Source organism: Prosopis cineraria, unplaced genomic scaffold (assembly GCF_029017545.1).
Source record: "Prosopis cineraria cultivar Desert tree isolate PC_DT_omini unplaced genomic scaffold, ASM2901754v1 PC9, whole genome shotgun sequence".
Classification (NCBI taxonomy): Eukaryota; Viridiplantae; Streptophyta; class Magnoliopsida; order Fabales; family Fabaceae; genus Prosopis; species Prosopis cineraria.
The window spans coordinates 15,086,380-15,158,468 of NW_026555340.1; the positions used below are offsets into that span (position 1 = coordinate 15,086,380).

General features: G+C 33.3%; 4 protein-coding genes across 8 annotated transcripts; 2 read left to right on the plus strand and 2 right to left on the minus strand.

The window, feature by feature from the left end:
- The first annotated feature begins 1,893 nt into the window (after positions 1-1,893).
- Positions 1,894-2,617, plus strand: LOC129319320 (cysteine proteinase inhibitor B-like). The gene has a single exon (XM_054964345.1). It carries the CDS (start codon positions 1,919-1,921, stop codon positions 2,456-2,458), a length of 540 nt encoding a protein of 179 aa, XP_054820320.1. The 5' UTR covers positions 1,894-1,918; the 3' UTR covers positions 2,459-2,617.
- A 10,762-nt stretch (positions 2,618-13,379) lies between these two features.
- On the plus strand, positions 13,380-19,212 carry LOC129320827 (disease resistance protein RUN1-like). The gene is made up of 8 exons (XM_054966467.1): positions 13,380-13,568; positions 13,667-14,220; positions 14,868-15,963; positions 16,764-17,048; positions 17,159-17,908; positions 18,005-18,091; positions 18,188-18,754; positions 19,023-19,212. The coding sequence occupies exons 2-8, from the start codon at positions 13,709-13,711 to the stop codon at positions 19,044-19,046; spliced, it is 3,321 nt and encodes a 1,106-aa protein (XP_054822442.1). The 5' UTR covers positions 13,380-13,568; positions 13,667-13,708; the 3' UTR covers positions 19,047-19,212.
- Positions 19,213-23,040: 3,828 nt separating this feature from the next.
- Positions 23,041-34,022, minus strand: LOC129320483 (fanconi-associated nuclease 1 homolog). 4 transcript variants are annotated; one of them, XM_054965964.1, is made up of 15 exons: positions 33,781-34,022; positions 32,518-32,716; positions 31,679-32,136; positions 31,491-31,595; positions 30,452-30,707; positions 30,303-30,365; positions 28,708-28,782; positions 28,469-28,587; positions 26,943-27,013; positions 26,504-26,591; positions 26,268-26,408; positions 25,967-26,187; positions 25,327-25,600; positions 24,962-25,195; positions 23,041-23,887 (listed from the first exon to the last, which is right to left on the minus strand). In XM_054965964.1, the coding sequence occupies exons 1-15, from the start codon at positions 33,871-33,873 to the stop codon at positions 23,453-23,455; spliced, it is 2,832 nt and encodes a 943-aa protein (XP_054821939.1). In that variant the 5' UTR covers positions 33,874-34,022; the 3' UTR covers positions 23,041-23,452. The 4 variants fall into 4 exon arrangements, with proteins under 4 accessions (XP_054821939.1, XP_054821941.1, XP_054821942.1 ...); XM_054965966.1 differs by lacking the exon at positions 31,491-31,595; XM_054965967.1 differs by lacking the exon at positions 30,303-30,365 and having other exon boundaries at positions 30,494-30,707.
- Positions 34,023-37,615: 3,593 nt separating this feature from the next.
- On the minus strand, positions 37,616-44,846 carry LOC129319482 (uncharacterized). Of its 2 annotated transcripts, XM_054964567.1 has the most exons (10): positions 44,488-44,845; positions 43,169-43,334; positions 42,059-42,120; positions 41,338-41,497; positions 41,130-41,250; positions 40,705-40,786; positions 40,212-40,315; positions 38,880-38,970; positions 38,759-38,788; positions 37,616-37,987 (listed from the first exon to the last, which is right to left on the minus strand). In XM_054964567.1, exons 1-10 carry the CDS (start codon positions 44,770-44,772, stop codon positions 37,904-37,906), a joined length of 1,185 nt encoding a protein of 394 aa, XP_054820542.1. In that variant the 5' UTR covers positions 44,773-44,845; the 3' UTR covers positions 37,616-37,903. The 2 variants fall into 2 exon arrangements, 1 of the variants encoding a protein (XP_054820542.1); XR_008595506.1 differs by having other exon boundaries at positions 38,759-38,970; positions 43,169-43,310; positions 44,488-44,846.
- Between the last annotated feature and the right edge of the window lie 27,243 nt (positions 44,847-72,089).

Below are 72,089 nucleotides of genomic sequence, written 5' to 3' on the forward strand. Positions count from 1 at the left end.
ACTTCCCATACCCTCACTTCGTCATTTTCCTCCTTCACGCACCACAACCCGATGTGATAACATCCACATATAACACATATACACTCCTTTCGTTTTCATCAATATTTAAAAGCCCAATTGGATGGAGGTTGAATTGAAAAAGTTAGCGACTTTTAATTTATATAATGTAATTGATTAGACTAACAATAAAACAGATAATATAATAATTAAATAAAAATAATATTAAATATATATAAAATAAATATTAGAAACAGATTTATAGTATGCTTAATTGTTAATAAAATAATATAAAATAATAATATTATAAATTATAATTTTATAATTTTTTTAAATATAGGTAGATTTTAGTTAAATTAGATATGAATAATCTTAAAAAAATCTACATTTATATTTATAACATCAATATCTTTATAAAGAAATGATCTCAAATCATATTTTATATATATGACTTGTCCAAAGGTAGAGTTGGCTTTTAATTTAATAAGAATCTAATTTTGAATTTTTCTAATTTTTTAAATTGTAAACTTTTTTTAATATTATGTTAAAATCATTCAATTTTTTAAAAACAGCTCCAATTTCTAGCTTAATAGTTGTTAAATTTTGTCTAATATGATTCAATCAAAAAAATAATCTTTTGATCTAAACCAAATGTTTAACAACTTTGGTTGACAATTCAACTAATCCAACCATCTTGTTCGATCAACTTTTTAAAATAATGGTTTCTATATAATGTGTTTTTAATAAAAAGAATGTTGCATATCAATAAAATTTTATTATTTAGTTGAAACTATATTAAATTATAATGATTTTTAATTTTACTCTTAATAATATTAATTAATATCATGATGATGGTGAGTAGAAAACACAGTTAATATTTAATTAATATATCTTTTTTTTTCAAGATAAAAAAATCTAATTATTTAAAAATATTATGATATTTTTTATATTTAAAAATAAAAAAATTTTTAAAAAACACTCGATAAAAAAAATGTAGAGTGTGTGTGTGTGTGTATATAACAACAAGCCGCCCCAATAATTCCCATCCCAAACTGTATGTGGTATATGAGGTAGGCTTCTAATGTATCTTTTTCGTAATATTTTTCTTTTGGTAATGTCATGGTTTTCTAATTTTGATAATCATTTTTTTTTGGATCATTAGCTTTCAGATAAAAAAAATATATTTTAGAAATTTTCAAGGATAAGAACAGTGATGAACGCAAAGCACCAGTGGAGACATAAATTAAAAATAATAGAAATAATTATTTAATATATATATATATATATATGTATAAAGTAAATATTTAGTTTTATAAAATAATATTATAAAAATAAAAATAAAATGATATTTTTATGGAAATAATATAATTTTAAATACATAAGTTCAAAATTTAAAATCTATTGCACTTAAGTGAAATATAAAAGGCCCAATTTTTTTTCAAACTCAAATATATTTTAATTTAAATCTAATAAATTTAAAGTTATTAGAACAATGTAACAATTTTTAAAATTTCCACCTATTCTTGATAATTTTTTCTCAAGTTGAGTGGACGCACTTGCCAATTGCCATTGATCTATAAGTGCATCCACCACAAGATAAGAGTGTGTGATTTTGATGTTTTTCGAAAAAATTATAAAAAATATAAAAGTGTACTATTTTAAGATTTTAAGATATCAAAATGCTTTTATATTTTATATAAAAGCTAATAATTTAAAAAAAATGAAAATTGAAGTTAGAAAAGCGGGGCATTTAAAAAATATTCTCTGAAAATAAGAAGCCCCTATCTCGTCGTTTACCACTCACTCTTTCCCGTATGCGGCACGCCGTTTCCGTCATCCTCCCTATATATATGCTCCTCATCCCCACTGATTTTCCGCCAAGATAACTAACACATTCATTCTCAAACCTTTCTTCTTCAACATGGTGTTCATGCTAAACTCACCCGCTGTGACACTGATGATCATTTTCGTCACCGTGCTTTCAGTCCCCCTCATCCCGGCGTCGTACGGATCTGGAGGCGGCCGGAGAGATCATACGGTGGGGGCGAAGATGGACATGGGAGACGTGAGGAGGAACAAGGAAGTGCAGGAGCTCGGAAGGTTCTCGGTGGAAGAGTATAACGAGAGAATTCGAGTAGTGTTACAAAACGACGCCGTTTTGTCTGGCGGTGCTGGCAACGACGGAGCCGCCGCCGGAGGAGAGAAGGTGGAGTTCATGAAGGTGGTGGAGGCGCAGAAGCAAGTGGTGGCAGGGACGAAGTACTACCTGAAGATATGGGCGGAGCAGAATGGACGTTACAGAGAGTTTGATTCAGTGGTGGAAGTGAAGCCATGGCTGAGTCAGAATTCTAAGCAGTTAATTAGCTTTGCTCCTTCTCATCAACGCAAGAGAGATCAGAAAGATGGTGATGGTGATGATGATGAATCTGTGTTGAATAAGATGTTCATCTCAAGTATGTAGCAGGACTCAAAAGTCACGTTCTATATATATCTGACTTCGTCGGATGAGATAGTGTTCAATTATTCTCTTATGTAGTTTTGCCGCTTCTTCACTGTGTTTTTTTTCCTCTCATGGCCAAATTTGTATCGCGGGATCTGTAATTGAATGAGTTTTATTTTATTTTTTTCCAAATAAAAGTTTTTTGCTCTATTTATGATTTCTTTTGTGGCCAAAGCCCTACATATTCTTTATGTTAGGGTGTTCACAGGACAGAATTAAGACACGCACCATCATCGTCCTGTGTCCTGTCCCGTTAGGAATCGGGATGGGATTAGGATAAGATTGGACATCCCGAAGTTTTGATAAATCGGATAATATTGGAGAAAGATATGGATAATAATATTCATTAAAATTTTAAATCATATAATTTATTAAGTTTAAAATTAAAATAACACAAGTACATAAATAACAACAATTTAAAGTCATTATTGAATTACATTAATTACAACTCCGCATTATAATAGCAAATACAAGTAATCTTTAGGCTATAAGAGTAGTAACAACAGACAAGTCAAGCACAATATCAAATCATTATTCTTTTACTTTAGTAAAAATGTATTAAGCTAATTATTCTTCTGAAAATAAAATAAGAAATACGTTATAAATAAAAGTTATTAAATAGATATATATAATAATAAATTATATTAATATAATTAATATATTATAAAGAAAGATATCGTCATATTTACTTAATATCATTAAAATTATCAATTTAGAAAAACTTTAGTTTTAAATAAAAACTGGAAGTATTAAAATTATAATTAATATAATTAATATAAGTATAAATTATATTAATATAATTAATATACTTAAAATAAAAAATAATATATATAATATTCGGGATGAGACGAGATATCCTGATGATAATCCCGTGTCTTGTCTCGTTCCGATTATTTTTAGGTCCGAACAAAACCCGTCTTAATATGATTGAAATAATATTGAGCCAATCGAGATGGTTTCAAATTGAACACCTCTCTTTTATGTTACAATTTACATCCGTGTGTGAAAGAGATAAAGTACTTCAATTTGATAGAAAGAGATAATAGGTTTTAAGGCAACCGATTTGTTAAGTGGGTCCTGAAATTGCTTAAGTTTAACACTAAATATAAGAAATTTATAAAAACACAACATTTTTTAAAAACCTTACTTAGTCTAAAATATAAAATATTGAATAATCTTTATATTTGTTTTTTTAAATATACTTCTACTTTATTTATTACTTTTTTTTTGAAAATAATCATGCAATGTGTTAATTTTAATTACTATTATTAATGCTTTTATATAGGGTATTTAATAAGAATATAAATAAAAAATATGAATATTTTTAAAAATTTAAAGTTTCAATTAACATTATTCATAAATCGTAAATTAATTGACTATGACTTATATTATAGTTGGAATAGAAAATGTATATGTGATGGATCTATGTACCAATGTCTCAATGAGACAAAAGTGATATTCTTTTCATTAAAAAATATAAATTATTTTTAACTGAATATTATTTCTCAATAAAATAATTATTTATTTTTTAATTAAACTTATCTTTTCATATTTATCCCTATTAAACACCCTATAATAAACATAAAGTCATTATTAATAGGGTCATTTTTTTTAAAAATAATGATTACACCTCAAAAGACTAAAAATATTTTATATTTTTAAATATTTAACTCCTTAAAAAATACTTTACATTTTTTAATAGAGAGAGTATATATCAATAACAAAATTTAATTTAACCAAGGTAAAATGTAAATTTTAATGATGTAAAAGGCCATTTATGTAGTAGTACGCACATACTAAAAATACGTGTATAAAACCATTTGTTTTTTGCCACCATTCCACCAAAAAATAATAAGGGTTAAAATATATTTTTAATTCTCTAACTTTATATAAAATTTTAATTTGATCCTTTAATTTTATAAAGTATTTTTTTTAGTATTCTAACCCCTAATTTTAAATGATTATTTTTGTACCAATCATTATTATTTAAAAAAATTAAACTTAATATATTAACACTTGAGAATGTTTTGTTAATATTTAAAAATTTAATGTAAAAATTTGTTGAGATAAAACTAGTAATATTAAAGTTAAAAAAATTAAAAAATACTTTATAAAATAAAAAAAGTAAAATAAAATATTGTGTAAAATTTAAAAACTAAATATATACATTAGCCAAATAATAAGTGTCAACAACATAAACACCAGCACCGAAAAAGAAAACAGAACAACCACCACAAAAGCACAAAGCCAAATGGGCAAAAGAAAAGTCAAGGAGACAAACAACACAAAAGCAACAATAAGAAACACAATCAGCCCACGCTTAATCCAGCGTCCAGTGTATCAGGAACACCAAAATCCCTTTCAGCCTCCACAACATCCATTGTTAGAATAGAAGATAAAGAAGTGACGGTGTATTCACCCACTCAAAAAGGTACACATCCTTACAAACACTAACAGCCAGATGATCCGCTGTCTTGTTACCTTCACGTTTAGTGAAATTAATAGTGAACCTAACATTGGAAGCCATGAAATCAAGCATGTCTTGAATAATTACTCTACAGCACCATTCACATAGATCAAGTTAGGCCTGTCTTCACACAACGAGACAAGTGTAGCACAAACACTTTCAAAAATGAATTTTTTTTGATTACCCAAGTCAAAGGCCAGCATCAATGCCAGTGCCTCAGTCATGAAGGCAGAGAGAGATTTTATTTTTTCCACAAACCCCAATTGAATTCCCCATTTTTATCTCTACAAACAATTCCAAGAGCTGCTGCACCATCTTTCTTATGATATGCACCATCACAAATGATCATCAAGCAGACAACCAGGGGTAATATCCATTTTTGTTGCTGCATTATATCATCACAAGCATCCTCGTTGATCTGATCCAGAGCACAAACTCTCCAAAATTCTCCTACTGCACTGTTAGCCTTCAATATTACAGCAATTGGCACGGTTTTTTGCCGGCTTCGCGCCCCCCCCCCCCCCCCAAAATTAGAAGCCCTATTTGGTTCATTCATCCAGTCGATCCTTTTCCCTTTCATCTAATTTCTACAAAATCTGTCGCGTGTGACTGTGTGAGCATCTCTCTGTCTTCCGACCCACGGCCGCCGTCGCATCGTCTTTCCAGCGCCTCCTCAGTCACTATTTCAGCGTCTTCTCCGACCTCACCTCTGTATTCCGTCACTTCTTTCCGGCCTCCCCATATCAGAAATGGGTTTCGTCGCTCTGTTTCTCCGAGGTAAGTTCTCCGGCGCTTCTTCTCTGGTCAGTTCTTCCATTCTGGAACTGCCCACCTCTGGTCGCATCTTCCATTCCGTCGCTGTCTTCGGGCATACAGTCGTGCTTTAAACATTGCAATTTTGCAGCTAAAGTTGTTATAAGTGAAAAAAATTAATAATGAAAAGTGGCTTAAATTAATTCTGAAAAACAGAGATAGAAAAATATTGCAATTTGGCTATTTATATTTTCATAATCACACAAGTTAGTCTCACTGCAGTAAATTTTTTTTTTTTTCATTTTCTTTTAACTTTACTGGTGATGTTATTGTTAATCCTACAATTTATGTTATGGTGTTATGGATTTTGCATTTAGATAATATAAATTTTTATATTTTTTTAATTTTAACATTTGCTTAATTGTTTATTGCATTAAAATATATATGTATCTAAATATTTAATATTTAATTATTTATATAATAGTATCCGTATTTTAAAAATTTTTAAAAATTATTGTGTCCACATATCATATCATATTGTATTCAATACTTGTACTTATATCGGTGCTTCATGAAGTCAGGAGCTGCATGATTAAACCACAGTATACAACATATATGGGCGATGTCATATTCTGTGAAGTGACTTCTAGAACCAGTGATAACATTCCACCAATTCTTGAAGCTTGTAATTCTACACGGATCAATTCTCATAGGAAAAACACTGCCAAGCCATACATACTGAACCCAAGGGCATAAAAATAATAAATGTTCCAGTGTTCCTATCTCATTTCACAGACTGGGCAAAGATCAGTATTCCATCTTCTTCTCTTTATAAGCTCCTCATTAATAGCCACTGCATTAGCTAAATGCCTCCATGCAAGATTTTTAATGCGTGGCACCATACTAATGCTCCATAAATTTTTCCAGTCAGTAGTTATTGCTACAGATGAACTAGCTGTATCAGTCTTCTCTACCTCCTTCGAGTGTGCTCTGTTGTATCCAGCCTTGACGTTACATATACCATTTCTTGCAGGCACCCAAATCACTTTATCTTCTCCCTCTCTCTCTCTACTTGATAGAGGTATTTGTTTAATTGCTTGGACAAATTCCTCTCTTATGAAACCAGCAATCTGAGAGAGATTCCATTGTCGATCTTCAATAAAGCAATCTACCACACTGTCTTTATTCAACTCAGGATCTTCACAAATAGGTAGGCTGTGACTCTTCAGAGGTGGGATCCACCTATCTTTCCAAACCTTGACACTTCTAGTTCTACTATTGCCAATTTGCCAACAAAGGTGTTTGTCCAAGAAGAGTCTTCCATCCACAATTCTCGATCAGCACCAAGAGGCCTTATACCCTTTGGTAGCTGATAAGAAATCTGTTTTAGGAAAATATAATCCTTTAAGGACTCGTGCCCATAGAGTATTAGGATTTTGCAGAAGCCGCCAAGCGGTTTTGGCTAATAAAGCATCATTATACACAACAAAATCTGTAACTCCTTCATGCTTATGCTTTGTCATTTTATTCCATGCAACCCAATGAGCTTTGCCACTGCCCTGAGAGCCATCCCACCAAGAATTAGAAATGAAGCTATTTAACTCCTTGCAGGTTTTAATGGGGAATTTGAAGCAAGTCATAATAAAGAGTGGGATCGTGTTAATTACAGATTTGATCATAGTCTCTCTGCCGGCATATGAAAGATGCTTGTGGCTCCAACCATTGACCTACTTGACCTTACCTTGAACAAAAGCAAGTGCTTGGTATTTTGTCTTTTCCCAATACTCGGAATCCCCAAACATTTTCCTGTATAAAACCTTATAAAATAGGTTTTTTTACATGTACAAGAGTTAATATTTGAACACCAATTATTTGTTTAAAAAATAATTAGATCTTTACCATCTATACCAACTTAATTTGTTAAAAAAATTGATTAGTAATAATCATAAAATCATAATCGAAATAATAAATATTGTAAAAAATTATTTTAACTAAGAATAGAATAAGGAAAATCTAAGTATTAATTTAAATAATGGATTCATAAAAATTGGAAGACTCTTTGTATATTTCAGATCATATAATGTGAATTGTGTCTTCACTCCTCTCTTCATTTCCATGACAAGATGAATTGTTGAAATTTTAATATTTAAAAAATATCAAAACGTTGAAACATCTAACTTTTTATAAGGTAAATGATCCAAAATTTTATTCACAACACGGTTGATTATCAATATTTTTAAATTATTGGAAAAATATTAAACAAGCCTAAGCCCTTATTGGTAAAAGTGCAATCATACTGAAATATTCCGCTATCATTCTTAATAGATAGTGAACTTTCATTTTTTAAATCCTATCTGTTTCTTTGCCCCCCTTTCTCTGAGGATTCAATAGTTAACACGTGGTTCCTTGAGCTTTGCACTGAACTTCTTAAAGATAATGAAGTTGAAATTTTAAGGAAGAAATATGTTCTCTTCAATCTTATCTAGTCTGCTAGAAATAATGCTTCGCATCATAGAATCTGCCCTAAGACCAACAATTTGGTAGATGAATTTCAAGGTCAATATCAATACCTTTTCAATATTTTCCATTGGTCTGCAAATTCAAACTCCAACAAATTGCTTGGATAGTCATCTCCCACATCTCTTCCTCATCTTGAAAATTGGTCAATCTGGTTGCGGAAATATAAGCGTGGAAGGAAGGTATTTTGTCAAGTAGGCATATGCAATAAATCAACATTCTTGAATGGTCTACTACCCCAAAAATATCAGGTGATCTACATGTATATGTAAAGTCATCAATATAATTTACATATTAGATAAATTTAAAAATCAATTAGTGTTTTAAAATTTAAAAATTAACATGATAATTTAAAAAACATGAGAAACCATATTGATAAAAATTAAATTTAAAAGAATAAATTAATAATTAAGTCAAATCCGAAAGACTAAATGGATGATTATTAATAATTGCTCATCTCCTTTTTTTCTCCCTTTGACGTTGTTCCTTTCTCCTTCCTATATAGTAAAGATTTAAACTATTATTCTAATATATTTTTTCACTTTGAAAACTTAATGCAAGGCTGAAAATATTTTTTCTATTCATTTGAAAATGCATTTATTTTGGAGTGGTATACTTTGCATAAACTAGGACTTATATGATATAAATTTATCCAAATAATAAAACTTATCAACCATTCAATTAAATCAAAATGTAATTATTGTATCACATAAAATATTCATTGAGTGAGTAGTGTACTTAATCCATTTACCAAATCTATGTAGAGACAAAACTATAATAAGTTTTGGAAACATACTTTTAAGCGGTGAAACCAATAATCCGAGCATGATCCACTCCATAAGTTGGGAGTAAAATTGCAAATTGGTTTGCACTAATTTAAAATTGATGAAATCAACTAAAACTAATAAATCATTGAATCATTAATCCAATAATTTTTTTAGTTTTTATAAAATCATTGCCTACGCAATGCCATTACAAACTACAGTAGTATATTCTTGCTCAATGACATGGCAAACCTTGCAAGGAGGCTGACGGAAAATATGACAGCTAGGTGCAATATCCTCCCTCACAGTTCATAATTAACTTCAAATTTCAATTAATCAAAAAATTGGATTGAGGTAAAAATAAGTTTATTAAGTTTGCAAATTAGTTATAAAGATAATGTCCCAAGTTTTCAAAACTAAATCCATTTAAAAAAAATTTCAAAATTTATAAATTAGAGTTTATAATTATGTAAAAGCATGAGATTACTTTAAGGTTCAATGCACATGCTAAGAAATCACAAAACAATGCAATTATGTGATTTTTAGGAGTATGTACTGCGGCTCATTGAACAAGCACTGCGGCTTGTTTGCCTCTGTGTCATCGCCGCGGCTTATTGCACAATGTGTCGTGTCACATTGCACGACTCATGATAACAAACTTTTACAATTGGTTTGACAGCTTTTAGGGTAACTTTTGACGTGTTTCATTTCTCCATTCGACATCTAATTGATGTGAGCTAGGTGTATACGAAAAGCTCTTTCCGAGTTCTAACTAATGGTTTTGGTTCCATAATCAAATTATTACATATTTGAAATTTGAATACTCTTTAGAGAACTTACACTTTTACTACATTTTTCACAAAATTAAGTGTCTAAATAATTCACCAAAAGCCAAGAGCTATTGACACTACTTAGACCACGTACAATATAACAAAACTAATTTACACAACGCACCACATCATGCAAAATGCTTATAAATCACATTCTCAACACTCATCCCCTTAATTCTCAAAAATAGAAAAGGGAGTTAAAATACCCATTTCATTAAATAATTCATAAACTATTCAAGTTATTCTTAACTCTTACTTGCACTAGTATTTTGACTATACTATCAATGCCATAAATCACAAACACATATCCTAGAATCTAAAATACACTTATAACCCACAATACACATAGTGCAAGTAAGATGCAAAAATGGATCATTTTTAGTTGGCAATTTTAATCATCATTTACACATAAATATTCAAAATAAAGAGGCCTACTAATAGGATAACAATCCTATGCCTCTGGTAATTTTTCTTTATCCAATCCTCTTAAGCTATTCCCTGTAATATTAAAGATAATAGGGTGAGTTCAATCACTCAGTAACCAAGGTCCAACTAACTTATATTAATGCATATCAATTAATTTAAATGCAAGTGACTAATTAAATATGATTTCAAATTATATATCATTCTCTAGAGCATAAAATCCACATTTTTAAACATAATTGCACATGCTCAAAGGATCATGAATAGTAAATATAATTTCATACAAGAAGAGAACTAACATCATGATCTTTTAACATAGTTTCACATCGAATTGAGTTAAACTCGCTGTCATCAACATGAGGGTCACAATACATACAATCATGTGCCCTTTTTCTCATTATATGCATGATCACATTTTCTTTATATCCTCCTTATTCCTCTAACTTGAAACCATGGGCTGTAACAAATTGGGATAGTCTATAATCCGAGACTTCCTTAGCCTAAATACTTATGAGGGGTCACCCGACCAAGATTTTTTCCAACTCACAGGTGAAACATGATTGCTCTTATTTTCTCATATTATGGGGTGTCATTCTCACTAAACTAACTTTCTCGTTGAATCAGTAGATAGTTAGTTAAGTTCAAGTGCCTCATTGAACTAGTAAGACAGTCCCTCGTTGAATAAGTAGGATAATAAGTATATAAATGATCCAGGCAAGCCGTCCACTCTGATGGGAGTCCTACCACGTGGATTTAGATCTTTACTTCTCTACTTAGGCGAACTCCTATCTCTTACGATTATGCAATGACTTTATGTAATAATTTATAGCATGCAAGTATTCACTACACAAGCATGCGTAACAATATCACTGTACTCATTTCACACATGATAATCAAAACAAGATGCATAAATCAATCATTGAACTCCTCAAAAATACTTTTCATTAAACTCTACAACAATATGCATGTTTATTGAACTTCTCATAGTAGAAAGTCACATCATTACACTCCACATCATAAACATTTATAGAACTCCCAAAACAACAATATTCATTGAACTTTTCACCTTCCAAATCATTGAACTCTATTTACAAGTATTTATGGAATTCCACATAACACACAGAATCATAAACTTCATTAACTAGCCACTTTATAGAGGGTTTTCAAACAAATCAAGCCACTCTTGTATTCCATTCAATTTTACACATTTAAGTTATCAAAAATTAATTAATAAATTAATTGAGACACAAAAGCACATTGTAAAATTTTTTCAATTATCTCAAACCTTTGAGAGGTCAAAGGTTTCACCCCTTAAATACTCATTCTCAAAACTTCTAAGAAGCTTGAATAGTACTAAAGATAGTCACTCCACAAACATTTATAATGAAATTCATCAATATTCACATTTGGGTTAATTTTCACTATTAACTCATTACTTCTTCATGTTCAAAATTCATTTTTTACTCGTATAAAGAATACCCATAGGGTTTGTTAGCTTTTTCTAGCCCACATTAACTTCATTGAACTTTTTAATGGCCATTAATGAAATCACTTTGTCCCCAACTAACATATTTATGGTGGATTTTTGGATATTAAATGCTCCCCAATTACCAATCATCATAGCTCCATAAACACCATGTTTCATTAGCTCGATCTACTCCCATTAACTTTATTTAAGTCAATATGTTCAGACCCATAGCTTATATGAACCGAAAAGCATTATTACCAAACAAACCTTAACTTTCAATACTAAAAAAATGGAAGGAACTAGGAAGATTTGAGTGTAGGAAGCTTACATTTAATATTTATGAGCTTCAAAATACTTTTAATGCTCGAATTTCTCAAGCCCTAACAGAGAGCATTATCACCCCTCCTTCATATATCTTCATTTCTTTCTTTTGCATCATCTATTTTTGCAATCTTATTTTGTAGAAAAGTGGCCATGCGTTGCGGCGAACATATAATGCGCCGTGGCACATGGTATAGAGAGGACCTCTCTAGACGTGTTAGCAGCACGTGATACAAAGCTTTTTCTTTTAGATTTCTTTTCTCTTTTTATTCTTGGATAACTCAATTTTCTTTTGAACCCATTTTCAGGACTGAAACATTATCAAACATGCCTATTAGGCATTTTGGGCCACACACCTTACTAGTATACTTAATTTAATCAAGTTCAGGCTTAATCAATTCAGTTTAAAAATCAAGGATGTTACACCGGGCATCGCATCAAATCCAAGCTTCGCGAACGCATCAGCAGCCTGATTACATTCTCGTTGAACGTGTTGGATGCGGACTTCCCATCCCAATCAAGCTGTTGTCTGATTTCCTCGATTAGGATCCTATCACTGCGTTCAGGGTTGGGAGGGATCTTCGCATTCTCTATAGCTTCTGTAGAATCCGTCTCGACAAGAAGTCGACGATATCTGTTATCCCATGCCAGCTTAAGGCCAAAAAGAAGGCCCCAAAGTTCAGCCAAGTCGTTATCACTGCAACTCAACAAATTACATTTGGGAGAAGCATACTTTTTAACCGGTGAAACAATTATCGGAGCATGATCCACTCCATAAATTGGGAGTAAAATTGCAAATTAGTTGGAAATAATTTAAAATTGATCAAATCAGCGAAAACTAATAAAATCAGTAAATCATTAAACCAATAATTTATTTATTTATTTATTTCAAACCATGTTTAATTTTTACCCATATTTTTTTTTTGAGTAAATTTTTACACATATTAAATGAAGAGCTAAGAAGGATAAATTTATAAATCAATTAGATACAGCAATTTGCTTTGGGTTCCCATGAAGCACCAATCAGACACGACAATGACATAACATATCAGACAATGAATTCAAAGTTTTGTACATAACTGTTATTGCATCCAACCTTTTCACCCCCTTCTTTTTCTTTCCTTCATCTCTAGGTATCTAGACGCTAGAGTAAAGCCAATATTTTAAAATCATATTTCAATTCCAGCATATACCCAGCCATAGGCTAGTAAATTAAATGAAATAGTATTTTTTTTTAATACAGATGTGCATTCACAATACCAAGCATAACAGTAAATAGATGGTTCCCTCTGAAATAGTTCACTTTTGATTGAGTAAATTGAACGACATAGAAAAAAGAAAGTCATTGACGGGCAAAACAGGTCTTGGCTTGGGTCTCGTCTATAGCTGTACATCTCTCTGGTTTCTCTCCACAGCTTGTAGTTCAGTGACGTCAAATCACAGCACTGAGTATGAAGTAGTAAAGAGGAAACTCAGATCTCTGATCTATTCAACAACATTCATAGCTGGGCTGCATCCATCCAGCATTGTGCGGGGAGTATTTTAAATCCATTGGTTCTGGTTCATGGATCTGATATTCTTTTTTCTTTTTCTTTGGCAATTATTGATATGATTTTGATTGTGTAGATCTCAAATTTGGACACAACCACCAAGAAATTCAAACCTGCAATGGCGAACACTGTCTTGGAAGAATCTTCCTCAACCTCTGGTGCTTCTAATTCAACTCTAACTTGGAAATATGACGTTTTTCTGAGTTTTAGAGGAGAAGATTCTCGCTTGAAGTTTACTGATCACTTGTATCATGCTCTTACTAGAAGTGGGATCAGAACTTTTAGAGATGATGAAGGACTTGAGAGAGGAGAAGTTATATCAGCACAGCTCATTCAAGCAATTAAGGATTCTCGCTGCGCAGTTGTGGTTCTCTCTCAAAATTATGCAGATTCCAAATGGTGTTTGGACGAACTACAACAAATTCTTGCAAGCATGAACGAAATGGGTCGACGAGTTTTTCCAATCTTCTATGATGTAGATCCATCTGATGTAAGAAATCAAAGAAAAAGATTCGGAGAAGCTCTGGCCAATCATGAAAAAAGACACAGAGGAAACATGGACACAGTGCAGATTTGGAAAAACTCTTTATCTGAAATTGGAAACATATCTGGTTGGGACACCAGAAGTCGGTAGGTTATTTTTCAAAATGACTTGACCATATTTTAAAGATTATTAGTTGCTGTAAAAAATAAGAAATAGAATTAAACAATAAATGTTTTCATTCAGTGTCGTTTTATTCGTTTATCTATCGTTTTATTTGAGCAAAACACGTATAAGTACTTTGTAATTTGTTTTGGTGAAATAGATGGAGATTATTCATTTCATGAGTTGTTAAACTTAGTCTTCACTGATAAATGGGGTCAGTAAGGCTCATATCAATTACTTAATTGTTTTAATTTTTTTGGCTTGATCATACTTACGACTTGAATTTTAAAACTCTATTCACATCTCCATCCAATGTTTTTATTTTATTTGTATTTATTACTTGTATTCGTTTTTAATGATTTTAATTTGTTCAGACAGATAAAATTTAAAAGGATGAGCAAATTAACTGAATTACAGCTCATATATCACAAATTATAGAAACATTTGTTGATAAGTTTATTTTTTCAAAAAATCGTCATCGAATTTTTTATTCTAGCAAGCCATTTGATCAATTCTTGCCCACGAATTCACAATTCAATTATCTCCCCTTCACCGTCTGCAACATTATATCTAATTTTAGTAGACAATATTCATAGAAAGTCATATTTTGCATTATTGTTTTATTTTATAGGCCCGAAGCGCACCTTATCGATGAAGTAGTGGGAGCAATATGGAAATATTTATGCTCCCAATTACCATCTTATGATGATAATCTGGTTGGCACAAAGCGAAGAATGGTTGATCTAATGTCATGCTTGGAGATTGGGTTGGATGACATTTACTTTGTTGGGATATGGGGTATGGGTGGTGTCGGCAAAACAACTCTTGCAAGAGTTGTTTATGAACAAATCTCTGACAGATTTGAAATGTATTGCTTTCTTGCCAATGTTAGAGAAACTTTGCAAACAAAAGGCCTAGTCTCTTTGCAGAAAAGACTTCTTTCTTATCTTGGCATAAACAAGAAAATTCATGATGATTATGAAGGAATGAAGATGATAAGAAAGCTTTTTTGCAATAAAAAGGTTCTTCTTGTCCTTGATGATTTAGATGATACTAGTCAATTAGAGAAGTTGGTTGAAAGTTCAAATTGGTTTGGTAAAGGAAGCAGAATAATTATCACAACAAGAAATAAGCATGTGCTCACTTCATGTGGAGGGAAAATATATGAGATGAAAGCCATGGAGAAAGTTGAGTCTCTTCAACTTTTTTCTAAGAAAGCATTTAACAAAGATCATCCTGAAGAAGGTTATTGGAAGTTATCTAAATCTGTGGTTGCATATGCAGCAGGTCTTCCTTTAGCACTTAAAGTTCTAGGTTCTTTTCTTTGCGGAAGAAGTAAAGATGAATGGATCGATACTTTGGATAGGTTGAAGAAAATTCTAGATATTAATATTCTTAAAATACTTAAAATAAGTTATGATGGATTAAATGAGATAGAAAAGACAATATTTTTAGATATTGCTTGTTTTTTTAGGGGTTGGAGAAAAGATGAAGTGGCCCAAGTTTTGAAAGGTTGTGATCTAAACCCAACAATTGGAATAGAAGTCTTGTTTGAAAAAACTTTACCAGTTGAAACGGAAGATTTTTTGGGATATTCTACTTTAGAGATACATGATTTACTTGAAGAGTTGGGTAAGGACATTATTCGTGAAGAATCTCCCAACGTTGGCAACCGTAGCAGGTTGTGGAAGTTAGAGGACATTAAAGAAGTATTGGAAAATAACATGGTGAGTGTTTTACTTTCTAAATATCTCATTTGTTGACAGAGATTGATCTCAAGTTTTTATTATACTTTACTTTCTTATCATTTTCATGCTATTTTCCTGACAACTGACACTTTTATTAGGGATCTAAAGCAATACAAGTTGTTGTTATGGAAGGATATTATTGTTGGAACGCAGAAAATATGAAAGCACACCCCAAAGCCTTCTTAAAGATGATTTATATTAGATTACTCATAATAGAGTACACTAATAATCAACTCATCTTAGCAAAGGAATGGAAACTTTCTAGTGCATTGAAAACAAAACAAAAATTGTTCTCATATTTTGTTTTTAAAAGGTGTTTTGCAATATAGTTTTTAAATTTGTTTTTCAAAACAAAAAAATAAAATTTGTTTGATTTTGCTGATTTAAAGTTAGTTTTAGAATTAAAATTGATTGATAATGATGGCTACTAGTGATTAATGGTGATGTTTTATGATAATTATTGATCGATGTAACTTTAATTTTCAATAATCAAATATAATGTATTTTGAAAATAAGAAAAATAAAATGAAAATGGATTTATGATATTTATATTTTTTTGTGAAAACAATTTTAGAAATAATTAGATTCGAAATACTCATTCAAACAAATTTTTTAATTTCTGTCTTTTGAAAGAAAAAAAAAACTATTACTTAAATATGAAACAAAGCAACTTTCTAAATATAATATCTCATTTTGTTAACATAGATCTCAAGTTTTTAGTTATATATACTTTACTTTCTTATCATTTTGATGTTTTTTTTTTGTGTGGCAATTGTCAGGGATCAGAAGCAACACAAGTTATTGTTATGCGAGGATTTTATGGGAACTTACATAAAAGAAAAGTACACCCTGAGGCCTTTTCAAAGATGAATAATATTAGATTGCTCATAATGAATGCAGCCGATTGTGAACTCATCTTACCAAGGGAATTGAAACTTTCTAGTGCATTGAAAGTTGTTCATTGGCCGCAATTTCCTCTTGAAACTCTCCCACTTCCCTTGGATAAACTTGTTCATATTAAAATGCAGCAAAGCAAAATAAAACACCTTTGGAATGGTAGACAGGTGAGATTAACACTCCATGTAATATTATCTTTTTTAAAAATATGTTTGTGTCCATGTTTTATTGATATATCGTTTAGTGAGGCTAACTCTCATATCTTTTATTTGTCTAGCCTATGGAAAAGTTGAAATGTATTGATCTAAGCAATTCTTTCAATTTGATTGAAACTCCGGACTTCTCAAGAGTTCCAAATTTAGAACATTTAAATCTTTATTCCTGTCAATCCCTTGTCATGGTTCATCGCTCACTTGGAGAGTTGAAAAGGCTAGTTGAGGTGAACTTGAGTGAGTGTAGCAATCTTGAAATCCTACCAAGAAAATGGGAAACAAATTCTTTAGAAAAGTTAGATCTAAGTAGGTGTGGAAAAGTTGCAATGTTCCCAGAGTTTGGGGAAGGCATGAAGAAACTATCATATCTTGATGTGAGTGGTACTGCTATAACTACATTTCCAGAGTCACTTGATTCATTGACAGGTCTTGGATATTTGAAATTGAGTGGCTGCTACAAGTCAGTGAAGACTAGTCCTGTGAATCACCAAATTTTTTGCTTGAATCTTACGTTGTTAACAGAGTTATATTTACTATGTTGTGGCTTAAATGAGGGATCAATTCCTGATAATATTAGTGGTTTATCATCACTCATTGTATTGGATCTAAGAGGAAATGATTTTGTTAATCTGCCCACGGGTTGTTTCTCTGGTCTCTTTCGACTTCTCTATCTTTTTTTGGATGATTGCAAAAGGCTCAAGTCATTGCCAAGGCTTCCACTACAGTTGATTCGGTTAAGTGCAGTTGGTTGTGATTCAATGGAACCTTTATCAGGTCGACAGCAATGGAATTTGGTTGCTTCACATGACCATGAGGTATATGTTTGTCTTCCTACAATCTATTTAAAATTAATGACTCGTGTGTATTTTTTTTAATTATACATACATAACATAATGAATTCTTCGTCTTAGTATCGTCGGCAAATTGAATATGTAAATTCTGATCATGAGAGGCATGATAGTTATTTTGTTCCACCGTTGATGTTCAAGCATGTTAAGGTATGACTATCTATCTCTTTTTCGTGTGTATTATTTGGGACATGCTCCCATTAAGGGTAATTAATTAATGAGAATAACAGTTTAGTATTAGTGCAGTCAGAATGTCTGCCCCAAAGAGATTTTGTTGCAACTATACCAGCTGGATGCAAATTACCATCATGTTGTACAAGTAAAGAATATCATCTTTTGGATGAGTACAGACGAGAATGTGAGATAAAAGTGGACATACCTCTATATCTCCGTGAAAGTGAATGGTTTGGAATTGTAGTATGCCTCCATGTCTCAGGTGAGAGTGGTGTGATTTGGTGGGGTAGTAAGGCTGCTGCAGGAGATGATTATATATGCAAAGAGTGGGCACATGATATTGATATTTGGGAATCTTATAAGACTCCTTCTCATCTGTGCATATTAATGGTGTTGGAATTAAATGAGAAAACATGTTGGCAACATCTGACACCTCATAACAATTCCCTTCACATTTTACTTTCTACTTTCCAAAGTTCTAACATTGAAATATTGGGATGTGGGTGGAGAGTGATATGTAAAGAAGAGATGCAAGTGAATCTCATCCGACCACCACTACTTCCTACTCCTCATCAGGTCAAGCTTTCACCAACACTTCATCAAGTAGTTGCAAAAGTTTGGGGAGAAGAGAGAAAAGAGGTAACAATATAAGTCATCTTCTTCTTACTCCTTCCCTTTTAAAATAGTTATTCCTTCCATTCAAATATGTAAGATAAATTTAAGTAAAATACCATTAATGCATTTTGATAAAACTTGATCTATTTATTAACTTTCTTATTCCATGTACAACTCCAACGTCACAATTATTTCAGAGGTGAGGGACTACTATCCTATTTAAGCTCTTCTACTTTCACTTCAACCGTTATTCCACTACTTACTTTTTGAAAAATTGCTGAAAACCATTCAGGTACCCAATCTGCACAAGTGGTGAAAACGAACAAATTTCTCAAGAGAAGGTGATGAAATGACGATGTGGTTTTTCATATATAGCATTATGTATTCAGTTATCAAGTAGGATTAACTCAAATGATGAGTAGCTTTCTGACTGAGAAGAATGAACAAGACAAAATGTACTTTGCCTTCTCTTTCACTTTTTTTTTTTGGGATTTCAACGTAATTAATTAAAGAGGAAAAGATATCATATTCAATCAGGAATTAAAAAATGTATATCAGAATTAATATTTTCACATTCTTAGTTTTAGCTTTATATGCTCAACATGCTCTTATTAATCAATCAAATTAGAATAAGTTCTAAGGTTAAAACTTAATAGATTAGGGAAATATTGATCTCTTTTATAAAATTAATAGGTATATATATGCACTATTATTAATTTAAGGATAACATGAGGTTAATGGAAAAAAAATGTTGAGTATTCTTGTCCCCTGACTGGAATGGAAATGATGACATGTAATGCACTTAACAATGTTATACACACGCACACTGATTCAGCAAAATAAAACTCATGAATTGTAATGTTGTGTAGAGTCTGGAATTAAGATGTTACAAAAAAAGCGGATGTTCATCATGGAAGGATCTATATGCTCTGGCAACAACACCATTCCGTTATTTTTATAATTGTGAAGCCTAATTGCATGGTGATGTATACTCATTTTGTTCTTTAAAAGTAATTACCATTTTTAATTTTTAACTTAACAGCAAGGTTTTTAATGCTCAAAATTTAAAAGTTGAAGGGAGAAAATCTTTGAGATTTTGCACATTTCAAGAGTTCATAACTCATAATGTTATCCAAGCAATAGTTTAAAATCTAGGATGTTTATTAACTCTATTTAAAAATAGCCAACAATAATATTTACTTCTCTATAAAAGTATAAAACCTCTATAAAATAATATCTTTTTATAAAACTCTACATTATTTAAAAATTATTTATTTTTTAATCTTAAATATTCAGGGCCCATTTAGGCATTGCATTTATTGAAGGAAGTGGGGCTGGAGGAGAACGTTATTACACATGTTAAAAGCATTATTCGACAGAGAAGCACGCTTGTTATTTAGCTAGCCTGTTAAATGCTAAGATTTAGCTGATTCACAAACTTTGAGTATCATCAATTTATTTGTGTTTCTTCTTGGGAAAAAAAAAAACTTCTTATGGTAGTGCAAAAAAAATAATTTATACTCCCTCCTATTTTATTTACATGTCATTAATTTTTTATCATAATTTTAATTTTTTTATTTTTCATTAAATGTTGACGAGGAAAAGCATGTTATTAAAGAATGCATATTTTATAGGAGTAAAATTAAAAATTTATTAAATTTTTATATATAATTAATGAGTTTTATGATTTTTCTTAGTTTTGACAAAATATGCATGTTAAAAATGACTTATAAATAAGACCAGATGAATATATCTAAAAAATACAAGTGATAATTTATTCATGCAATCCTTAAAAATATTACACTTTAAAATACAGTTAGCAATCATAATAATTGGTTCCAAAAAAAAAAAAAAAACACTCCAAACAAGGAATGGAGGCATGAACTTGACCCAACAACACTACATTTCACATTAACCTGTAGTACAATTCAATATTATATTCAAGTACTCCATGGTTCTGTAATTAATTATCCCAATCACATGTTCTTCCTACCTTAACTAAAAACTAAAATAAAATAAAATAAATATCATCAGCTCGAAATGTCGAATTGTCAAACATACTTAGACGATGAGATATTGATTTATTTAAATTAATAAAATATTTTGCGAGTTGACCAATAATCATGCTGCTTCCAGCCTTCCACTAAAGAGGCACTGTTTAATTTTTCTCGGGCAAAACTCATCCCAAAAAAAAAAAAAATTCTACTAGGCACAGTTTTATCAAGATGATGGAAAACTTTAAAACTCAATAAAATTATCCAAAAATTGATAAGATTTTAATTAATTTATATTAAATATTCATACTTTAATAATGTTTTTTTTACTAACACTAAATGGAGGGTGTAACAAAAATTTCTTGATAAAAATTTAATAGCATGACTTAGTAATAGGGCCAAAAAAATTTCTCTTTCTCCTTTATAAATAAGAGTAGGAGTGTGTGTATATATATATATATATATATTAATGACAAGAATTTAGTATTACCCGCTGATCCTTTTTATTAATCACATTCTAAAAATTTTTTTTTTGATATTTTATATAAGTCATTTTGCCTTGCTTTTTATCTTTAATGTACTATTTCAAAACTACCTTTTAAAAAATTCTAAAAAAAGTGCATTGTTTCCATTCCTAAGAAAACTTTTTTAACATTTCAAACAACTCTTTTTTAGACTTAGAGGCAAAATTGAAACATGATTTATTTTTAAGATAATTTTATTACTCTAACTAAATTAATTTTATTTTAATAAGTTACTTAAAAATGATTTATTAAAAAACTGAAAGAGCATATAACTTAGCAGTGTTTTTGGCGGGATAGAACGTGGAGGACAGCATCTTCAACGACTGGCAAGCAACAAGCAAGCAATCCTTCATAATATTAACTACATATTTTATTTCATTTTCGGCCAAAATTCTTCATTTGACTCTCTCAATTTGCAAGCTGTTTCTACTTTCTACTCATTCATGAACGTACTTCAATTATGTAAAGCCATAACAAGGCTACCTAATTCGATTAGGCAATTTATGTCTATTGCGGCGTTACGTTACGTGTACTGCTCGTTATTATTATTACTATTTTTTGCACCAAAACGAAGCAATTTTATTGGTCGTCAATATATTTTGCAAGAAGCTTGCAAACTTTTGTTTTAAATTATGTAAAGAAGAGTTCTATTTATAAGAAATTACATGAAGAGATTAAAAATTTAAAAGATGATACTCTATCAATATCAAATTACAATATAAGATCCTTTTGAAAAAAATATCATATACTAATAATTATTATTAAATACGCTTAATGATCTTAATTTTTTTAATATAAAATATAAATTTTCAAAAATACTCTTCATATAAAATAGTGAAAAGAGAGAGAGATGAAAAATTAAATAAAAAAAAGGATAATATTGAAATAAGTTTATTCAATAAAATCTTAATTTTTTAAAATGTTTTATATTTTTTGGTGCATCATGAGTCATATAAATTGATGAATTTATCCTCTTTAAAATATAGGTTAACTTTTAACTAGCTGAAAAGATTAACAAAAATACTTTAAAGTGGCTTCACTTTGTATGATTAAAATGGTAAAAAAAAAAAAAATCACTACTTTTTAAGATTATTCTTGAAAGATTCCACTAATCTGATCCTCTTGGATATCAAATCACTTCTTCTAGAGTTCAAGGTACAATAATTTTTTTTTTGTCTCGCATAGCATGTTCTATATTTTTGTAGTTTCTCTTCATGGTTTTCTTATAACAGCTTTAAACTATAACATTTTATTACAAGTACTTTTATTATCTAATATAGTTTGATCTTCTCCCAAAAAAATTTTTAAATCTTATCCCTCATAATTCATTGCCTTTAAAGTAGTGCTTCATTTTTTCGGTTGGCACATACAAATGCTTTCAAACTTATACTATCTTGTACTTTATTCCTCCTTTTTAAATAAAAAAAGCACAAATAATCACATTCAGAACCTCCAGATGAGAAAAAATGACAATAAAGGCCCAAATTAACAGAAAGTTCAGCATGCATAACTAAATTGCTGAACATCATCTTGTACATCGTTGAACCTTCTATTGCCTTTAAATAGAAGTAAAATTAAACAGTAAGAGATTGAAATCCCAAGCAATCTTTGTGCACTAGGTCCCTCAAAAATTGAGGTGCCATGTCATAGAAAGTTGTAATATGAATTTCCTGCTTAGCCAAGCCATCAACAACTTGGTTTACATGACAGTGCCTTAAATAAGATAGTTTTGAATTTAAAAAAAAAAGTCCATGCACAAAAAAAAAAAAAGTAACTGCATCTTTCAGAGAAATAAAACAAAGTCCAAATTGATGAATATTGAATATTTGATTGATCACAGAATCACAATCACAAGTCACAACTAAACACTTTTATGCAAGTAAGTCCCAAAAATGAACTGTTTTTATTCATGATTTATGAATAACACAGCATCAATATATTTTGGGCCACAAATTATTGCATGTGGTAACTCATTTCTATCAAACTCTTCATCTATTCCTTGATTTCCACGAGCAAATCAAATTCCTCTCATCATAGATCCTCTTTAATGTTCCAAAAAACAGGTCCTTTGTATCCAACCAAAGTAATGCTCAACAATGAACATTTGCAAGGTAACACCATTCCCATAATAAGCAATGAAAAATTTGCTCAGCACTCACCTTTCATGAGCAGCTCCCGATATTTTGGGCAATTTGTGTGCTACTTCACCATGGCTTCACCTTACAAACCTCTACCTTGAATCCACAATCCATTAGCTGAAGCAGCCATGCTCGCTGCTGTTCAGAGAGACGATCTTTGGGACCTTTAACTTCAACAAGCTTGGCTTCACCACTGTATTTCCCATGGAAACGCCATAGCAGTAAATCCGGCATTCCACTGGACCAGCTCTGATAATCTTGAGCAAATAGCCTGCAGAGAGAGGTCAAGCAGGGGCCTCCGATGCATGCAACAGCAGCATGAAGCTCGTCCAAAGAATGGCGATCCCAATTGACTCCTCTACACCTTGTTCCATAATGTGTTTCCCATGATTTTATGAGAAATTCCTCGGCCATGCCATCATGAATTTGCTGAAGATGAGATTCTATGATATTCTTTCTTGCTGCATAAAATCCATCTGTGCCAAGATCCAAGGGTGCGATCTGTAAATTTGAGGACCTTTTAATCAGATTAATAACAAGTACCATTTAAAATGACATAGGCACCTATATAATTGAAGTGTCTAAAGACAATTCTTATAACTTGATTTCATGACATCATAGTAAGAATGAATATACAAGGGGGAAGGAACTGATCCCCCAATCAATCCCAATAAAACCATTTTTTCCCCCCTTCCTTTTTCTCAATTTATTGAATTTAGGAGGTAAATTTATGTATAAAAGAGAAAAGGCTAAAAGGGAGAGAAAGGAAGGAGAATGTGCATAAGTGGGTTACATCCTCTCCCTCGTATATTTAACCCTCTAATTTATCCCCTAAATTGAGGGTAACCATTCTTTATTTACCCTAAATCAGAGAAACACTACCACTACCTAACTTACATGGTTCATGAGATTTGAGTGTATGATGGTTTGAGGATTATAACAAGGGGTCTAAGTAAGTAGTGAAGTGATGATGAATTTGCAGAAACTTGCGAGACACTGGCCTCTTAAAAAAGCCAGTGGAGTCTAGTTTTCTTTTCTTTGTTATCACAATGGCGTCTTGCAATCCATGTAGCCGACCCACCTAGTGGGATAAAGGCTTGTTGTTGTTGTTGTTGTATCCTCATTTCCTGCTACTGTAATTCAACCAGTTACCTTCCTCACCCTAATTCTCAGTTAGTGCAAGAGCCAACGGCTATTCCATGTATACATATATAATACTTCCTCCATTCCAAATTAGAAGACAATTTTGGAGGAATTTTGTTGTCCAAAAATATAGGACAATTTGATAAAAATAAAGTTTCATTAATGATATTTTTCCAATATTACCCTTCATAAAGTTATATTAAATAAGGGTATTTTTGGAAGTCTATATGTTAGTTTTGAAAAAATAAATTTGTAAAGTATCACTATTGAGCGTTATTAGCATGCGAAATGTTGTCTCAAATTGTCTTATAATTTGAGAGGGAAAGAGTACTAGTCTTCTCCAGAGTTCCATCAAGTAACTGGGACCAAAGACTATTACAGTGTAAAGTAAGAAAAGATGGAAGGTTTAATCACTCCTTCAGAAAAACGTACCTGAAATCTATTGTAGAAGACATTTGGCACATCTGCAAATATGACATGCCACATAAGAAGCCCAAAAATGGTCAACCATATACCACTTTCTGTATGAACACCCTGCCACCCGCCTCCCATCCCAGCATAATGATGCAAAGCAAGCTGTTCCACTCCACACTGCTCCCCCTCTTCATTATAGAACCTATTCTTAGCACCCAATTCAGAATTCAAAGGTCTCCCTTGAACATAAACCTGACTCAAAAAAGCAGCCACAATAGAAAAGCCATAATGTTATTATAATGATCAGCAATTTTGACAAGAATATTTTTCAACAAGCAAATCAGAATCCTGAACCATGAAATCACTAAATTGACGGTCATTACCTCAGTGATCTCCCTATTTATGGACTTTGAAAAACTAGGAACTTTCCATCTCCTTGGTGGTCTCCCTAAGCGAAGAACACGTCTTTGAAGTGCCACTCTTGAACCAGCACGTATGCATGGATCAAGCAACCCATTTTCAGCTACCTGAAGGCTCTCATCAGTATAGCCTAGGTGTTCCAAATCAACAGATAACCTTAGTGTCCAATATCCTCGTCTCACATCATGGATGAAAAATTTCAGCAGCTGGTTCAGTAAGCCAATTGCATCACTGTACCTGAGAAATCTTTAACCTGTCATCTACAATTAGATAAATAATTGCAATCTTATTAGCATGCCTGTGTAAGCAGAACTACAAGCTAAATCCTCTTTTACATTGATCAATCCAAACCAAGAGCATTATGAGATTAAACTATGTGCTGTTGCACTGTCGTCTAAATTTATTTAGTTGCTGATGCTATACTGAGAGCCTATCCTGTATCCATTAACATGACTTCAAGAGACAGCCTTGCTTGACACGAAAATTGGGTAAAATTCATTAAACTAAAGCTATATGGAATCATTAAGTTAGTATTTGGCAGAGAATGAGAGGATGAGAACAAAGGAAGAGCTAAAACAGCATTCTGCTTATGAACCTCCGTACCAGCGCTCTTGCTCAAGAAATGATATCCCTAACGTGACCACTTTGGAATATACCCATGATGCAGTATATAAATGATGAAATGCAGCTACTGATTCAGGAGTCGAGCACTGGATCAGCAAAAGAGTGGATACATGGGATTCAGAAATCTTTATACATTTCAATACCAATTCATTGTTGTGTGCATCAAGAGCTTCATCCATCATCTGAGCAACTTCAATGGCCTGTAAAACTAGTTGATATAAGGGTTTGCACCTTGGGCTAGCAATAAAAGGCGAATAGCATCTCTGAACACAATGTATACCTCCTCGTACGAAAGCAGGTCACTGCGATTTGAGAAAATTGGTTCTGATATTATGCAATTGTAAGTTGGATACTTGACTTTTCCCATGTCAACAAGTAGAAACGTTGAGAGATCCTGCTCTCCATTTAAGAAGAAAAGCCTCTACAGGAACAATACCATTTATACAAGACATTAAAATTATCCCCTTTAACTAAGTTTTGCCATCAGAGAAAATAACTGAAGAAAAAAAAAAAAACCTCAGCACGCCACATGAGAGTTTCAGCTTTTGAAGATATTTTGATACAGGTGCCAGTTCTGTCCAAAACCTTAGCTGATAGGCATGGCCTGCACAGAGAGAATCAAATACCATAAACAAAAGACACTTATTGACTATTAAATATTATATTAAGATTATGCATGGGCCTTCATTTAAATGCAAATGATTTTATTTTAAAATGGTATGTGACATGATATCAAGGAGCCTCTATGACCAAGTGGTATGGACAAGGTATAAAGATGAGCTTGTTTGTGCCTTGTTCACACTTCCAGCAGCCCAAACGGCCTTTGAGTGACGGACTGATTAAAAATTACAAATAAAACCAATCATGAATGTTAAAAAGTTTAAACTTTTGAGTTGAAATGATCCATGAAAGACTCCTTTACAAATTATAAGACAAGAACAAAAATTCTGAATACCACAGTCCATCTGCATATGTAGAAAGAAGAGATGCCACAAGATCTTGCTTTCTCAACCCACGATTGCAACTCTGGAACATTATCAGAAAGCAACAGAAATTGTATAAATTGATCATAAAGAACAAAAGAGAGACAGAACAAATAACATCTGCAGTGCCTCCTACTCATGTACATAGAGAAACACAAAATAATATTTAATTGTTTGGCCCGTATCTGTCCACAGGATGTCTCTTACTCTGTAGTCATCAGAAGCCATTTATCAATTTAGGAGCATCTACTAAGGATACGATCAAATTTAGAAGGATCCATCCAAAGTGCTCCAATTCCTAACAACACAATGCACATAAATGCTGGTTCCCATCATAGCAAAAGGTAATAAAAGATATTAAAAAGAAAACAAAAATACTGTTTGATGTTTAACGTCTACATTCCTAAACATAGTTTGCAAAGCTGAACCGAATAGGTACTATCACGTTGAAGATCGAAGGTATTCTACAGAGGAGAAAGAACAAGCTTGAGGCATAAGATAATCCTAGAGCAGCATATAAAACTCAAAAACGAAACTGAAAAAGTAAAATTATTATATCCTGAAAAACAAAACTTTAGTTCAAGAATGCCAATAAGTGCTACTGTTTATTAACAGAGTAAATTTTTCATATAGAAACCATTTTCTTTCAGCCCAAAATGCAAAATGACATCCCATACAAGGTGTAAGGGAAGAGATCTTTGCCAAAATTGCAGTCCAACAAAACAACCCATGCAAACTAGACACTTATTAAGTCTCAAAAAAAGCTTGCACTCCTTGTTTTTAATGACTCAACTGATTGCAGAGAAAACATTCACAAACTGCTCCTTAAACTTGGTAAATTCAATAACTGCCCAGCCACCTAGCAGGTAATGAAAGCTGAATGCTGCTAATGAATAGAATACAAAATAAAATCATAGACTGATTTCTTTCTTCTTTTGTGTGAGGAAAATCTAGCATAATACTCAACATCACCTAACTTCCCTATCCCACTTCAGTAAGTTCTCTGAAACAGGAAGAAAATATTTAACTCATTATACAATCAACAGACATATAAATTGCCACAGCAGTTTTGTGATGGAAAACAAATATCACTTTATGTGCATCAAAGAAAACAACTATTCATTCCTAACACAGGATATTCGATTCCTAGATTCCCAGAATTTGGATTCCTTTGAATGTGCATCTTGTACACAATGTAAGAGCAATGACTATGATATATAGCGATTTTTTGTGAAAATTATCCAGTATTCAGTACTGTTTATCCAAAGTCAAGTTGCACCAACTCCCAAATGGGGGAAGCTCCCCTAACAAAATTTTTTATACGTCAAACTTGAATTCAAAACCTTGCTTAAAGGGTATCAAGTCCTTCCACTTGACTTAATCAGATTTAGTATAATACAAATAACTTTTAATCCTCCAACAGTTAGCAAAATCCATTTAAGCATGAAGTTTGACATTAAAGTAAATTATGGATACAAAAATAGCAATAGATTCAAACCTTTTTAAGAATACACCAAATCTCACGTAGCTCAGAGACTGTGAGCATATTCAAAATATCTTTCATGTCACTTTCACATATGTGGTCTCCATCTTCAACGCAACATACATATCCTTTGTCTGTAATATGACCGTACCAAAGACAGGTCACCAGAAGGTGGTGATATTTTTTAAGAAAAGAAAAGCTAATTGTATTGGAAGAGAAAGACAAAACAAATCTTACAAATTAAATTAAATTACCAGCAAGTCCCTTCACTGCCCTTTGAACATCTATTATTTCAGTATAGGATATGCAAGACATGCGAAACCAAGGACCTAGACAAGAAAACAACATAAGATGTTTTTGAAGTCCAAACAAAATAAAAATAAAAAGAACAAAAAGAAAAGTCAGTAAAAGCACAACTCAACATTGTAAATATTGCAGCGTGAAAGCCATTTGAACCAATAGAAAAACTTCTCAACTTTTGATACTCTAAGCATTGGTTTCCACAATGTAGTAATAGAAGCATTTCTACTGAAAGCACAATTTTTCCACAGATGTCCGTTAGTTTCATAACATGAATAAACATTTCGACTATCAGAATATTGACACTGGGCAGAGTAGCAGACAGGGACAGATCTAGAGTCTCATACCGGGGGCGGGGGATTTTCAAATCATGTAAAATATGGGGAGCAGGGGGCTATAATTAGTTTTATTACTTTTATATAAAGAAAATGTTACCCTACCTTAAAGAGAAGTGGAAAATATTGGGGGGGGGCCCTTAAATCCATCTTTGGATGTAGAAAAGTGGTATGAAAACGAACTTAACCAGGGAACCTTGGTTGGTGTCATTTGGACAGTCCAGTTCTAATATCTTTGGCTACCTTGGCTGGGCATCAGATTCTGTAGCTGCCTTTACATTTTTTTTTTAATTAAAAGATCAACTACAAATAAAGCTAAGAAGGTAAACAACAGTTATTTAAGTTAATACACTAGAAATTATGAGAAAGCTTAAAATTTAAAGATTTCCACCACTGGGACCAGTGCGGAGGAAAACCTTTGACCCAACAAAACTGAAAGAGACAAGAAGCGGTTGACATCAATCCAGAAGCTGCCTTTACATATTTGAGATCCCTTGGGATAGGAATCCTCAGGCTTCTTTTGGGGAGCCCAAATTTTATATCTCCAAACATATAGATAGTTGCAAAAGTTCGGTTTCATTTCTTATGCCAAAACCTCCATATAAGTCTTTCACTAGGATCAGTAGAACTCACCACCTTAATATTCATGATATGTTACATTTTATTCTTGAGTGGAAATAGCTGCATGTTCATTTGTTTGCCCCACGTCATTTCAATTTGAATTAGATTTTTTGGTGAATTTGTTAAATCTTCAGTGTTTCCTCAAAGTTTAGAGAAGATTGTTTTGAATAATTTTAAAGGTTTTAGTAGTTGTAAGGAGGACAAAGTCTAATGGAAGCATGATTTATGTTCATGTGTAGTCCTTTGGATCCTATGGATAAGGCTTCTTGTTCTTGTTGTCTTTTGTAGTATTTAGTTAAGTAAAAAAAAAAAAAAATCAGATTTTGAATACTTGGATTTTTTCTGAGAAATTTGGTCAGTAATGTGCTGTGGGACATGATTATCTTTTTGGCCAGTGACAAGAAATTAGAGAGCTCAGATTTCCTAATGACACTCGGTGGCACTCTATTGTTGTTCCCTAAGGTGAACACCAACACAATCCTTCTACCCCTTTTCTAGTAATTGCTTTTAAGGTATACAAAATTCAACCATAAATATAGGGCAAAGCACTTAATATTAACCCAGAGAAGAAGACATTTGGATGTTAAAATAACCTTTTCTAGTGTATAGCCGGATAAAAAGCCTCTGACTGTCATTCGAGAGTGAAGTGAATAACTCTGTCAATAAATAGGACATACTTTGAACTCCGAAAAAACTTATGCAAAAGAAATATGTCACAACTCATGACTGTTGACGTTGATACCTAGATACTCTTTTTCATCATCAGTTAAAAGGTGAAAATTACTTCTCAACACCTCCTGCAGTATAAGACAAAAATTGAGCTGATACTTCATGGAAGGTGGATCATTCCTTCTGATCTCAACCACATGCTGAGCATTTTCCCATAAACATTTGAAAGTTTCATCATTAAGCTCACTTTCAAAGTCTGATTCTCTCTGGCACAAAATTTGAATTGGAACAGCATCAAGAGAATGTTCTGGAACAGAAGTGATATGTCCCTGGAAAAAAAAAATTTCCACAGTGCACACTGATGAGGACTACAACCCAGTAGCTTGCTCCTCATTTTTTCATCATGGAAAAATTATTCTTTACTGCAATATATTTTTTCTTTGGGCGGCAGCATCCCAGCTTCCCAGATAAAAAAAGTTTTATTGAATAGATAAAAGGGGAATGGGGGAAAACAGAAAGGTGGATAAGGTTTCCTTCTCATCTATGTAGCAGAAATAGAACTCTGCATAACTACAACCCAGTAGCTTGCTCCTAATCTTTTTCATCATAGAAAAATTATTCTTTACCACAATATATTTTGGGTGTGTGTCAGCTTCTCGGATAAAAGAAGTTTTATCGAATAAAGAAAAAGGGAAGGGGGAAAACAGAAAGGTGGATAAGGTATCATTCTCATCTATGAAGCAGAAATAGAACTCTGCATAAACAAATTGATCTTTCTCAAATTTGTTGAAGAAACGATTCATGAAAGCCATGAATCATACACCAAAGGAACACGAAACAAACATATCTTATAACATAAATAGCAATAAACCTCAAAACTCCAGCACCAAAGATGGCTGAATATTTCAATAAAGTACACTCATGGAAATGCCTGCTAGAAGATATCTAAAAAGGGAAAACATGTACCCAACCAAAACTTAAAAGTAATGAATCTCTAAAAGTACCTTCATGAATAATATAAATGGTATTTAACAAATGCACACAAAACAATGCAAAGGAAGAAGCAAACAAGTCCTACAAAACTTTTTATCGTGTAGCTAAAACTTTAATACCTCAAATAGAAGGCCATAATTGTCAATTAGAGGCGATAGATATTGTGCTAACTCACGAGAGAGGTAACCTAATAATTTAAAACTTCCAGAATCAGCAGAAACAACCTGAACATACAGAAGAGCTCAGTTCCCTAAGAAAAATAATGTAAAAAACAATACTAACTAATAGAATTAAAAAGAATAAAAACCTTAATGGCATTGGAATCATTAACATTGTGAGGATCCCTCAAAAGAGAGAAGGTATCACCAGGATGTATCTCCTCACGACCAGTATATCTACGACCAACCAAAAAAGTTTCAAGTGTCGCCCCAGATATGCTGGTACTAAAATTAGTCAGCTCTGATTTTGGCAGCTCATCCTTAGGGGACAAGGATGAGATTCTAATTTTGCAACGACTATTGTGATTATGGTCCAGATTTTGAGTAACTTTACACTTCTCCTCACTTTCTTCCCTGGCCACAAGAACAGGTATAGCATCACTAGGATTTTGTGGAATGTGGTTATTACAATTTCTCAGGACCACAGCATTTTCTGACTTCAATGAGTCACCAGGAATATTTTGCATTTTTAATGTTTGGCTGAAGTTCAACTGAAGGAGTGTGCGTTGAGTGAGTTTTCGCTTGGTTCTTCGAGAGAGACATACATCTGAAAATATAAATTGAATTACAACCATCATCATCCGAAAAAGGCTATCCAAAACTAACGTATGAAAAATGGATAAACTAACAAATTGGTAGACTTATTTTAGGCTGCTTTTGGCCAGAATTATCATGATAGGCAATTAGATGGAAATTAATTTTTCATCAACATATTGGGATAAGGAAGATCAAGTAATTTTTTAACCAGAATGACGCACATATAGCAAGATAACATGTTAGGTTAAAATAAGTTCCTTTATAGTTACACTAATTTACTGATCCTCTATCTTAAATGAGAATATACCTAATTCAAAATCTAGAGCCTTTTATTCATACTACAGGTTTCATTAGTCAACCAAATGAGAAAGGGACTTGCAAGATTACATACCAAGATGAGAATTAACCTCATAGTTATCCCCATGAATCATACAGCCACAAACTGGACAAGCTACCCCACCATGAGAAGTATTATTCTCAATCTTATCCCCAACAGATTCAAATTGGTTCGAATTAGCTTCCTGAGGTTGTTCAGCAGACTTTCCGAAGCAAATTTTCCCATCATTGTCATTGCAGAGATTCAAAGAGATCTAAAATCAAATAAACAAGCCTTTATACAAATAAAAAGATAATTGAAATCACCCCATTGCAGTTATGGTGAATAAGATGTTCTCAAAAATAATAATATGGTAACTCCTGAAGTTAGTATTGATACAAACCATGCGGCCATTCACTCTCCCTACTGCCGACAAGTTATATAGCCATTTGTCGGGTTATTTTGTCTTATATATCTTGGAAGCTTTTTAACGTCTTGTTCTAACAACAATCTCCAATAAGAAAAGCTACATATATTTACTATTTTTAAAGGTACTGTGGGATGCAAATAAAAGAGAATAAAAAGTATCACAGTGCTTGTCCCCACTTAACTTGCCCTCCAGAAGTCAACAATGTCTCATAAGATTCTGGTGACATAGTTTTTAACATTGTGAATTGTGACATAGAATAAAAAAATCCATGAAGAAAAGCAAATTGAGACAGCCCATTGTGAATCTCAAGAAGTTACTTTAACATATATTCCTCGTGTCGTGGCAGAAAGTTATGGCTTGAGAAGCCAACATGGTTTTAGAAGGACTACAACTCACTTGATGCCATTATCAGATTAAACGCTCCCTCTTCTTCCTCTTCTTCACTAAACTAGTTGTATTTCATGCCTTGAGCACAAGTTCAAAGATCCATCCCAAAAGACACCCATAAGGAGGGAGAGCCACTTCATACTTATAAACCTCATTCTACTTATGAAGCTTCATGTGAGACTCATGACATTATCACCCCATTCGAAAATGAGATGCCCAAGGCTTCCTCTGGACTCTCAATGAAGGCACCAACGTAGGAGAGCAGCCCATCCAAAAAGACTAGCCTATTAAGAGGGAGAGCCCTCACACTTACAAACTTCACTCTGCTTGTGAAGTTCCCCATATGTGTAGAGACCTCCAAGTTTCAAGATGCAACTGCCTACAACTATGGTTCATCAGTGGGACAAAGTTTCAAACACATGGAGAACATAGATAAACCGTCCCCTCACCGAATACAAGTAAATAGAATCTAAATAATCAGAATAACATAGGGGCGAAAGAACACGAGCAGGTGCGTATACCTGTTCTGGATTGGAGAAGAGAGACTGACGATTGGGAAGGAAGCGCCTGCGTTTGCCGACCAATCGGATCAAGCCTTCTCTGCCGGTCAGCATCGCATTTGCATCGGAGTCGCGATTCGGAACTGCACCAACGAGGGTTTTGCCTCACCTTGCTCTTTTGGCTATCCAATCCAACCCATGCCTTCATTGAATCACTCCCGTCACTGCTCCCTAGTACCTTTTCAATATTATGTCCCGCCAACTTTGAAAATATTTCGTTTGACGCAAGAGGTTTTTTTTTTTTTGGAATAGTACTGAGAAACATTAATGACATAAAACCGAAAAAAGAAACAGAAAGGAACAAAAAATTGGGCAAATTGGACCTTTTGACAAATAATTGCGGGGAATTTGCAAAAACACACACATCTAGTTTGAATATGGTTGTAAGTCTTTTGAATTTGGATTAAGTCCTCACTCAATTCATGAGGCTATTTAAAATTATTTTTATTTTATTATTCTGAAAACTGGTGTTTTGTAAAATATGTTTGAGAACAAAAAAATAATAAAAATAGATATTTTTTTCATTCTCCCTTATTCTTTAGAACAATAATCTCAAAATACTTAAAAGTTTTTTTTTTCTGTTTTTTAGAACAATATTTTATTTTTTTTATTCTCTAAAACACATTTTAAAAACATGTTACCAAACAAGTTTTTTTGTTCTTTTGTTCTAAAGAATAGAAAATTGTTCCCAGAATAGGTTGCCAAACAGGCCCATAATCATTACGACTTGTTTGGTTTCTATTTTTAAAAATTAATTATTATTTTTAAAAATTAAAAATTAAAAACTTATTTAATCAAGTGTTTGAATATTATTATTTAAAACTGTTGTCATTTTTATTTTTAAAGCTAAAAATATTTTAACGCATTTTTTATTTTATTTTTCTTATTTTTAAAATATATATTACACACAAATTATAGTTATATTAATTAATAATTATCATAAGCTGTCTGATTTTTAAATTTTAGTTTTTTAAAAATTAACACAGCCAAATAAATTTTCCATGTTTTTGTTTTAAAATATAGTTTTTAAAATTATATTATAAAATAGTTTTAAAAATAAAAAATAAGAAAAAAATTAAATAGATAATAAATTTTATCAATATTTAAAAATTATCAAGATATATTTTACTCTAAAACTTCAAAACAATCTTCATGATTAAGGCACGCCTCACATAAGTTATCCTTCCAAAAATTTAACATTTAATATTTTTTAATATTATATGATAAAATTTTGTGACTCGTGAGACATGAGAAAGTGACCTAAATTGAAATCTTAATTTTATATGGGTGTAAAATGGCTACATTACCCCAATTTCAAAGCTTTTAATTTTTAAGGGGTAAATTATGAAATTTCAGTTACATATTTTAATATTTCAGTTGTAAATTTGTGTAAACAAAAAATTCAAAAAAAAATTCTCATAGAACCAATTCTTATGAATTTACAACTAAAATATTATAATTTATAACTAAATTCCATAATTTACAACTAAACAGGTTTGACATTAGGCCAACGACATCTCTTTTTCTCACACCCATACAAAATACAACCGAATCTCAAAACGCTTGGCAGTATTTTATATAAATTGTGAAATTTATTTATAAATAAAGATTAAAATTATGTTAAAAATTATTACTAATATTTTAAATTATCAAATATTAAAATTATAATATTTATAATATCTTGAACTTTTAATGTTTATAATATTAGTAATAAAATTATAAAGATTAGAATTATGTTAAAATTTATTACTAATATTTTAAATTATTAAACTCTTTTAATCTTTATAAATATTAAAAGTTTAAAATATTTATAATCTTTATAATTTTATTTTTTTAAATATAGGTACTATAAGTGGTTGAAACTACAGAAATTGAATTACAGGATACAAAATTTAGAAACTAAATTACAACCAAGTTAAAACTATAAGGATTAAATTATAATGAGTCAAAGTTTAATAATTGAGTTACAATTGAGTTAAAATTATAAGGATCAAATGATTAATTTTTTTTATTCATAAGGTTGAAAATTAAGTTCTTCCCCCTCATCCCAACTACAATGGATGAATTTTTTTTATTATTATACAACTTATTTGACTTTTTTTCTTTTTTGTTTATCATCAAATCTCTATTTGAAAATAATCAACGTCATCCCTTTTATCTCGCTTGAGTGAAATAAAGTACACACCATTTCAGCCCAACAATCATTGATGTGGCAGTCTCTTTGATGGAAATTTTGTTAATATTTAATAAAATTGTTTTAAAATTATTTATATAAAATGATAAGCACAATTTTTCAAAAAAAAAAAAATGCAAGTGCAAGTCTGTACATATAGGCAATCTTATGATGGCATGTACTTACAGAATTGCTTTTAGCCTTGAAATTCATGGGACACATTCCAAAATCAGATTCTTCGCTGCCAATAATTTCAGCAGATAAATGACTTAAATGCCTTTAATAATAAAAAATAAAGGTTGAACAAAATTTTTTTTATCAATAATTTTAATATTAATATGTCACACAAGATCTTTCAATGATAATTTATTAAGCACAAAAGCACAAGATCCTTTAGTATTAATATATCAAACAAAGTCCTTCATATGAAGTTTATTAAGCACTGGAGCACAAAATCCTTCACTGGAATTTACCGAACTTAGAATTAAAATGACATTCCATTCCAATATTTTATATGCCATGCAAATTAAAGACAGTGACGTATTACCAGATTATTCTACTCCGCCCAAATCTATTCTCATTTCAATTATCATTTTAATCCCATCAAGATCTTTCCACAAGACAATCCAGCCGTTTGAAATTGTAAAGAGGCAAATGTGATTTGCTGATATATTAAAGGATTAAAGTATAAAAATATTCAAAATATTTTGTGAAGAGCTACTAGCATCCTTAACTCAAGTATAGTGCAAATTTACCTATTAACTCTAAAAAAAGGTACACAAAAACTTAAATTCATAACAAAGACCTATCGTCCGTTAAGGGTTGTGAGTTTCACATACTTTGCCACATATAAATGGGTTGGGAGCAACAATATCCATGAAATAATACAATACAGTTCAATTTTGTCCATCAATTCTAAAAATGGTGCAAAAATCCTCAATTGCATGACAAAGTGCTCCTTAACAAACACAAACCATGTTAGTAACATTGAAAATTTATTTGACATGAATTGTACACTTAGAAATGCACATATTCAAATTTGTCCTAAATGGTTGAAATTAACCTTAGGCATGACATTTATTTGTCACACATCACAACCACATAAAGATATTTTTATTCCAAATCCATCTAAAAGCTATCCCAACTCTGGACTCTCTTCTCTCTACTATCCAAGTTAGTTCAAACTCCCTTCCCTCTCCTCCTAAGTGTAAAGTTTGACAAGATAAAATATTGTGCTTAAGGTTTGAAATGGTTAAGACAAATTTGAACAGTGTATTTTCTTATTTAGACTTTGAATCAAATAAATTTCAGTTTTTTTGACATTCATAGTCAATGTTTGCTAACATGTCGTTGTTTTAGATTGGTAAGTTTTTAGGATTTTGGGCAAAATTGCACTGTAATATAGTACATGATAGATATTTTTGCCCTTAAGCCATAAACACGTGGCAAGCATGTGGGATCCATGACTTTTACATAACAGACAAACTTCTGTTACAAATTGGGAAGTTTGCACAATTTTTAAAATGATGGATAAAATTGCACCATCCTTGAACTAAGGAAGCAAGCAGCTCCTTGCCTAATACATTGGGGGTATTTTTGCATCTTAATCTTACATTTAATACATACAAAAAAACAAGATCACCAATTTACTCGTTAATTTTCAGATCTCATGAGTCATGTGACAACATTTGTACCACCAGAACACAGGACAAAGAACAGAGAAGATTTCTATCCTTAAAAGTCCTATAAAGGAGAACAGAGAGATTCACTACTTCCTTGTGTGTTTCTGGATATGGCATAATATGGACGTGGATATCACATAGAGAGGGCCACATTTAAACTCTTTTTAGTGCAATAATTTGAACTCTTAAAAGTAGGATAACTGTGCAAAAACAGTAAGGATCATTAGGATCAGGGAACACGTTCCAATACTCTTTGTAATGCCCTTTTGATACCTTCCTGATCAAGAGACGTTGTCAGATGTATTTCCTGCACCTGCATCCCAACACACAATTAACCATGACCAAACTACGATAAGGACGATCATCGATCTTCCTAAAGTTTTTTTTAGAAAGAAACGAGAGAGAAATACATGATAGTAGGTTTCATTTTGACAATTGGATCCTAAAACCCATGATTAGGTGTCTATCTCTCTCTTAACTTTAGGTAAAGATACTTTAAAAGATCCAATTTAGTATGAAAACTGCCTGATAGTGGTTTTGGATGACGTCATTTAAGGGGTCAAAGTAATTATGGCAAGTACTTGATTTATCACAATTACCCTCCATTTGGAATAGGAGGAAAATAGGGAGGAAAGAAAAGCAGAAGAAAAGAACATTTTCCTTCCTTAGCACAAAATTTTTCCTTTAATTTTTCCCCTAAGAGAAAATTAGAGGAAAACAATGGTGGAACTTTCTTTCCTAGTTTTCTCTCCTTCCTATTAACAAGGCCCCGGTAACATGTTGGAAATACTAGCAGTCACTAAGTCGAGCGATCACCCTAGAACTTTTCATCCAGATTATTAAAACAACATCAACAATAACAAGTTTTATCCCACTAAATGAGGTCAACTATATGAATTACATCACACTATTGTATTCTATCATCAACCAAGTTTTTATTAAAATAAAGAGTTATAAATGCGAGAAATTGGAATTGAAACAATCTGTGCTGCTTTCATTTAAAATGCCAAGGAATTCAAAATAGCCAAAAGTTTTGGTCATTTTCATCTGGGAGTATGGGAGTTGGACCTCAAAAGAAAATTACCTGTCTTCCGGCCCGAGCAAGAGAGTGAACCTTTGGTCAGTGGGAGTGCCTGTGATTAGACACAGAAATTAACAGAAAACAGACATAAACATAAACACCTTGGAGTATTTCCTGAAAGGACTGAGAAATTTACATTAGAAAGCCATAGTTGCAAGTCTTGTGAAACCACCCGTCTTTCAAAACCTTGACGGCTGATTCTGGCATCATCTATCCTGCAACAGCACATCAACACAACCAGTTGCTGAATCAAACTATTAGTCAAATGTGATCCTTGCATATAAAAGATATTGATTTGCTATACAAAAAACAACAAGAAGCAGCCTTATCCCACTAGGTGAAGTTGGCTACTTGGATTGTACAACACTATTGGGTCGGCTATATTGTACAAAAAATACATATATATATATACACATACATATGTAAGTAATAAACAGTAATGAAATGTGGAATTACTCTTTAAATTACAGTCTCAAAGCAGCAAAACAAAGCTGTCTTTTCTCAGGAACCCAAAATAATGAGGTTGAGGAAATGAAAGAGTAAAAGGTTCAATTAAAAATAATAATAATACGCAAGGTTCTTATATCTTTTCTTTGCTATCAAATTCCATGGTGAAAATATGATCACCAGACATTTTTCAAATAATAACATGATAACTGCATGATTTTAATATGTGCGGGCAAATATATTGTTATTCAATTAAACTATATAATTGTCATGTTATTAGATAAAAATTATACACATGTCTTATTATAAACTTGATAACAAAAATATCAGGAACAAAACCTAATCTTAATTCTCTGAAAAAATGGGTTTGAATGAGTATAGTTCTCTCCCTAGTTAGATGCCTAAATAACGCAAGAAGAAATCCCCAATAAACTGAAAATAATTTGGGTTAAAATCAGGATTTCAACCTTAAAAAGTAGTTACTACGTAATTTCAATGATGGTTCAAGGCAAAAGAAGCAAGGTAAAACAAGAGCTTATACTCTGTTAAACGCCAACAGAAGTCATTACCAGCTTAAACAAAACCCAAGTAATTTTATTATGCTGAAACTATCTTGACATTTTCTACACGCGCACACGCAGTACAAATCAAGATATTTATTACTCAATCATGTATTTTCACATTGTTGGGCTCACATGATATAAAATCAAAATTTTCTCACAGGTTGGTGACCTACCTTCCATGGAAATGCATAGTTAAATGAATTACAGTTTCAGTAAAAGTCATAGTACATAATTCTAAATCTTCGATCTTCTTTAGAAGCAATAATTGCCAAGTTGCTTTGTTCATTAGGCTAGAAAGTTATTCATTGGTACAGTCAAAATCTATATAATTCATGATTATAAAGTACATAATCATATTTGTTTCTTCCCAGAAAATTAGAGAACAAGAAACATATTATTTCCATTTGAGCTAGAACAACTATCCAAAATAATTAAGGGAAACTAACCCATCTTCCTGGAGTAGCTCTTCAAGTATTGTTTCAAGGCCAGGAAGAGGCTCAATAGCATTGCCAGTGCCATCACTTGAAGAATCAAGATCATCTGAGCCACTCTGCAATATAGAATGTATTATGGGAGAGATCTTCCTGCTATCTTTTGTTCATTCCAATGAGTAGCTTTAAGCATAAGTGAGAGGATCAAATCTTAACCATCAGATATTGCACTCATACTCAGGATTAAAACTTAAAAGACCAAGCCACGACCTTAAATAATCTAATAAACTTAGCCATTCATGCAAAACGAAATAGTCAAGATTTCTTCCTCTCATTTCAATACATGAGATAAACTATGTGCATCAAGTCTTGCATAAATGGTCAACATAAAAACTAGCTCAGAAGACCATATGGAAAAGTCACATGACTTGGTGTTTCAATGTTAGGATTGGCTTCTCTTGCTCTGACTAGAAATTAGTGCTTTCCCGCCATGAAAATCAATACAAACCTGAGGTATTACTTTATCAAGAGTTTCTAGAAGTGGATCTTCTTCTAACTGTTTTACTGATAGTCTAATCCTTGATTTTTCTCTGCAACAATTTAAATGAAAAAATTAATGCTAAATGGTAGTATTCTTAAAGATGCTTGAGTTACACAAATAGAGCAAAATTATGAGAATCTAACATGAAAATGATCACTAAATTAAAGACATAGGAATGTTTTAAATCGAGGGATGCAACACCAATATAGTTAATTACAAAATTTGGGAATGGGGGAACAAAGAAATCTTGTTAGTCAATGATTCAAAGCATGGATATATTCTGTCCAGTAGAATAAAATCAACATGGCCCCCCCCCAAAAAAAAAAGGGAAAAGAGAAACCAAATCAATAGGAAACCTAAATTCTTTTAAAAAGTCCTGTTGGTAAGCTCACCTATCAACACTAGTGACTTTGACCCTCACTTTATCACCTTCTGTCAAGATGTCTCTCACATCATGAACTAGATCCCACGACACTTCTGAGATGTGCACTAGACCAGTGAGGTGATAAAGACCTGCATCAGCCTGTGATGTCACTTGTAACTTTTCCATTATATAATGAAAAGGGAAACCCAAACTTAAGACATATACATAATACTTACCGTCAGGGAAACGCAAATGAACAAAAGCACCATAGTCCTCAACAGAACCAACCATTGCTTCAAAGATATCCCCAACCCTGACCCGTTCAGAATATCTAGACCAGGCAGCCTCCTTTTCAGAGAAGATCAATTTCCTTTTATCCTCATCTGCTTGAATTACCTAAAATTACAAGGAACTGCAATCATTTGCATATTAAAAACAATCCTCAATTTATATCTCGTAAAAAGGGTTGAAAAATCACAATACACATGATGAAATAACATTTGCTGACACCAAACTGATGAGGTAACTAAAAGAAAAGCACAGGAGGGAAGGAAAGCAGCAAAGGCATCATGCTAAGAATTTCATATCCACCGTAGGAGCCCGAAATTCTAGATCGGTCATAATTGCTAAGTCTAATACGGGAGAAAATGCCAATATTTGCTTTCATGTTGAGATAAGGATTTTACCTCATGAAAAAAAAACAGAGTCTGTCAGCTGACTAGGATAGCAAAAGATGGGATTGGGAAGAGAGAAGGGAAAAATGTAGCACTTTATTTGCAGTAACAGAAGAGGATTGATAAAATAAAGACATTAAGGTCTCTAATGCGACCCTGATTTCCAGAATTTATCAGGGATGCCCAATCAAGCGCTAATAATGTTTAATAAATAAATACATTACAGTTATGACAACATAGAACAAAAGGACAAGGAAGTGAAAATTACTAATTAATGAATTACCTTCACCGACATGAGGGAACCAACTAAACCTTTTGCAATGTCCTGGATAGATTTGTGCGGCTCTACAACAAAGGATCAGTAACAAGAAGTCAGAAATATATAATCTTTTGACTTGAGGGGAACTGGGGAAGTATCGAAGACCTATCAATTATCGCAAGATAACAATATATAGATGTTATGATGTTATCCAGGAAAGATGTCTAGTATCAAATAATATTTGATGAAACTATCATTTCCAGAATTTTGAATGTCTAATATAGTTTATTTTGTGCTTCCAAAATCTTTAGATACTATCATGACTTCACAAATGTCAATAAATAGCACATAGAAGTAATTGTTACATGGTCCAAAGTAAAACTACCATTAAGATGGGGGGTTAAGGCATTTTAAGTTAGTTATCTTGCTAAGTGAGCGTGAATATCAATAGCATAATAAATCAATTATCTAGTCAGTTATCCTGATAATTGTTTAGGACCATATAAGAGAAAGAGTGTGTGTGGCATCTACTAAGGAGAAGATAGTAGAAAATCGTTTAAGATGATTTGAACATGTATAAAAAAAGTTGTGGGAGATGGTGGTGAAGAGGGTGGAATAGATTGTCTTGAATCCTATGAAGCAAGTAGAGAAAGACCAAAGAGAACAATCAATAAAGTTGTTGAACAAGATCTTTTAGTTAACAATATATCCAAATGCTTGGTTGTTGATAGAGTACAATGTTGTTTCTTCTTCTTGTTGTTTATAAAGTTTCTAGAATTAACTATTGTACTTTTAAATTGTTATAATTATATTAGTAATATTAAAAGATCTCACTTTCATTGATAATTTCTGACCTACATACTTCCATTCTACTTTAAAATAAGATGTGGGCTGGTACCTTGGAGCTGAAAATCAAAGAGTAAATGATATAAAATTGGACTCTGCTACTGAATCAAGTTACAAAAAGGAACATGGAATTCCCCAAGGAGGATAAAGGAAATGGGGAAAGCAAGGGAACTGATTGCAGGAGAATCAATGGATGATTAAAACAAATTCTTTATAGTTCAATCCATATTTTTATGAAAATGAAAACAAAATAGATGTTATATATAATTAGGATCAAGATATGGGTACCTTTACATGAATGCAATGGGCTTAACTGTGGGAATGGGAGAAACCCCACAAGAGAATAAAAGCGAACTAGCAGTCCTCCACCATTAAAACCTTCAATTCTGCCATCATAGATGAACCCACTCTCTTTATATCTCTTTGCAGCCTTCCAATCAGCAGATGTCAAATTCTTTGAAGAAATTAAGTATTAGAACATATAAGGATTAAAACTGACATCAATGCAAAATTAAAGTAATGGTTTAACTTAGCAATTTGTGAGTCCCAACTTGAGTGTTTAAGAGAACAACATTTTTATGTTCATTATTTACATGAAATTAGAATGAGAACTTTGTTGGTGGATGATCAGTATGTATATGTGGATGATTGGTAAGTATCTCAGCAAGCATTCTTTAAACCAAGAGATATGTCCTGACCTTGGTGAGCTCCCAAAACCCAACTCATCTAAACTTTTTGTCATAAAAGAATAAAGAAAAGAAAAGGAATTGGAAACACTGTAAATTTACTTAATACTTATCTCACAATACTGACATTCTTTTTCAGAATATTGGCTTCCCCATGCAGTACTGCAAGGTAAATTCTAAGGAAGAATTACAATTAGGTCCCAAGTAAGGAAATTAATTATTTCTTCAGCCCATTTACAAGTCAAATTTCTATATTTACATGTTAAACTTCAGTATTTACAAGTGGATGGGATTTGTAAGTAATTAGTTTCCTTATCTAGGATCCATTTGTAATCCTCCCAAAATCTAATTCTTTTTAAATTGCAATCTATCCAAATAACGAGCTGGTTGCGTTAAATAAACTATCATGTATCCAACTTAAATCTTGTGAACTATGAAGCTTTTATATTTTAGAACTCAAAATATAAAATAATAATATCATTGAATGCCATTCATATGACTACAACTAAAGTAACCTTCCAAAGAAAATAAGAAGCAAATGCTCAAAAAAAACTTGCTCAACATTTTCTCCGTATAATTGTTTTTCTCTCATATGCAAATAAAATGTAAACCCAATAAGTCATGGTCTTACCGTTCAAAATTCATAGATGCTTTAATCTCATGCAAGTCTATGAAACCAACGATAATGGAAATTCTGGTTTCTATGTCTCAACTCTTTAAATTAAAAGATACTAGAACAACGATTCGCTTTTAATTCCTCAATTATAGAAACGGCAAAATCTTATGGACCCAATAAAGGTTGTCGAGAGGCATTGCAACTTCAATTTTACCCACTCAAAATAGCCACTCTCCGAATAACATTCTACGATTAAAATGTTTTCAAAAATTGAGGCAAATGAAAAGGCATAACTGATAACACACCCGAGCTAGGCGAGCGGCGTCCGGTGAGGAAGAGGGGTCGTCATCATGGAGTTGACTCTCAGGATTTTCATCAATCTGTGTATTACCAGAGACGGAGACTTTAGCAGTGTAACACCACCGCCCTCTCACGATGGATAATTTGTGGGCATACTTGGAGAGATTGAATTGATTCGAGAAAGGAAAGGAGATTGAAGGAGAAACGAAGGCATCGGTGGAAGAAGATGAAAGTTGTGAGAAGAAGAAGATCGACGGGAAGGAGCCAAGCGTCGCAGCGAACATTGGCATTGTTGTTCCCAGGTAAAAGAATGAGTGGAAACAGAGCAGAGAGCACACTCCCTTCAGTGAAGCATTTGGTGGTTGTTTGGGGATAACGGGCTCCCGATTCGGCCACTACCTGTGGATTTGAATATTCCACGTCGACTGAATAAATTGGCCAACAAATTATTCATACCATGCTATTAAAATTCATTAATTTTTTGAAAAATAATAGAATTCTTGATTTACGAAAAAAAATTTTGAAATATACAAATGATAATGAGATTTCATAAAATGTTATAATTCTTCTGAAGTTTCTAGAGACTTATTTGTTGTGAACAATAAAATTATCCGGCATGCCAAAGATGCTGAGTCTTATATGATAACAAACAGCTCCCAGGCTCCCTTACTATAGTAGACCCAGATGCAAATGATACAAAGGAGTTGGAATACCAAGTGTTGGCAAATACAAAGTAGTAAAGATTACAAGGCTAAAATGAAATTGAAAGTTATTTAAGAATTTAAGAACTACAAGTCTAAAAGATTACAGTGTTTGAAAGGTGTTTTCGTTCAGTCCCGTTCTCTATGACTTTCTCCTCCTTTTATAATGGTTTAGCTAAGACGGTTGCTCCCATGAAATCTAGAACTCATTCACAAAATATTAGGGATTCAATATGCACGATCCGTGAGATTTATGACATGGTCTTTTTATTCATAATGCGTTCTGTTTGTTAACAACTAGCCCATGTCTCCAAGATATTCCAAGATAATGGGTATGACTTTGTGAGATTCGGGGTCCATTAAGGTTATGGTTTTGTGTATCACAACGGTTTAGACCATGGCTCTAAGCTTTAAGGGATTCAAAGACCCGTGATTATCTGATCAAGTTATTCCATTATAATCTGGACTCGCCCTGTTGTTAAATCGCTTATTGGTTCTATCTCTTCAGTTATTCAGCTTATTTTATTTTATAGCCATTGTAAACAACGTTTCAAATTTATCCCAAACAATGCCCCCACATGCTAGTTGTAATATCCTCCTCCTTTTATCCTACAATTACCAAGTTGTAATTAGGAAAATGAGACGATAATAATTATCAAAAATAGAATGCTCATTGGTTAACAAAATGAGGACTCCAAAATTATAAATCTAAAGTCAAATCAAGTCTTGCAAAGAGGCAAATCAAAGCTCGCAAATACGCAAAAGTAAGGGATTATCACATAAGTGAGTGTATTGGTGTAGAAATCTGAAAAAGAAAAATTTTAAAAATTTTTAAGGTATGCGTTGCGACTTGTTGAACATGCACCGCAGCGTATTCACCTCTGTGACATGTGCCATGGCTCGTGACGCCATGCATTGCGGTGCAAATGCACGAATTTTGACAATGAGTTCTGTTGTCAATTTGACAGCTTTAGGGCCAACTTCCGACGCACCCTAAATCTCCGTTTGACATCCGAATGATGTGAACTAGGAGTCTATGGAAAGTTCTTTCCGGACTCTAACTAATGACATTGGTCTCAGGCTCAAATTCTTTTTAAAATAGAAATTGGACATCCTTTTCAAAACTTTCACTAATACGATAAATTTCATAGACTCGAATGTTCAAAACATATACCAAGGACCATAAGTCACCAACAACACTATAACCACATACATGTCATCAAAATCAACTCGTGCAATGCACCATAACACAAGGAATATTTTTAGATCAAATTTTCACTACTCAACCCCTTAACTCAAAATCATAGAACGGGGGAGTTTACCATCATTTTCATCAAAATTTCCTAAATTATCACATAATGTTCACTACCCTCATTTGCATTAGTATTTTGACCCTATCATCATAACACATAATAATCAACTCTCTCCCTAAGGCCCAAAATACCATTACAATTTACATTTCACTTAATGCAAGTAAGTAACAAAAGGGGAAATCCTAGTTGGCAATCGAAATTGTCATACTCATAAATTATCCAAAATAAAGAGGCCTATTACAAATAGATCGTGATCCTAAGTCTCGAGTTGTTTTCCTATGTCTTCACTTCTTAAGCTATTCTCTGAAATATTGAAGATAACAGCGTGAGTACAACTACTCAATAACCAAGGTCCGACTAGCCCATAACAATGCATAACAATTAGTTTAAGTGCAAGTGGCAGTAAATATTATTATTTTAACCCATGAGAAACATTTGAAATAAGAATTCACAACGTAGCTCAGATAATGGCATTCACTTAGAAAAACAATACTTTTAGCATCTTTCATATAAATAAAATTGCTCACACAATTTATTGACAAGTCTAATGGCAAAAATTATTACTCAACTCAACATATCCACATTATGGACTCAATATAGAAAACAAGTGCCTTTTCTCAATATATGCATGATCACACCTATCTTATATTCTCTTCATTCCTTTGACACGAAACCATGGGCTATAACTCAATGGGATAGTCTATATTTCTTGACTTCCCTAGCCTAAACACTCGTGAGGAAATTACCTAGCCAAGGTGTACCCATCTTAATTATGGATCACAGTTTCCCCCATTTCTCTTACTATGGGGTGTCATACACCCTAGATTAGCTTCCTCATTAAACCGGTAGATAGCTAACTAGGTTCGAGTCCCCCATTGAACCAGTGGGACAGTCCCTCATTAAACAAGTAGGACGATATGGATAAAATTAATTTAGGTAATCTATCACATGGATGGGGCTTTACTATGTGGATTTATCATCTACTCTGCTTTCTAAGCGAACTTGCGCCTCTCTAGATCATGCAATGGACATTCATGCGATAATTCACACATATAGAATTCATAGAACTTCACATTATCACCTTTCATTGAACTTCATTATTACACATTTCATGAAACTTTAAAACCAAACAAGTCGTGAAACTCTTAATTCATAATCATTGTATCTCACATTTTCAAAATCATTAAACTTCCCTATTTTCATTGTACCTCATAGTTTTAAAATTATTAAGCTTCCCTATTTTCAAACATCATCGAACTCCTTCCAAACAAAGATTCATTTTGCTTCTCAATTTATAGAAATCATTGCACTCCTAATGAACATTAATACAAAAATCCACTACTATTATTCTCAAGGGAAATTTTATATCATAAGGCATAAAACTCACAAATTTGATATAGTAGATTTCTTCACAAATTAAGCCACACTTTCATTTCTTTTATTTTATACATTCCAATGATAACTCATAAATCAATAAACTTATTCACACACAAGCATAAGATAGAATTCTCCCAGTTACCTCAAACTTTTGAGAGGTTAAAGGTTTCACCCCTCAACTATTTGCTCTCGAAGCTTCCAAGAAGCTTGAATGGTGCCAATGGTAATTACACTATAAGCATTTACTATGAAAAACATCAATACCCATTTTGAACTATTTTTTACTAGCATTTCATCATTTCTTAATACTCAAGATTTACTCTGAACTCATATAGAAGTACCCATAAGGTTTCTTAGCTTCCTATAACTCTCATTTATGACATTGAGCTCTTAAATGGGCATTAATGAAGCCACATTATTTCCAACCACCAAATTTATGAAAATTTTGGACACTTAATATCCTCCAACCACCAATCATCATAAAACCATAAATATTAAGTTTACCTAGCTCAATCTGCCCTTATTAACTCTATTTAAATTAATGGGTGCAGGCCCATAACTTTTAGGGACCAAAAATCACCATTAGCAATTAAACTCTAACCTCTACCATCAAGAAAATGGAAGAAGAGAGGAAGATTTAAGCAAGGAAGCTTACCTTAGGTGATTATGAGCTCCAAATTACTCCTAATAGTCAATTTCTTCAAGCCCTAGCTCAGCTTTTTCGCCACTCTCTCGTTCTCTTTTGTTTCCTCTTCTTTTGCACTTCAAATTCGCGACTTAATACTATAAAATTTTGACCATATACCGTGGTGGATGCACAATGCACTACGGCGCATGGCACAGAGAGCTTCTTCTAGGTGTGTTATCATGCATGCGCCGCGGCAGACCAACCCTATACCACAGCGCGTGGCATAAAATCACTCCCTTTAAAAGTTCTTCCTCTTCTATCCTCGGGTGACCCGATTTTCCTTCGAACCCACATTTAGTATTGAAATAGAGATCAAACACGCCCGTTAGGCCTCTCTGGCCACACACATAAAAGATTCACTTTACTAATCTATTTAAGCTTAATTAATCTGGATTTAAAATTGAAGATGTTACACTAGTGGCTGGTAATTATAAGCCACGTGGAATGTTTGAAAGAGGACTAAAATATTGTTTCATTTTTGTGCGTCTTCTTGATAATATAAATTTTTATTTCCTCTCTCTTCCTAGTCCTTCTTGTTTTCTCTGCCATTCCTTGACCATTAAGCTTCTGCTCCTTGTTCCTTTAGCTTTTTTGTTCAACAATTGCTTCTTCCTTTACTACTCCTGCTTCTAATGCTGCCCCATCCACTATTCTTGCCATGACCTTGCCTGACTCTCTAGCCATGATTCAAAATCCCATTGGCCCTTTAGGAGTACTTATTACAGTAAATATACCATCTTGAACTTGCATTTTCTTGGTTTAAGTTCTTAGTCTAATGTTTCTTCTTTATTTTCCTCAAGAAGTCTCATTGTTCCATCCATGTGCCAGTTTCTAGTAAGATCCTTTCCTTTGGTTAGATTCTTGCATTTTTTAGGGATAAATATTGATCACATTTTGCTTTGTTTCATTGGCACTTCTCCTTGAAGCTTTTGTTTGTCTAACCAGAGCGACGTAGGGTATTTATTTATAGCTCCAAACCTATTAGATGCGATAAGTCCCACCCAGCTGAATCCATAGCCCTTAACCTCAATTTGTGACCTCATACTGGCCCAAATGGCATTACCTTTTACTAAATATTCTTGTCGAAAACTTGATAATTGGCCTCGGTCTCCTCATGCTTAAGCCAACTGGGTCAAACACTTGAAGCCAACCTATGAATTGCAATGGAAGGAGATGGGTCTTTATGACCTAATCCAACTCTCACAAGTTGACATTAATGTCCCCATTAGTTTGTTAACGGCGCTTTTGAGCTTTTGGGCTCCTAGTTGCAATGCCTTCTTCGAGTTAAGCCCCATGACCATCACACTTTCAAACGTATTCATGTTCTTGGGGTTGTCGATTACTAGGGAGGAGAATTTCTTTGCTAATTGAAAAGCATAAATCCTATGTTACCCTGCCTACTGAGCTTGAATCTAAGATTAGGGGTGCTGGTTCTTAGACTAAGATCATGGAGCTATTTTTAGAGAAGTTTGTCGATAAGATCGTGACCCCTACGGAGCATTTGGTTTTTATCTAGATTCTATTGAGTCAATAGATCCTAGCCTTAGGGGGAGGAAAGCCCATACAATTTCATGTGAGGGTCGCTTAATCCTTTCTCTACGACAATCAATTAAACCTGGGTACCATGTTTCTTTATCGTCTTTACGATGGTATGAGGGAGTCCTTGCATAAAAAGCCCTTCAATAATTTTTATAAGCCTATCTGGTTTCTGAAGCTATGGACCACAGCTTACTTCCCCTATCTTTATCGAGAATCTTTTCCCTAAGACCTAAGCATCTCTCATCCTTTCACCTACTTGTTAGGCATATACCTGCTAGATGAGAAGAAGAATTTCTTTGAATTCTTTTTTCAGCAAAATAGGTCCTTGTAGTGGATATGAAAAGCCTTTAATGTTTCAGACCATTGTCTTCCTACCTGGTATAGGTCTATAGTAGACACAAAAAACAAACCTACTTCTTTACTAAAGGATGAGATCTTCCTCTCGGCTACCACACCTAGGAAGATGTGGCTTCCTTTTACTTGTTATTCCTCCAAAACCTTAAACATTTTTATGGAGTCTTATCATCATCAATTAGTAGCGAGCTAGTTTAGACTTAGCCATTGTATTCCCTATAGTCTATCTCCTCAAGTCCATATGGAGTTGCTAAACAAAAAAGCTGTTGCCCAAATGGCTATTCCATATACCACCCAGATACAATGCAAGGTGGAGATAGTGGATCGAGATGCTTACCTTTGCTTCAACAAGTTGTGGCCCCAGTGGTTTAGGTGCATTATGAAGACTCAAAAAGTAAGTGTTGTTTTACTGTCTACGCATTCTTTCCTTTATATTGCTTGTACGTTCTACCATGTTTCTTGCTTTTGTAGACTAGGATTAGGCATAATCTCTTATGTTGGTATCCTTCTTGAGGGGCAACATTGATGCTGTTGTTACTTTTGAGACCGAGATAGTCCCTTCATTGATCGTGGTTAGAGAAATTGAACAAGATAATAAGGCCTTCTCGCGTGTCTTAGTCCCAAAGAAACCAAAGCTCAAGAAAAGCTAGTATCCAAGCAAGGTAAGCAAGGGGAAGCAAGTCGCTAAAAGGAAATAGGTCTCGTCCCCTTCAGCTATCCCATATCGGTAGCCCAAGAAAAGGAAAAGGACGTCATCCCTATTGTTAGTCCCTAAGCAGCCTCCTCTTCTACTTCCTTCAGTTGAGTCTAGTGCCAAAGGGGATGGTTATTAATAAAAACATTCCCACTAGGTGATTTTATTTGATGATTCAGAAGATGACAGATCAAGCTCTCTTCAGACCAGTAGGTTGGAGGCTCAGGTATCTTAAGCTATTCCTGCAGAACGTCAATTGGTTGCCTCCACTGTGGCCTTTAAGGCAACTCGTAACTTAGAGGGTTAAGAGACTTCTGTCGAGCCTCAAGAAATTATTTCTACTATGGTCCTAGAAGTAACTCCTATTATTGCTCAAAGGGGGGTTTCAGGTAGTTGAAATCTGATGTGCCTGTATCGGAGCAGCTTGAGCTTGGTGATATTAACGCAACAATCATTGATCCTCCCATCCAAGAGCCTTCATTAGTCCCTTTAGCCTCTAGTCTTGATGCATTTAAGCCAACTACCCCTGCAGCCCGAGTTAATGAGGCTTTACGTTTTGTACTCATCCCTTACTCAGCAGATAAAGGAAAAGCTGTGGTGGATCCAGATCGGGTATGTTTCTACTCTTGGTTTATTTCACTTTATTTTTTTGTCACTTTATTGACTAATTATTTGTGCTTCTTTAGATGTTGATTTCAATAATGATAATCCCCGCTAATACTCTTTTAGCCTATCTCTATATCTATGATAAGGAGGTCGTCTAGGATGCTTAGAAGGTCATTTAGTTCCACCTTAGTCGAAACCCTTTGTTGCTCTCAGAGCAGGGCTATAAAGAACTCCTTTAGGTAGAGTTGGGAAAACGAGTCAGCCTGGCCCTGTAGGGCTGGCCCTTGAAGGGCTCGGGCCTAAAAAGGCCAGTCCTTTTAAGTTTGAGTTTCCTTCAAGACCCTGATATACAAAGCTTAGCCCTCGATATAGCAGACTCAGGGCCAGCCCTGCGAGCTCCAAGCCCCTTTAACTATTTTTATTTTTTTAAAATTTTTTAATCAAACAAAAATTATTTCATTCCAATATAATACCCAATCAAGAAAGGTATGAAAAAACTAACTAAATAACATCTAAATGAACTAAAAATACAAATGAAATGATAGCAAGGCAATAAGCAATAGATTGACTAAGCCAATAAACACCTAATCAAAATTAGATGAGATTGAGCCTTGAATGACTGAGATATGGGACTAGGAGACTGAGGAAAACAAAAAGCACGATCCCAATATGTGTATTAGATAGAGCTTAACTCATGAGTCATGAATGCACGAGCATGATAAGTGATAGGATGACTTAGGAAATTGATGACAACGAGCGTCAACTAGTTGAGCATTGTTGAGATTTAGTTCTTGGAAGGGAGTACTATCAGAGTGAGCAACAGGAACGACTGAAGAGTGAGCAAAAATAAGAGCAAGGATAACTTGTGAGTTACGATGATTGGGATGGGGATGACGATACTATGACTTGCTAAAAAGCAAAGACAACTTGTAGCGGCAAAAACAAAAGAAGCATATTGAAGAAAGAAGAGTAAATGTTGAACTGAATGAATCATTATTATGAATCTAGATGAATTAAGGGATTTAAGGTTGTATTTTTTTTTGAAAATAGCAATCAAGGATTTCTGTATGAAATTTATATCAATTAAGAACCAGTTGTTGACAAAACTTAAATGAAAAACAAGCTACAATGAACTGTTGTTAATTTAAAATGAGTTATTATTAAAACCTAAATGAATACTTATTGATAAAGGCTAACTTAAATCCATAAGTATCCACTTGAATTTTGATAACAAGTGATCCTTGACTAATATAATTTTTGATCAGTGATTCTTTATTGCTATTTTTCTCTTTTTATTGGCCTTCCATCCTCAGTAGATATGGGCTGACATGTGATATAGAGTAAGATTTAGTTTATTTTTTTTTCAAATCTAAAAAGAGTAAAAGTCATAAGAATTAATTAAAAAAATATGCACAAGCGGGCTTAAACGGGCTGGTCCTGTAGGGCTGAGGGCCAGCCCGTTTAAGCTCGATTTATCATTTTAGAATCATATTTGCAAGCTTGGCCTTATTGTTATACGGGCTTAAATGGGCTGGCCCGACAGGCTCGGCCTGTTTTCCTAGCTCTACCTTTAGGCCATCTCAATTGTGGAGAAAGCAACTCTATATCTCGAGCTGGAGCTCCTTCATCACTAGCACATGGACTATTATGGTACGATCAATTAATGCCATGTAGAGCTCTCGTCCTTGTCAAACTACCTTTTAAAGATCTAGTCTATCAGAGACGAGTATAGAGATGTCATGGCTTGGGTGATTGCTGCCAATAATCAAGTTGGGGAGATTACTCTTTGCGTAGCCCATTTCAACTCTCTACAGATTAAGGTGGCCAACTTGAGATAGCAATTGGCAGCTACTGAGGAAGACTTGGCATAGGCTAAAGAGGGTACTGTTGAATTCAAGCTTAAGGCTACTACTAAGGAGTTGGATGAGCTACAGGCCAAATCTAAAGAAAAGCTCCATTTTGTAACTAAGTTAGATATAGCCCTGGGTCGGCATCAATCCTTATCTGCTGAGTTGGATGTAGCCTTAAATGTGTGGGATATTATCCATGCTTAAATTGTGGAATGACTTATATTGGCTTCTAGTATCAAACTTTTATAAATATACATATACTATTCAAAATCATTATCTCTTCATGTACCTTAAGGCCACTCTAGGCCTCGGGTCTTGGTGCTTGTTATCGTGATGGCTAATATTTTTTAAGTATTTTCTATTTATAGCTTGTCTATGTGGAATCTTGTCAAAACTAGATAACCAATATACATTTCCTTTAAGTACTTCACTAACTTTGAACGGTCCTTCTCAATTAGGTGAAAATTTATCGAGCACCTAATCTTTGGTACCAAGTGGCAAAATAAGTTTCCATACAAGTTCAACCATCCAAAATTGCTTCTTTTTTACTCTTTTATTATATATTTTTGAAACCTCTTTCTTTTGGGCAATCATGTGGTGTAACGCTCGTAAGTGAATTTCATCTAACTGACTTAGCTCATTCATCATGGCTTTATTATATTCCTTTAAGAACATTCCTATATTGTTAGCAACACATAATGAAAGGACAACTATTTCTATTGGTAACACGTGTTTGTGCCCATATGGTAAGACAAACGAGCTCGTGCTAATGGCTTCTCTTTTTGAAGTTTTGTTAGGCCGTGATGTTTCAATAAGTTACTCGTGCCAGTGGATTCTCCTCGATTTTTTTTCCTTTAGAATTCCTAGGATCACTTTATTGGAAGCTTTAGCTTGTCCATTTTCTTAAGGATAACGTCATGAAGATGTTAATAATTTGATCCTACTCTCCTTAGTAAAAGCATTAAAGGTACTTCCAGTGAACATAGTCCCTTGATCTGTCATGATTGTTTGAGGAATCCCAAATCAAAATACCATTTTTTCACGCATAAAACTAATTACGTCATCTTGCTGGACTTCCTTTATAGGATCGGCCTCTACCTATTTTGTGAAATAATTTGTGGCCACTAAGATAAAAGAGCGGCCCTAGGAGGATGCCAAATAAATTTTCCCTATTATGTCCATGGCCCACCCTTGAAAGAGCCATGGTTTAATGATAGGATGCATGTTTGATGTTGGTATTCATTATACTTATAACCTCTCCCCATACCAAATTGTAGTTTTACCATAAATGTAACATCCTAAAAATTTTAAAACTCAAATTTATTCAAAAAAAATAAAATAAAATATTTATAATTAAATTAAAATTTAGAATAATTTGATAGAGGTCTAGAGTTTGAATTTTTCTCAACAAAAGTTTGGTTTTATTTGATTTTTAACTATGGAAAAAATTACCAAAGTTGACCTGGGCTTTTGTGCTATAATAAAAAATGTCGGGCCCTTTCTTGTAATTTTTCCTAAAGTTTTATATTAGCTTTTTAAAGAGGAAAATAGACGTAGAAACTGAATTGGAAAGGAAAGAACAAAACGCACGAGAGAAAGAGAGAGAGAGAGAGAGGAAGAATACAGGAGAAAGAGAGGGAGTTAGGCTTGGATCTAAGAGGTTTTGTGACTGTTGCGAACTCAACTACACAATAAGTAAACTCCCTAATTCAATCCTCTTCCTTCCCTCTTGATTTTCTTTAATTTTTAGAAGAGAGAATTTCTGGATTTTGATCCCAAAGGCTTTATTCTTGGAAGCTTTGGTTTCTTTAGATCCTAAAGAGGATGTTTTGAGTTTCTATATAGTGTTCTAATATTTTGAGTAAATAATTGGATGAAAAGAGGTGTTTTAAGCACAAATCAAACCCCAAGAGGTTGGGATTTTCTCTTCAATGAGTTAAGCCTATTGAGTTAGTTATAATTTTACCATTTGAGCCCAATGAAATTTAAATTAAAGTTTGGTTTTCATTATAAGGGCTAATGGTGAAAGTTGGTGACACTAAGTGAAGGTTTTTAATTGATTAAAAATTATATGAATTGAAAATTAGCCTAGTAATGGCTAATAAATGGTTTTGGTGGTTAAGTGGTATTATGTGAATGGTTGGTTTAATATATGGACCATTGAGATGGATTATGGCTCATTAACTCAAGTTGTGTGGTATGAGCTATAGTCTTTATTAATGCTATTTATTATGATAAGTGATGTGGATCACTTATATATTGTAGGGAATTGTTGGTGGAACTTATTGAAAAGTTAAGGAACAAGCCAAGTCTTATTTTGTACAAGAGGAACCCTTTTGGTTCTAAAGGGGTTGAGGTAACCGGAGAATTTATATTTCTTATTGCTTTGTTTAGCTATTTTTGAGTAGATAATATTATCTAGCATGCATTATATGTTTTAAACAATTGAATGCAAATAAAATGTGTTTTAGAAGGGTTTATGGGGTATTGCTTTAATAATAATGCATCTATGTTTACTATCTATTTAATATTAATGTTACTTATAGAAATAAGATTATTAGCATGCATTGTGATCATAAAAAATAAGGAGTTGCACTTAGGAAAGTGCAACTAGGTTTGGTACCTTAGATAGGCTAAGGAACTGCTTAAGGGATGAATTAGGAGTGTTATACTACCTTGAGTGTTGAAGTTGTCAATACTCGGCAAAGGTAGAAAATGGTAGGAGGCATGATCTCGGTGGGAGTTCACCAATGGAGAGATGTGGTCTTATGATATTCTATAGCTCACTGTCAATACTCAGTGTTGCCTTTTATATTGTGGACTCAATACACTAAAGTAGTTAGTGGACTGAGTGTTCGACACCTCTCAGTGGGAGAGGAAATCCGGCATATGAAGTGTGAGGTTAAGTGCCTAGGCTAAGGTAGCCCTCACATGGAGAGTAAGTCGGGCTGGCTCTGGGAGGGAGTTAGCTTTGACTGCTTAGGATTCAGGTCGAAGGGGTACAGATAGTTCGGTGGATCAGATCATGCCTTAGTTTATATGTTGTGCCTGTGGAGGTACAGTGGGTACAAGGTTTACCTACAAGTTAAAGAGTGCCAAAGGGCATTCTATTGGTCAGGAAAGGCTATATCGGCCTATCTCATGCAATCAAGCATTTTAATTAGTTAATTATATGTTATTTTGAATCTATTATTTATTTACTTGACCATGGCTTTCCTTATAATAAGGAATATCGATTTCTCTGCTATTGAGACTGTGGTTGTCTCACCCCTTTCTTTACAATATTTATAGGTCCAGGCGAAGGATCCATTGGTGGACGGGGAAAAGAGCTAAGCTAAGGGTTTGCTTGTGATATGTAAAGAACTGCAACCCCTTTCTTTTGAGCAAGTACATTATAATGTATTTAGGATTAGGGTGCCAGTAGGGTGTGATTATGTGTATGTGTGTGAGTATGTGTGGATTGTATGGCTTGTGTGTGAATTTTTGTTTGCTTGTAGACTTGTGGCTAGAAAACTTGGCTATGGTGAATGATTTTGATGGATTTATTTAGTAGACTAAGTTTTCACTACAAGCAAATATTTATTTTGGTATATATGTGATTCCATAAGCAAATGCAAAGTGGTTGCATTGCAAATGGTGTGCTATGGGCAAACATACACCTTGGATAGAGAGAGTGGGTGCGTGGGCCCCACAGAGATCTCTGAGCCAAGTGAAAATGTTTAGCATGTGTATTCATATGTGTATATGATATTTGGAATAGTTTTTGGCCACTCTTGTGTGATTTATGCATTTTGAGGGTTTATGGTCCATTTTGGAAAACGACACCCAAGTGGTCAAATTTTGGTATAAAGGGTTTTTCTATCATTTAAATATTCTATCAGGAGTTTTTAGTCCTATTTAGCATGTTCAAAGTGTTCACACAAGTTTGTCACTATTAGAATGAGATTTGGACAATTTTAAAAATGGTTTTTACAAAAAAAAAATATACTTTTACATCTAAGTGTCTAAATCTCAATCCGACCGTTGGATTTCTCTAAAATTTGGGTCACAAGGAAATATTTTTATAAGCTTCGTGTGGATTTTAGAATCACATCAATCGGATACCAGACGAAGAAATGGTGCACTCTAGAATTTGGTCAGGAAGAGCTGTCATGACAGCAATATTTATTGATGTTACAACATGCACAAAATTTAATCCGTCTGTTGGATCTTTTCAAAATTTAGTATCTAATAGTACTATTTAAAAGTGACATCTGGGCTTTAGAATCGCTCCAATTGAAGGTTGGATGATAAATTGGTGCACCCCAAAAGTTAGTCCGGAGGTGCTGTCATGATAGCTTTTTAGCTGTCATGACAGCAAAAATGACTAAACTTTTAACATGTCTAATTTTTAATCCAACCGTTGGATTTTTTTTGAAATTTGGTAGGTTTATAGTACCTTTTGAATGTGATGTGTGAGCTTTAAAATTACTTTAATCGGAGGCTAAACAGTGAAAAGGAACCTTATAGAAGTTTTCCCGGGAGGGCTGTCATGACAGCAAAATTAATGCTGTCATGACATCAATTAATTGCCCCTGTTTGCCTTATTTGCTTCCGTACGCTACATATTAATCCTTTAAACTTTTCTAAGAGGTTTTATACGTGTGTTTTTCTATTATGTAAATTGTTATTGATTTAAATTGTTTGTTTTCTAAGTTAGTTTTAGGATTAACTCCTTAATCACACTTAGTTTATTTGAATTGTGTGATTTTTGAATAACACTCGGGGCAAGTGTTACATATAAATCTAGTATAAGAAGGAGTTAACAAAATCACCACACCATATAATACACATGTAAAGAAACATTCTGTTTAAAATGCTTAGGAGCCTAATACTTTTTTGTTAAAATCATTTGAAAACAATCACATATTAGATAGTGCACAGCGAAAGACGATCTCTTGCATACATCACTTATAATGCCTGCTTCAAGTCAAAGAAATAAGTTCAAAACAGGGGTAGTGTGCCGCAACGTGCACTACATGCGCCATGACATGTGGCACAGGGCCACGGGCTCCCTATTTCTGCCATGTGCCACGACACACATGACATTTTCTGCTGTCATATAACAATTCACAAAAGTAAACTTCTGGCTTACGCCGTTTTCACATACAACTTCTGATCAGAGTGATTCAAGCACCCACACGAAATTTATTCATAAGCAAACTAAATAAATAAGTTTGGACATGATCCAACAGTTCAATTTAAATTTGGATACTCAGGTGTAAAAAGTTATTTTTCTTTGAAAAATCAACACTAAAGTGTTCAAATCACATACTTTATCTCATTAGGTCATTTTGGGCTTAGAATTAAGACCAAAAAGACCATTCAAACCTGATTAAACAACTGCATTATTAAATATACACGCGTATCAAGATTTGGCCAGTCAGTCACCAATTTACACAATAAAAGGTTATTTTTCACAATTTTACATAAAGCACATTCTTGGCCATTGAATTCAAAATTTCACCCCAAAATCATGGTAAAATCTCCTTTACTAATTTATAATTAACTCAAAAATTTGAGGTAATCATGAGAATAATCCAAATAGATTATCAAGTTTGTAAAATTTATAGAAATAGGATCCTCAGTGTTCAAAACTTAAAATGCTATAAAATTATTTAAAAAAACAAAATCAAAGCAAAAAATGTGTATGGAAACATAGACATCATACAAGGTAAGATAACATAAAATTAGAGTCAAAATAGCAAAAAAATTGATTCTAGCACAATAACGTTGCAACATAAAATTTTATACTAAGGCATAAACTGAAAAACCCAAGCTATCATGGCAAATTTTCTAACTAAAATTTCGATGCACACCAAATCTCCATCCAATGTTCGATTGAGATGATCTAGGTATCTACAAAAAGATTTCTTTGAGCTCTAGCTAATAGTATTGGATTCATATTCAAATCATTTCACAATCAAAATTTGGACACCAAAAAGTGTAATGTCTACTTCGACATTGCCAGGACAACACTCATACACGCCATTGTGATAATTAGGATTAGATAAAATCTCATAAAGAAGTTATCACAACCTAAGAGTTTAAAAGATAATTAGTTTAAAACATTGGGATCCCAAGAAAATCCTTTTTAAAATATTGTTTGAACTCAAACCATAATTAAAAATTAATTTAGAACAAGTACGGAAGCATGAAAATTGAATCACTTCAAAACAGGCTGAAACAAGCTTTTTTACAAAAATTCTGGCTTATCCGCTACAGCGGATAGCATAAAGGGACAAGTCCCTGGAAGAGAGCTTGCGTCATAGTGCAACTATCATGTGCCGTGGCGCACACCTACTATCATAGCTCTCCAAACTTCTAGAGCACACCGTTTTGCTATCCGATGTCTCATTTGGGTGGTTCAAGTATCCACACGAAACTCTTCGAGCCCTCTAGCTAATGGCACCAGTCTCATACTTAAACAATCATCTATTTAAAAGATGGACAGTCGAACCCAAAATGATTCATTTTCACTTCAAAACACACATAAAGGTGTCCAACTCATAATGTCAAATGCCATTAGCCCCATAAACACTTTGACCACGTTAAATGGACCACACACAACATGACAATTCAATCATAACACACAATTAACCACTCACACTCAAAATGACCATTAAAACCCTAATTCATAATAATATAAGGGATGGATAAAACCTAACACATAAATCAACTTGGTCATTTTGGCATATCAATTATTTTAAATATATCACATGTAAGTGTAACTTAGCCAAGCACACACACTTAATCCACAATATTAACCTTGGACCAAAATACACACACCTTTATCACAAATTCATATCAAGGGATAATCACAACAATGTCATATTCCTAAGTTGGTATTATATATTGACAATATTCATTACAATATCCAAAAAGAGGAAAGGAAAGAACTATAAAACTATGCTCTTCACTCTTCAAATGCCCCTTCCTTCCCCTTGCCCTTACCGGAGCCTTCACATGTAAAATATAACCCAGGGGTGAAATAAACATCTCAGTAACAGAATAATTCACTACTATTAATTAAAATGCACAACTATAAGAGAGTAAAACTATAAAACTCTAAAATATACTTCTAGCATGTCACCACATACTCTTTTCTTTAGTATAAATCTTTTACCACTAGTATGATCGTTCTACCATCCGAGCCTTCATATCACCTTAACCGAAACCATAGGCTCTTGGACCAAGTGCACATTCATAATAATCTGAGCTCACCTTCAGTGGTAGGATCACCCAGTCAAAGGTGTCCTATCCCACTTACAGACTACAGTTTCCCCCTATAACACATTAATCGAGGAGTCATTACTCTAATATCGTATCAGTGATGCTAAGAAGCATTGCTTTCCAATGCTGTATCCCGTATGGATACTAAGAAAAAAATCTCTAATACCATACCTCACTAAACACTAAGGAGATACATGTCATATGAATTTTTACTACTCCTTCTTACGGGTGAACTCCCACTCCCTAATATGATTATGCCCACACTTAACATATATATCACATATACATTTTAAATTTCTCAACCCGTTCATATATAACTTTCATCATCCTCATCATTTGTAAATAGATTTTTCATGCACAAAACCACATTTCGCAATATGCAAAGTTATCAAATCTCAATTAATAGATTTAACATATATACTCATAGACAATTAAGCAATATAATTGAATAGTATAGATCATTCTGTTACCTCAACCCTTTGTCATACAAAATGGTTACCATGGCTCAATGTTAGCTCCACACATTCTATGTACATGATATAGCTCGAGCAATACTCAATCTACATAGTCAAGTGACAATAATCAATTATCACTCTAGATAACTCCGAATTCACTAGGTTTTAAGTGTCTAAAACACCCAAGTTTCTTTTCTAACAACATCAACTATTGATAAACACTCTAACCATCCTATTAAACATTCCAACACACTAAAATCACTAACCAATATCCCACATTATCTCAAAATCTTTAAATTATACCTAGGGTTCATCCAAGCCCTTACCAAAAATTCTCAATCATCATAAAACATAAACTTAGGGTTAGAGGCTTGATTTAACTCCCTGAGACCTTAAATAAACTAATAGGTTCGGTCTAAATCTAAGAGAATTGAAATCAAGGCCCTCATTGCCCCAAATGTCCAGATTTTTGCATAATGAGGGAGAGGGAGAAGAAAGGAAGGCTTACCCAATGTATATGAAGCTTGAAAGGCCTTTAAAATCACGTTGGAAGCAAGCCCTAACAGCCATAAGTCTCTCTTCGTCGCTGCTCTCGAGATCATTCTTTCTCTCTTGTTTTTTTAGTCTGATTTATGATCTGATAAGTGTAGATTTTGTACATGCACTGCGGCGCATTGACATGCCTGCCGCAGCGCATGGCACAGAAAGTCCCACCAAAATTTAAACTCCCTTCCATGCCATGGCTAGCTTAAACATCGACCTAACCCTATTCTAAGGGTGTCCAAGGATCCAAAAATTATGTTAGTTTTTCATAAACCTCATTAATCAATAATTTATCTAAATTGACCAATTTATCCTTAGAAATATTAAAATTTACAAATTAGGAAACTTAGGATGTTATGAAAAGCAAACTCACTCTTTTATGCTTTCAAAACATAACTAAGGTGTTCAAAACTCAATTCAAGTGGTAAAAGCCCACACCAATCCTTAGACCACACTTAATGGACTATAAGAAACTTGTGCAATACACCACAACATTCAAACAACACCTCACATTTTCACCACTCAATCTCTTGATTACAAAAATATAAGGGGGAGCCAAAATATGTAATTCCACATCTAAATCACCATCATTCACAAATATACTCACTCCTTACTTGCACAAGTACAGATATCTCAAATAAAAAGATATCACATGCATTAGGGCCCAAAATACATATTTCAATACTCAATATTTAATGGAGCAAGTATAACAAAATATGAACATTCTAATTGGCAATATTATGATAATTACAAATTAATTAAAAGTAATTAAGGAATTATAATAGGAAATTTGATTCCTAAACCTCATATGTCTTTCCCTTGTTTCGACTAGAGCTAGTGCTTGTAAAATGTTAAATAGAGGGGTGAGTACAATTATTCAATAACTAAGGTCAATCTAGCCTATATAATTTCATATCAATTAATTATAAATGCCAATGACAATTAAATAACTTCACAAGTATCACATACATATTTTACAATTATAGCCTTAGCCACAAAACTAACAACCATGTAACCAGGCACTAATGCATATTGTCACATTTATTTCGAAAATCCATATCTTGAGGTCACAATAATAACAACCATGCACTCTTGATGAAAACACACCGGATCACAATAATAATAACCATATGGCCGAAAGTAGAATGCATGATCAATGCTAACCTTATACCCTTCTAATACCACTGACATGAAACTAGTGGCTATTTAGAAGCTATGTCTAAAATTTGGACCAATCAAGCCTTCCACTCGTGAGGAGCTATCGAGCTAGTATTAACTCACTCACTTGTGTTAAGCGATTCCCCTAATACTAACAACCATGGAGTGTCGTACCTCTAATCTAGCTTCCTCATAAATCGATGGAGACTAGTTAAGTTTGAGTCCCTCAAATAATAAATGGGATGGTTCTAAATCAACCATAGGATAATGGCCACCTCCCGATTCTAATGGTCGATGCCAAGACAAGCTTTTGATTCCAATAGTAAGCCATCATTACCACATGAGTTTGCCAATCTACTCCTCCCTATAGGTGAACTACCACCATAATGATCATGCCATGCACAAATAATAAGATGAATACCATTCAAACAATATTAATCACATCATATCATGCTCACATAATTCTCTTTCTCCACTATAATCCATATACCATAATCATATTCATCATACTCCACATGCCAAATATTGCATGTTCATTGGTTTCACAATTACATGCTTTCATTCATCAATAATCACATGAATTTACATATGTAACATTCTCAACAATTCAATACAATCTCACACACATAATTCATCATGTTGCCAACATTGCATTAATGGGTTCTCGACTACCCAAATAAACTTTTAAATGAATTAGTTCAACTAATAAATAATTAACTTATAACTATACAAATAAGATTTTCTCCTGGTTATCTTAAACCTTTGAGAGGCTAAAAGTTATCCCTCAATCACAACTTGCTTTTTGAGCTAAATTCAAACTCATCGGTGCTTCGTGAGGTTAGTCTATAATTACATTAACACCCATTACTATAATCATTAAAATCACCACTTCTAACATATAATTTCATACTTTAATAACTAAATTTTTTAACTACAAGATCAACCTCACATCCAATAATTTTTTTAACTCTCATTAATTTCATTTAGCTCTTAACAAGTTAAATAATCACTAATATATAATCTAACAACCCAAAATCATCATCAATATCACAACTTACTTACTTCCAACTCTCAAATTTCAATACTTTAATCACCCAAAACTCTCAACTCATGAGTTTGATCACCACATTAGGTTAATTAACTCCCATTAGCTCCAACTAACTTCATTAAACCTATTTACCACCAATAATGGCTTCCAACAATCTTAACTTTCATCACTACTAGTATTTAAATGCACAAATTCATCCACAATTGAGAGTCCACTCTTATGGACGCATAATACCATTATATCCAGGCTTAGATAACTTAAACAACTCATATTAGTCCTACTTAGACTAATGGGTTCAGACTCATGGCCCCAGGTCTGAAAATCATCATCTCACAACCTCAAATCTTACTTTCAACATGCCTAGAGAGAAGAAGAAGAGACAAGGAAGGAATACCTAGATGAAATCAAGCTCCAATCACCTCCAAAATGTCTAAAAATTGATGCCCTAGTAAAGAAAAGACTCTTTCCATCACCCTCACTCTGATTTTGGCTCATTTCTCTATGTTTCAAAGGTTTTTGTGTCCTTAAAGAAAACTGGTTCTAGAAATTATATTGCAGCGTGCAGTTTGATGTTGCTGCATAATGTACAGTGGGCTAAAAAGTCAATCTTTCTCTACAATTTGAGTCCGAGAGACCTAATTCACTTTTAAACCCAATCTAAAAGCTAAAACTAACCTAATAGCCGTCTCTAACTATTCTCAAATTTATTTATATTTAAATTTATAAATTTGCCCTTCATTAGCTTAATTAATTAAGATGATACTTTTTAAGATATTACAACCATCACTACAAGCATACTTATACTTATACATACACATACACGCTTCTATACAATACAATCCTAACCCTAAATCATTTTTCACCATAATTAAGATAGGATTCATGTATCACCACATAATAGCTACTTACATAATCATAACACATTCTCAACCAAATCTTAGCCCATTATTACATAATTCATTACACATTCCATAATCTCACATGCACTAGGCTAAAATTCTTGAAATTACTACTTATCACAATTTCAAACATGCATATGATTCCTATGGCAACTTAATCATTTACAAAATGTACAACAAAAACAAATTCATTACATAAATTCTTAACCACACAGAAGTAGCACCACTATACCAGTCTAGAATCTTTCTCTTTGCCTGGCTCACTACTCTAACATGTAAAAATATAACCATAATGCGAGATAATAATCCCAGTAATAAAGTAACTCACTACTATTAACTATCATAGGTAACTGTAAACAAGTATTACATATAAGTAATAAGAATAAAATATATAATATAATTTCACTCTATAAAATTATTTTCACAACCAAATATCACCACTAGCATGATTACCTACCATCTAAACCTTCAGATCACCCCTGATCAAAACCATAGGCTCTTTTTAGGTCAATACATACTCATTGATTTGAGCGCACCTTCAGTGGTAGAATCACCCAACCAAAAGTGTTCTATCCCACTTCCGGACTATGATTTTCTCCTATCACACACAATGATCAAGGTGTCATTACTTTAACACCGCATCACATAGATGCTAAGGAGCTATGATTTCCAATACTACACCCCATATGGGCACTAAGGAGATAATCTCCAATACCGCATCTCAATAAGCACTAAGAAGATGAAATTCTCTAACACTGCACCTCGTCGGGCACTAAGGAGAATAATGTCTATGGACTTCTCACTACTTTTCCCTGTGGGTAAACTACCACCCCCTATGATCGTGCTCTCATGCAAATAAGTAGTTTGTATTCTAAATTCACATATATAGCTGTAAAGTCATATATTTCCATAAAACCATTTCTTTAAAAACCATTTCCTTGAAATCCTTCTCATGCACAAACATTTGTTCTTCTTAAAACATGCATAGTTCAAAGCAATTTCATATAATAACTATAATACTTACAAACATTTATAATAGAAAATTAAATAGAGTAAGTTATTTGGTTACCTTAACTCTTTCATCATAAGAAAAGGGTTACCTGTAGATTTCTTATATATGTAATGTCACGACACGCTTTCTTTCCTCAAAGCATACTCACAACATGACAATCTACATATAATTAATACTATTAGTCAATTAATCAAATTGATCACAAATACTAATTATTACTTAAAACCATATTTAACTACTCCTTTCCTTTTACTTGAGCAATTTAAGTTCCTTACAATCCAATTACCCCTTTTTATCACTTCTATCAATCCTAACATACCTTCTTCCCACTTTCTACTCATATTTCCTTTTAGTTTAAGGTTAACTTAAGCTTACAGCCTCAAAACTTTATTGTTTAGTTCCAAACTAGTCGCAACACCTTAATTCCTGAGAACTTTTTATTACTAAAGGGTAAGAAACAAACCCCTTAGAACTTTCCAATTCAATTTCTCTATAACTTATACCAAGAGAAATTATTATAGAATCGAAGCTAAGAGCAATACAAAACTTACCCAATAAGTTATCGATCGAAAATGTCTCCTGAGCTCTAATAATTTGATGCCTTAGCAAAGGTTTCTCTCTCTTCTCCTCTCCCTTTCGTGTTTCCTTTCCTTCTCCATCTAAAACCATAAGATGTCCACATATTTACCAGCCACTTTTCTATGCCATATGTTGTGGTACATGCAGCTTGTGTCACAGGGCGTGGCATAGTGAGGAAAATCCTTACCATAAGCATCCGCTTCACTTTGAAACATAATCATTTCACCCATATTTGCTCATCCAACATTTCAAAGAGTCAAAGTACCAATTGTTGTCCAAAATTTTAATCACTCACTAATTACTAATTTACCCTTAGTTAACAATTAGTTTCAGAATTAGAAAATCAGGATGTTACAATACTAGCCCTTGAGTCTAGTACTCCCTATATCTTTTACTCTATTTAATGCAATCTTTAGTTATTGGTAGCCAGTAATATCTATGTCTACACATCATCCATTACATTTTTAGCCCTAATTAATAAGCCCCATATACCCCATTTGTGTGTTTGACTTAAAACCTCCATGTATTAAGTAAATGCTAAACATTTAAGTAATAATCCATTAACACCTTTCTTATATAATTTATCTCCAATTAAAATAAAGTGCTGGCTACGTATCCTAATTTTATAAAAGTGTCATTAGCTAGGATTTTGTAAATAACTTTTAAAGTCATCTCGCCAATCTTAAGCTAACTTTTGTGAGACCATGCCGCTATGTACTGTCAAACTTCATTAGAATATTAAAGGATGCTCCTTTCATTCTACTACAATTACTTTGCTAGTGGGTTCTAGTAAACATCTTAACCCCGATACTATTTGTGCTAACTCATTGGCTTCCTAATTCTGGCTCGAGGAATATGTACTAGTGTTACTTCCTTAAAATCTGAGAGCCACCTGCATAGTACATTATCAAAGCCAAGCTCGTACACTTATACTCACCAGTTAATTGTTTGATGATGAGTTGGGAATCACCTTCTATGAGTACCTCATGGTCTTTCAATTCTTAAAGGATTCTAAGGCCTATGTGTAGTATTTCATATTCAACTTGGTTGTTGGTACATTTAAAGTCTAATTGAAGTGATAAGATAGATAGTTTTTATGCCAGTAAGAGATATTATTATAACTCCAATCTTATATGCTTATTCTATGCTAGACCCATCAAACTGAAGCACCCAAGGTCTTAGATTTACTAATAACACAAGTAATCCTTTTTCTTCTTCAATTAGCTCAATCGAAGGGTAGTTGGCTAGAAAGTTTGCTAATGCTTAGCCCTTAATTGATTTTTCAAATAGAAATGTCAATAAAAATTTAGCCAAGGCCAAGCTCAATTTCCCTATATGACCTATCATAATCGGCTGATTAAGCATATATTTAGTTAAATCAAAATTTGAAATCACATACACAACTGCATTTATTATACAATGCTTGGTACAGGCATAATACAATACTAAACATGAAAGCTCCATAGGTGAGTATCTAGTCTCTGTGGGAGTTAAATACCCACTTAAATAATAAACCACTTGCTCACGTCTTCCATCTACAGTTTGGGCTAACATGCAACCTATGGACGTGGCAGTAGAAGCTAAATACAAAAGAAACGGTGTATTCTCCCCCAAGGCTATTATGACCTAAGGCTTCATTAAATGTTCTTTAATTTTTTCAAAAGCAACCTGATTATGTTTGGTCCATATGAATTCCTTGATGTTCTTAAATTTCAGAAGCTTGGAGAACTCCCTTATTTTACCCGCCAAATTTGGAATAAAATGCTTGAGATAATTAACTTGGCCTAGGAATCATTGTCATTATTTTTGTTTCTTGGCACCTTTGCTTCTAATATAACATGTGATTTATTCCAATCTACTTCAATTCCTCATTTATGGACTAGGAATCCAAAAAAGTTACTTGCAATCACATTAAATGCACATTTAAGTAGATTTCATTTAAAGCCTACTTCCTTCATTCGAAAGAAGTTCATCCTCAAATGTTCAATATGATCTTGTTTTTTTATTTAATCATTATATCATCTATGTATACTTTCAAGTGTTTTCCTATCACATTTTAAAAGATTGCATTCATAACTCACTGATAGGTAGCCCTAACATTTTTAAGCCCGAATGGCTTGACCACCTATTCAAAAGTTCTAATGGAGCTCGAGAACCTAAAAGTAGTTTTATGAATGTCCTCTTTTGCAATGAATATTTGATTATACCCTAAAAACAATCCATAAATGATAATAATGCATTCCTGGCCCTAATGTCTATTAACCTATCTACAGGGGGCAATGCATACATTAGGCGTGGCCATGTTGTCTATACAAACTCATAACTTTTTATTCTTCTTAACCACTGGTACTTTATTTGAGAACCATTAAGCATACTTGCAAAGCTATATGAAGCTAGCCTATAGGAGGAATTTGATTTCCTCCTTTACGTGAAGCTCTACCTCAATAGACATTCTACAAGCGAGCTGCTAATGTGGTTTGTTATTCCATTTTATGGGAAGCCTATGCTTAATAACCTATCTTACCAACCTCGACATCTCATCATAGTTCGACGCAAAGCAATCCTTGAATTCCTGTAACGCCTGTCTTACGGCAATCTTCTGTTCCTAAGTTAGTAATGAGCTAATATAAGTGATTGTCAGTTCCTTTGGGGATCTAAGGTTTACTTCTTCAAGTAGGTCTTGTATCTCTAGGGCTGTATCTTTAAATTTTAAAGGCACAGGATCTAGCTCTTATAGTTGTGTGATTTCCTGATATTCATCTTTGTAAACAACTTTAGCTCTTAGTGTCTCAGGTCCATAATTTTTTAGTCACTCTTGCATGGTATGCAACCATTGTTTTTGAATGGTCATAGTTGCTACAGCATTTTTATATTCTAATTTAATCATCCATCAATTTTATGATAGGTTCATGCTTTCATAGTACTAAAGGTATGATAATGTGTGTTACTGAGTTAGCTAGAGAAACTTTTCCTGGGGCCCCTTGCTAATAAATTCCATAGAAAGTAAAAGGACCCACATCAATATCATAATATATAGCATCTGCAAAATCTGTGACCACCGTGAAGGGCTTATCTTCCACCTAAACCACCTCTACTTCTTCCCCCATCCATATAAGAAGCATTTGATGGAGAGAAGAAGGAACACATTCATTGGCATAAATCTAGTCTCGACTTAGCAAGGCCTAATATTGCACTATTATGCTTATCACAAAGAAAGCTGTGAGAGATGATTTGGATCTGACATCTACTTGTAACGGTAGTACTCCTAAAACCTTTAAGGCGATCCCTATGAATCCTACCATGGATACCTCTATTGGCATCAAATCCTATTCCTCTTATCCCATTCTAAGCATTATATGGGCTGGTAGTATGTTCACCGTCGAGCCATTGTCCACCAATACTCTTGTTATGGGCTTTCCATCAAATGAGCTTTAATATGCAAAGGCTTTAAGTGTTGAGTCATCTTAAGACTAGGCTTTTCCATAATAGCTCATTTGAGCTTCCTTTCCACAACCTGTAATGTAACTTGGCATATGGACTCTAACTTAATTTTTTTGTCTTTACCTATACCTCATATGTTTAGGTTCTTTGTCTCCCCTTAACTCTATTAGATAATATTGGTATGGGCTTGTCTACTTTATCACAGTGATCTTCGTGTCGTCCTGATCACATAAAAGCTTATTTTAGGCCCTAGTGGCTAAGGATCTTTTAAATTGTAAAGGGAGCGACAAAGAAACCACATAATAGAGGTTTGAGTATATCTCTTCTACATGAATATCCCTAAGTTACTGGCTTTCATTTTTGCTTTCCTCCTGGTCTTCTGTTGACCTTTTTTTAAATTTATTTAATTCTTTTTCGTCCGTATTTTCTTGAGATTCTGTCTTCTAATTTTCAAGATATCTCTGTGTAGCCTACTTATGTTAGAGGCATCCTTTCTAAATTCTTGTTAGAACATTTGGAAATTGTTGGTGTCTTAAGACTTTCCATTATAGGGACTGTATGTTGCTAAGTGAATTGAACAAACTTGCTTGTATACCTTATGGGCTTTAGTGTTGAAGAGAGCTCTTGAGTATTTTCTAATGTGGGTTCTGCTAAGGGTTGTCTATCGAGACCCATGTCCCAACCTAAGGGTATTCTTGTGAAAGGTTTCCCTGCTCCGATGGGGTTGAGTATTTTACAAGATAGTCAAATTTGGCTGAAGGTTCTCCTAAGCAACCCCACACTGCTTTGGATTTTTCCAAGTTCTTCATATATTATTCCTCTAAGCCTTTATCCTAGCCCAAAGGTCTCTCTCTGTTTGGCTTTGTAGCGTACTTGTCATCAAGGTCTGACCTGCCTAAAAGTTCTCCAAGGCGGTCCCATACCATCTTAGCTTTTTCTTGTTTTGTTTCATCACTGGTCTAAACTTTCCAAGGCTATCCATTTCCTTGCCTACTTTACTTGTCATCATATTTTTTGATTCCATTTGTTGGAATCTATCTTTACCAGATTGACAGTGGCAGAAGGTGGGAACGGGTCTTTGTCCACTATTATAGACTCTTCCTTTCTTGGGATGCCTTTATTAATCTAGTCCTCTACAACATTCTTAAAGGCCCAACAGACATTAGTATTGTGGCTCCATGAATGATGATACTTACAGTTTTTTTCTTTCCTCTTCATTCTTCCTTGAAGGAAAGTTTATGACCAACAGGTAACAAGATGAACTTTCTTTGACAAGAAATCAAAGATTTTTTCTGTTTTTTAGGTATCAAATGCATGATGTACTATACTAGGCTTTTTTAAAATTTTGGCAACCTTCCTTATTAAGGTTGAGAAAGTATGGTCGCCTGCATTTTTTAGTTCTGCTACAGCTACTTCAAGCTCACCAAAGTATGTACATGCAGTCATCCACCGACGATAATCTTCTTCCTTTAATAACTCCTTATATCCACATACCTTGGCTGCAAGTTCATAAAAGTCTCTGAACTCCATCCTTTGGAACTTTTTCCTCAGCTTTATATCAAGTCTTACCTAGGCCAATTTGACAAATTCAACCTCTATAAGAGATGCATGGCATTTGCTCCTTAGTCTTTTGAACCTTAAGAGGCATTGATTTACTGCCTCTCCAATTCACTGAGCGAGTTTATAAAGCTTTTCTATACTAACTTTAGGTTATACCTTATACAATTTCACGTAGACTTTTGTTCCATTTCAAGCCAGCTAAACATCGAGTTACGAGGCAATGAAGTATACTAGGTGAATGCTAGACCTATGAGGGAGTTCAAGAATAATCTCATCTTTAAGTTGGCAAAGTTATCATAATTGGTGATTTCTCCACATTTGATAGTAAATCTACTAATATGTTTGAGTATTGATGTGTTCCATCTCCTAAGAATAAAGTAAAATTTAGGATTCTATAGCCCCAAGGGTAAGGGTTATCTTGGTCTATGTGTTTAGGGTATGATTTTGAAAATATAGGACTGCCAATTGGCCTCAATCCAGGCCCATATATGTCTTGTTTCTACATTCATCAGTTGATT

Bases quoted from the DNA above. Each gene is read 5' to 3' on its own strand.
- LOC129319320 (XM_054964345.1), top strand. From the start codon at position 1,919: ATGGTGTTCATGCTAAACTCACCCGCTGTGACACTGATGATCATTTTC.
- LOC129320827 (XM_054966467.1), top strand. From the start codon at position 13,709: ATGGCGAACACTGTCTTGGAAGAATCTTCCTCAACCTCTGGTGCTTCT. The intron at 15,964-16,763 runs GTGAGTGTTTTA...GGCAATTGTCAG, and splicing joins AAGTATTGGAAAATAACATG to GGATCAGAAGCAACACAAGT. The intron at 17,049-17,158 runs GTGAGATTAACA...TTATTTGTCTAG, and splicing joins ACCTTTGGAATGGTAGACAG to CCTATGGAAAAGTTGAAATG.
- LOC129320483 (XM_054965964.1), bottom strand. From the start codon at position 33,873: ATGCTGACCGGCAGAGAAGGCTTGATCCGATTGGTCGGCAAACGCAGG. The intron at 31,596-31,678 runs GTTTTTATTCTT...CTGTATGTTCAG, and splicing joins ATGATTCCAATGCCATTAAG to GTTGTTTCTGCTGATTCTGG. The intron at 25,196-25,326 runs GTAATGACCGTC...TTTTTGAGTCAG, and splicing joins TAAATAGGGAGATCACTGAG to GTTTATGTTCAAGGGAGACC.
- LOC129319482 (XM_054964567.1), bottom strand. From the start codon at position 44,772: ATGCCAATGTTCGCTGCGACGCTTGGCTCCTTCCCGTCGATCTTCTTC. The intron at 38,789-38,879 runs GTCCTTTCAGGA...CACTGACCAAAG, and splicing joins TTTCTAATGTAAATTTCTCA to GTTCACTCTCTTGCTCGGGC. The intron at 37,988-38,758 runs GTAATTTTCTTT...GTTGGGATGCAG, and splicing joins TTGCTCGGGCCGGAAGACAG to GTGCAGGAAATACATCTGAC.